Below are 72,089 nucleotides of genomic sequence, written 5' to 3'. Positions count from 1 at the left end.
ACACTTGGTTTACCGCTAGCTAGGATTCACACTTTATCTTGAAGGTATCGGAACCTAGTCCTCGTGCTAGTTCGAGTCCTGCAACAAAATCCTCGTACTCGGCTTCATTATTAGTTAATGGTACAGTTCTACTAGCCTATCTTAGGGTTTCCCTGATTTTTTTGATATCGTCAATTAAAAGGAGTCGAAGGGTTATTAGAACTACTCTGAGACTGGACCCTTTTATGTTTTAGGCCCCATCTGTAAACAAGGTCCAAACCCTCAATACTATTCCCGAGACCAGCACTGCTTCTTTAGCAGCCAAAGGCCTTAATCCCAGATAGAAATCGGCCAAAACTTGCCAATTGATTGCAGTCTTGGTTTGTATTCTATGTTGAATTCACTAACTTCAACTGCCCATTTAGCCATCCGACCTGACAACTCAGGCTTTTGAAGGACATTACTTAAGTGAAAAGTTGTCACAATGGCTATTGGATGACAATGAAAATAAGGCCTAAGCTTTCGAGAGGCAAATACGAGAGCTAAGGCTAGTTTTTTGAGGTGCAGATATCGTGTCTCCTCTCCTGATAGTATTTTACTAATTTAATAAAGATAAATTGCATACCTTCTTCTTCCGGAACCAAGACGGCTTTTACTGCTACTTTCGAGACCGCCAGGTAAATTAGTAGTTGCTTACCTTCCTAGTTTTGACAACAACGGAGGCTGGATAGGTACCTTTTTATGTCCTTCAGCGCCTGTTGGCACTTCAAAGTCCATACGATGTCATTCTTCTTCTTAAAAAGTTAAAGGAAGTGGTGGCACTTTTCTGAGGACCTTGAGATGAACCTACTTAGAGCTACCAACCTACCGGTCAACCTCTGTATTTCCTTCATACTTGTTAGCTGGTCCAAGATATCCACAATGGCTTTGATTTTGTCGGGGTTTACTTCTAATCCTCTTTGTTAGATCAGGAACCCCAAGAATTTACCGGAGCCAACCCCAAAAGCACGATTCTCCGGGTTAAGTTTTATGTTGTACTTCCTCATAATGTTAAATGTCTCTTGGAGATGTTCCAGATGTTCCCCTGCATTGAGAGACTTAACTAACATGTCATCAATATAGGCTTCCATCGTCTTACCTATCTTCTTTTCAAACATCTTATTAACGAGCCTCTAATAAGTGACTCCAGCATTTTTAAGCTCAAAAGAAATCACAAGTTTGTGTTGAAATAGGTCTTCTATTGATCTTCCGGGTTCATCCTAATTTTATTATACACGAAATAAGCATTAAGAAAACTCATAAGCTCATGCCCCTCCGTAACTCAATAATTTAATCAATGTTTTGCAATGAGAATCAGTCTTTGCGGCATGCCTTATTTGAATCCTTATAATCCACACACATAATAAATTTGTTATTCTTCTTAGGCACTAGTACTATTTTAGCTAGCCAATCCGGGTACTTTACCTCTTGAATCGAACAGATATTAAGTAATCGGGTTACATCTTTCTTAACAAACCTGTTTCTGACCTCTTCTACCGGGCGTTTCTTTTGCCTAACCGGTTGGATGTTTGGATCCAGACTAAGTTTATAGACCTTCACCTTGAATGGAGTACATGTCATATCTGAATATGACCACACAAAGCAGTCAACATTAACTTTAAGAAAATCTATAAGTTTAACCCGAGTTCGGGACTCAACCTCGTTACTAAATGGAATTTCCTTTCCAATAATTCTTCAATCAAAGCCACTTTTCGAGCTCTTTTGTAGTTGATCTGGTCGCGTCCGTCTCCGCTGGTACCAGAAAAGATATAGGTACTTGATATAATTCTGATGACTCCTTATTTTTTTCATCTTCGATTGGGATGGGAGAAAACATTGGTTCTTGCAATTGCTATTTATTGGTTTCTCTATACTTGATGCTAGAAATAGTTATAATATTCATCTCCCTTGTTGTCGATTGGTCTCCTTTATCTGTTTGATCCCTTCTAGTGTCGGAAACTTCAACCATTGATGGTAGGTTGAGTTCACAACCTTGATCTCGTGTATTCAGAGCCTTCTGAGGATCACATTATATCCCATGTCGCCATCTACCACTTCGAGTAGGGTGGTCTTTGTCACTTCTTCGGTATGTGTGGGTAGCAAAAATTTTCCTTGGGTAGTCACACTTGTTAAGTTGAAGATAGCCAGAAGCTTTTTCGCTGGAATGATGTTCTCGGTAAACTAAGCTTGCTCCAAAACTCTCCATTTTACGATATTGGCTGAACTCCCTGGATCAATCCAAAAATGCTTATTTTTGAAATCTAAACATTAAGTGAAATTACAAGTGCGTCATTATGCGGTAGAATAAGTCCATCAACATCATCTTCTGTGAAGGTGATGTCATCTTCTGAGACTTCCCAGATCCTCTTGCCATGAGTCACAGATATCTTCTTCTTCTTCTTTGCTTCTAAAAATGTCACCTCATTAACTTCATCCCCTCTGAATATCATGTTTCTTGTCATCTGAGGTGACTCTGCTACCAATTTGGATGGCTCCACATTATCCCGATTTCTACCATAGTTGTTCTTAGCATTGTCGCTCAGAAACTCTCTAAGGTGACCGCTCTTCAACAACGTCGCTACCTATTCACAAAGATGTCGGCAATCCCCAGTCCTATTGCCATGAGTCCAATGGAATTAACACCACAAATTGGGGTCCCTTTGGCTGGGATCTGATTGGATCAGTTATAGGAACTGAGATTCTTTAATATTCTTTATTACCGACACAAACTCTACTGGGATGATATTAAAGTTGTAATATGATAACCTAGGATATGAGGGATCTCGGGACCCTGGCACAGCTTTCTCTTGCAACAATATGTTATTTCGGCCACGATCCATCCTTCTATCGAACGCAAACCTATCCGATGACTGGAATTCTTAACTACTACGCTCATCAGTCCTCTCGCAAGGTAGAAAATACCCCTAGAAGACCTCCGATCTGCGTTAAAGTCAATTTTAAACTTATTTTAATTCATATCACGACTCCTTCCCTTGGAGGACACCGAAGAGCCAAGTTGATCATCTTCTATCCTTATCTTCGACTCGCAACGATTGTGAACATCTGTCCATGTGGTTGCCTAAAACTTGAGCAAGCTCTCCTTCGATTTTCGGGAGGTGTCAGAACTCAATGGAATGAGTCTATTTGTAAATGCCTCAGCCGCCCACTCATTTGGAACTACTGATAATAACATCCTTTATTTCTAGAACTGGATCATAAATTCTCGCAGTAACTTGGATTTTCCTTGCAAAATTCATAATATATGCGCCTTTGTGGCCTGGACCTTTCTTGCTCTAGCATGAGCTTTGATGAACTAATCTACAAGTATTTTAAAAGAGTCGATTGAATGCTCAGGTAAGAGAGAATACTATGTCAGGACACCCTTCGTGAGGGTTTCGCCAAATGTTTCAACAAAACCGACTCGATCTCGTCCCGAGTCAAGTCGGTTCCTTCTACTTTCGTGTTGTAGGTTGTGATGTGCTCTTGTGGGTCTGACATCGCATCATACTTTGGAATACCCGTCATCTAAAACCTCTTTGGATCAATTATAGTGTCGCACTTGGTTTAAATGGGAAATGTGTATACTTCCTCGAATCTTGTCCTTTTAATACTGTCGGCATTTGGGATCTGATCCATCTGAGCATGAAACTCCTTCATGTTCTGGTCCTTCCATTCATTAATTTCTCTCAGGAACCTCATGATCTCGGTTTTGAAAGGATCATTCAAGTTGTTGTTCCCAGATTTTCTAACGGTCCCTTCGGCTTCATCGAAACCGACTTCACCCCTTGGAGTTTATAGGTTCTTTGGGCTGTCTGATTTGTGGGAACACTAGGAGGAACTTTCTGAATTATCAATTAATAATTTTAATTGTTTAACTAACTAATTGTAAATAATGGAAGTGCAGTAAATTAACAACTAATTAAGCAAAGCGTTGTAGATAAGATTAAGGAAGTCTAGAATTATGATTTTCCCAATTATCGAAATTCTTCTCGCTACGTTGCCTATAATTTTGTCAATTTATTCTCTACTGAACATGAGCACTTTACTTACAGTGATTCTCTCTTAAAAAATCATAGTAATTCACTAAACTTATTCTCTCAACTGCTCTAGTTGGCAATTTCTCATAGCTACTATGACCACGTCAAAGCATCATTATCTCTAATCTCACTTTTAAACTAGTCATATTGAGCTCTTAGATGCATAGGAAATGATGTTTTTCAAAAAACTACCTAAATATGCATTCTTTCTCAGCAATACATAATAAATAGATACAGACAATCAAGAGCATTTAATTAACTAAAATACACATGTAGTTAAAAGAGTAAAGAAATTCAAAGGCTCAATTATATTAAAGTGTATCAAGAATTCATCCAACAAATGGTTTTATATAACCCCTAAATAACAAAATTAGCTATTCATAAATATTTGCATAAATATAATACTAGAATCCACAACCAATAATGCAAAATAAAAAGAAAGATTAAACCTCATTTTCAAATCTTCCGCTCCTTACGTGTTCTTGCCATCGAAGAGGTTGTCTAACCCCCAAAAACTATTTGATAAAGTATTTATATGGTATAGGGTTTGCATGGAGAGAAATAGTTCACGCCGACTTTAGACATGACTCTCGAGTCTTGCTTGCATGCTCTCAGTTCATGCCGACTTTAGACATGACTCTCGAGACTTGCTTGCATGCTCTCAAGCGATGCTAGTGCAGTACAAGCACGATCCTCTTTTTTTCTTTGTTTCTTGCACTCGTTCGTGATTTTCTTCTTTTATTTACTATTTTGCACACAAGTTCCCTCCTCGGGCTACCTTCATGCAGCACAGGGACTTGCACAAGCAACCAGCCTGTTTCTTCTTTTATGTAATGACCTTGACCAGTCATTTCATGTATTCAGCCTTGTTCCCTAATTTAATTCTTTCCATATACTTTTTATTATTTTGTGACTCGTGGGGATAGTTAATTTAGTTTCAAAAAGGTTTTGGAGTGAATTGGAACACATAGTTCTATCGTTGGAAGCTTAAGTGGTAACAGTTGACCAATATTTGACTTTTAAGTAGATGATATTGGATTGGTATTTTGATAGTGCCAATAGGTTTGTATGGTAGTTTTGGACTTAGGAGTATATTCGAATTTGAATTTTGAGGTTTCTAGGATGTTTTGGCACTTTTTGCCGAAAGTTGGCAGTTTGAATATTTGGAGAGTTCATTAGTTTGACCGGGAGGTTGAATTTAATGATATCGAGTTTAGATTGTTGCTCTAGAACTTGACATAGATTTATTTTGTTATTTGGAACTTCTGTTCAAAGTTTGGTTGTGATCTGAGATGGTTAAACATGAATCAGACGCTTGGTTGGAAGGTTAGAAGATTATGAACTTAAGAGAAGTTCAATTTGTGGTTTGATCATCGATTCGTTGATGTGATATTCTCGTATGTGTTTAGAGGCATTGGATAGGTCTGGGTAGCATTTATGAACTTGTTGGCATAATTGGACAGGGTCCTGGTAGCTTGGGTGAGATCAAACCACTCAGAGCTTTTTTGAGATTACAGAATTTCTGCTGGTGTCTGGTGTGCTTTGCGATCGCGGAGGGTTATTTTGAGGCAATTATGTCTTGTTCTTCATGTTTATAGAGAGTAGGTTGTGTTTGTGATGGGTTGTGGAAATTGGTCTCCGCGTTCGCGGGTAGGTGTAATGATCCAGCCGGTCGTTTTGAGTATTTGTATATCGCTTGATCGTTTACGGGCATGAATAGCTCCATATGATATATTATGACTTGTGTGAATCTTTGGGTTTGGTTTTCAGGTTATTCAGAATTGATTTGGAAGAATGATTCTCAACTAGAAAGCTTTAAATTGGAAGAGTTGACCAAATTTGACTTTTTAGTATTCGACCTCATATTGGAGTTTTGATGGTTTTGTTAGCTTCGTTGGGTGATTTTAGACTTCAGATCTTATCCGGATTGTAATTTGGATGTCCGTACTTGAATTTGGCTTGAAATGGCAAATTTTGGATTTTTGAAATATTTTACCGAGAGTGGACTTTCTGATATTGGATTTGGATTATGGTTTCGGGTATTGGAATAGCTTCGTTATGTCATTTGAGACTTGTGTGATAAATTTGGGTTCATTCTGAGTTGGTTTTCTATGTTTCGGCACGAGATATGGAAGTTGAAAAGTTAAAAGTTTATCAAGTTTGAATTGAGGTGTGATTCATCGATTCAATGTTGTTAGGTGTGATTTGAGGCATCGAGTAGGTCAATATTATGCTATGGGACTTGATGGTATGTTCTGACGGAGTCCCTAGGGGCTCGGGCGTGTTTCTGATTGATTTCAGACCATTTTCCTGCATATTTGCATTGCTGGTTCTACAAAATTTTGGGCTTCTGGTTTCCTTAATTGCAATCACGGAGTAGGGGTCGTGATCATATAGAGTTGGGTGTTGGCAAGGACGAAGTTGTTCTTCGCGTTCGTGAGTCCTCAAACACGTTCGCGTAGCTTGCTACAGATTTTGCATCGCATTCGCACCAGCATTCATGCGTTCGCGTAGTGATTTTGGGCTGATCTGGGCAGAGGTTATATCTCTTCACATTCGCAATGTTGTCCCACGATTGCTAGCTTTGAGAGGCTTGTGTACTGCATTCGCCAGGATACTGTTGCGATCGCGTAGTCTATCTCTGTGAGGCTGGTGAGTTTGTTCTTCGCAATCGCGTAGAGTATTTTGTGGCAGATTTATTTTGTTCATCGCGAACGCAATGCACTTCTCGCGTTCTCATAAGAGGGATGCCTAGGCAGATTATGAAGTACTCCATTTTGGGGGTTTCAGCCATTTTTGTATTTTTAGAGCTATGGAGCTTGGATTGAGGGGATTCTCGAAGCAATTTTCACCATGTGGATTGCGGTAAGTGTTCTTTACTCATTTTTTATTTTATATCATGAATATGTCTTCATTTTTGGTGTTTGATTGAGGGTTACAAAAAGAGAAATTTGGGGTTTTGGCCTAAAGTTTCATAGAGTGAATTTTTGAGTTTTGAACATCGATTCGGTGTCGGATTTGAGTGAAACTAGTATGGTTGGACTCTTAATGGAATGGGTTGTCGAATTTTGTGAGTTTTGTCGGACTCCGAGATGTGGGCCCAAGTTGGATTTTGGGATTATTTTTGGTCTTTAATTAAATATTCGACCTTTATCGATTGGGTTTGTTTCCTTTTGTATTATTTGATGTATTTTAGTTGCTTTTGGCTAGTTTTGAGCCGTTCGAAGGTCGATACGCGCGTGATGGCATCTTTGGAGCATCATTTGGCTTTCTCGGTATTGGATTTGTCTTGTTCAGGTAAGTAATACTTCTAAACTTACTGCTGAGGGTATGAAACCCCGAATTATATGATATGTGTTTGGTGTTGATGTGAAGGCACATGCTAGGTGAAGGGCTTTTGGGGATGCACCATGTGAATTGTGATGCTGTTATTATTGCCGCACTGTGTAGTTACCTGATCTTATGTGTAGCCATGAAATCTCTACGTACTAGGGCTGTTGAGCTGTGACCCATGTTAGAAACCATGTCTAGGTTACATACTTATTTTGCTAATACACGCCGAGGTCATTTCTGCTGTTGAGTTATCTACTTACGTTACATTTACATACTCAGTCATACGCATTTATATGCATATCATATCTCAGTCTCTATTACCATTTATTGATACATCACATCATTATTTTTTGGCTGATTGTTGATGACATTGAGAGCCCGAGAGATTGGAGAGATTGATGACTGAGTGAGGCCGATGGCCTGATGGTCAGGATGTTTATAGGATCGGGTTGCATGCCGCAACATGTTTTATTGATTTATGCCATGATTGGCTTGTTATAGCGTTTGGGTTGAAGGAGCCCCTCTGGAGTCTGTACACACCCATAGTGAGTAGTGAGCGTAGGTATCTACTGAGTGCGAGTGCTAAATGCTGAGTGTCGAGTACCAAGTGTGAGTGATTGGGGGGACTAGGTGTCTGTAAGGATTGAGTGGCTGTAAGGACTGAGGGAATGTGAGGATTGAGTGATTGGGAGGACTGAGTGCACTGATCCACCGAGAGTATGCATATGGTTTGATCACTACATGGTATTACAGTTGGCATACATACATTGACATGTAGTCATAGAGATGTGTTTTCCTCATGCCGTTTGAAAATGAAACGTTTACCTGTTCAAAGCCTTTGGAAAATCACAGATTTCAATCTTACTCATATTTTTGGCAATTTCAGTAAAAAATTTGGTCTTCACGGATATACTTGAAAAGCAGGCCTATTTTATGGAACTGTGAACCAGTTGAGCGTATTATCTCTAAGTTACTTCTTTTATTACTTTTATTATGTTGTTATGAACTGTTGTTGGCTATTGGTGTTGGACTCCAACCTTTGTTCCAGCTCGTCACTACTTTCAACTTAAGGTTAAGTTTGTTACTTATTGAGTACATGGGGTCGGTTGTACTCATACTACACTTCTACAACTTGTGTGCAGATGTTGGATGCCAATGTTGTTGTGCTCAACGGGAGTTGGATTTTAAGATGTACTTGTGTTTCAGTTACAGTTGCCTCTTGTTCATGATAGCTCTAGACTAATGAAAAAGTTGTTTATGTATGATGTATTTATTTTACACTATCTTTGTAAACTCTAAATTTTAGAAGCTCATGATTTATATTACCATTCCTTGGGAAATTCTTGTATAAAAGCAATTGTATTATCACTTCTTTTCTTGATAAATCTCATTAATTTGGATAGTTGTTAATTGGCTTACCTAGCGGGCGGTGACATCACGACTAGTTGAATTTTGGGTCGTGATAAGTTTGTATCAGAGCTCTAGGTTCATAGGTTCTACAAGTAATGAGCAAGTGTTTAGTAGAGTCTTGCGGATCGGTACCATTACGTCCATGCCTATCTTCGAGAGGCTACAGAGCATTTAGGATATACTTCCCATCTTTCTTTCCTTATCGTGCAGCATTGATTTAGCTTGAAGCGTAACTCTTTGAATTCTTTCCGTGCATTCGTATGCGTATGTGAGCGCTCGGTATCAGTTGTGCGTCGGCGGCTTGTGATTGTATGGATGAGGTGTGAGATGTGATTACTGTCTGTTGATGAAGGGCCAGTCTGGAGGATTTAAGGCCAGATTTTTTATGGTAGGTTAGGCACAGGGATTATGGTTGTGTGAGCACGTGCTTTTGAACTTATACGTCCGGTAGTGTCCCTATGAGTCAAATTCGTGGCTCGATGGGTGGTTTGACGGCTACGTAATGAGTATAAGATGACTCCGAGATGTGTCCATATGGTTTGAATGTGATGAGAAGAGTAGTCCTGATATGTAAAAAGGATTATTGGGTGCTTGATTTCTGTCTTGATTTGATGTATTGGCTCGAGTTGTGGGTGTGTTGGGGGATCTTTCATGTTGTTTAATTGTGGAGTGAAGTAGATTTTCATGTCTTGTTGTGAGTTCAAACTCAGGAAGGTTAAGTGATTGCGTAGTTGTTGCTGCTGTGAAATGGTATAAAGAGATGTCAATTTGAGGCTAAGCGGGTGGGTTATAACTTGCGAGGTAATCTACGGATGTGTGATTTTTTTTATGATGTTGTGTGGAGGCTTTCTCATCTACCAGTGGGTTATATTTGTGCAATTTAGTTTGGATCGGTTGTAATAGTCGACCTGACCGTCACGAGGATTAATGCGAGATTTGCAGATGATTTGAGGTATTAGATGGTTTGTATTACATGAGTTTATGAAGGATTTAGTTGAATCTCATTGAGGTATTATGGAAGTAATGGAGTATTATTATTGTAAGTTATCAGATGTTTTATTCCATGACTTTGAGCCAAGTGGGGAGTCTGTTATCGACGAGTTGATTGCACGGTTATGTGTTGTATTGATTTCGGTTTGAGCTATACTTGTGAATCAGTTATGACTTGCAGAGGTTGAAATCGAGGATGACTCGAGTAAGGGAATTTATGGATACGAGTTTTTGTGCGGTCGATACTGTGGGCACCGATATCAAGGCCTCTGTGGCATGTCAAGCCCAATCTCGAGGGGCTCGGAGTAAAAACTGAAGTTCGACCCCGAAATGCATACCTCGAGAAAGCATGTCGAAGGCTTATTGCGGCCTACCTCGAGGCAGTATAAAATCGATGACCATCATGGAAAGGCGGGAAAACTCCCAAGGACGCATAGTTAGAGCTGATAAGGTCCGCAAAGATAGTACAAGTCTGTTACACAGCTGTACCAATAGCATTTCTCTATCATGATTAGACTTGTACTGTGTTGGGATTCACCCCTCCTATATAAAGGGGACCAAAACATTCTTGTAGGGCGACATGGCACTTTTTACCATAATAGAACATTTTTTGCTTTACTCACGTTCAATAATGTCTTTCAGCTTTATTATTCTTCATTTATTATCCTTCATTTATTGCTATTGTCGGACCCGATGTCCCTGATTCCATTGAGTTCAAGGCCCCAACCCTTCATCAATATTGGTTTACATACCTAATTATATTTACTTACACTTAGCATCTATTGCCAAACAACTAGTATTGAGATAAATCATATATTTTTAGAACCACCAAATCAAATACAATTGTTAATACCATTTTCAAGGTAAACAATTTGGTGCCCACCGTGGGGCTAAAAATAATAGTGATTGTTTTGGTGCTAGTTTCTAATAACACACATTAGTTTTCACACTTTTTCTTGTCAATTATTTTTTGATTTCAGGCCAAAATATGTCTAGCACACAAAATGCACCTGCTCATGACAGTGAAGGACTTGGAGAAAATAGCGGCATAGGGCACAGTGTACCACCTGTAAACCCTGAGGGAGTGCCAAACGTGGAGCCATTTGATATCAACTCCCACAACGCTCTAAATACGGAGGCAGGCATAGACCCTATAAAGAACGGACGCAGGGAAGCCCAGGCTAAAGGCCAAGAAGCACGAGGAATGGAAAAAGGAGGAGTCATCCTCCAAGGGATATTCGAGATGCTGCAAGCTCAACAAGTTGCCATCGTTCAACTTTAAAGTTAGAATAGAACCCCTAACACCGCCGAACCAGTAACACATGCAGCACGAACCAGTGCTAGAAAGACCCGATGAAAGTGGGTCGGGGACTGACCCCACAATCATGAAAATGCTCAAGGAATTAACTAAAAGAATCGATTCAGGAAAAAAGAATATAGAGGCTAACGATAAAAAGGTGGAGACTTATAACTCGAGGGTCGATCAAAACTAGGGCGCACCCCTAATTCTGAAGGGTGTAGATTCAATGAAGTTCGTGCAGAAACCATTCCCATCAAGTGCGGCTCTGAAGCCCATCCCGATGAAATACAGAATGCATGATATCCCAAAGTATAATGGGACCACGGACCCCTATGAGCACACTACCGCCTATACTTGTGTTGTAAAAGGGAATGACTGAAAGGATTACGAGATTGAATCTGTCTCGCTGAAGAAATTTAGAGAAACACTATCAAAGGGAGCCATGATGTGGTATCACAACCTACACCTGAACTTGATGTATTCTTTTGCCATGTTGGCAGATTCTTTTGTGAAGGCACATGACGATGCCATCAAGGTTGCTACAAGGAAGTCCGACGTCTTCAAGATCAAACAAAGGGAGAACAAGATGCTAAGGGAATTTGTATCTCGCTTCCAAATGGAGTAAATGGAATTACCACCGATCTGCGATGACTAGGAAGTACAGGTCTTCACTCAAGGCTTGAACGAGCAAAGCTCGATAGCTTCGAAGCAGCTAAAGCAGAATTTGGTCGAGTATCCCGCCGTGACGTGGGCAGATGTACACAACAGATTTCAATCGAAGATCAGGGTCGAGGATGACCAATTAGGAGCCCCCTCTTGCTCAGTATATCCAAGCAGGCTCCTAGCAAAGTAACCAAGGTCTATAAAAAGGGGGTCGAGATCAGGCAAAGAAAGGTATAGGCCATACTTCAAATATCGAAAAGGCACTTCGAGGTAGAATATACCTCGAAATGATCAAGGAGTAGATCGAGGCCAAAATTCCCGGGGACTTATGAGCATGATCGGGTTTGACAAGCATTCGAGGCCAATGGAGGACCCCGATTGTCGGAATACAACTTCAACATCGATGTCTCAAACATCATTTCAGCCATGGGTAGAATCAGGGATACCAGATGGCCAAAGTCCGCACAGTCAGATCCTTCCCGAAGGAACCCCAACTTGATGTGCAAATATCATGGCATTCACAGTCATAGGACCGAGGATTGTAGGCAGCTCCAAGAGGAGGTGACCCGGCTAATCAACGAAGGGCATCTTCGAGAATTCCTCAGCAACCAAGCCAAGAACCACTTTCGAGAAAGAGAGGCGAACAGAAAGAATGGACTGGAAGAACCTCATCACATCATCCACATTATCGTTAGAGGAACTGACGTCCCACAGGGACCCGTGTTCAAACGGGCCAAAGTGTCCATCACAACGAAATGGCAAACTCGAAGCTATATACCCGAGGACGCCCTTACATTTAGAGAAGAATACATTGAGGCCTTGTCCCAACCACATAATGATGCACTGGTAATTTCTTTTCTTTTGAATAACGTTTAAATTAAATGTGTGCTCGTGGATCTTAGTAGCTCGGCCATCATAATCAGGCCGAAGATGGTGGAGCAGCTCAGACTGCTCGATCAGATCATACCTACCTCTCGAGTCCTTAAAGGATTCAACATGGCGAGCGAGATAACGAAGGGAGAAATCATCCTCCTAGTCAACGTGTCCGGTGCAGTTCAAGACACCAAGTTTCATGTCATCAAAGGTGACATGAGGTACAATGCCATACTTGGAAGGTCATGGATACACAACATGAGGGCGGTACCATCAACTCTTCATCAGATGATGAAGTTCCCAACAAAGGATGGTATAAATTGGTGTACATAGAACAACATGCAGTAAAGGAGATGTTCGCAGTAAATGACATGGCACCAACATCGACACTCCTCGTCCAGGATGAGTCAGGAAACAAGCCGACCCCCAAGGAACAGGTGGTCTGTGAGCATTCGAACGAAGATGACGAAGAAGACTTCCTCACTCCTCCGACCTTCGTCGCCCCCGAGGAGTCGGATGCAACAAAATCAACAATTGAATAACTCTAACAAGCCGTCTTTACTGAGCACCTTCCAGATCAAAAGGTATACCTGGGAACGGGATCAGCCCCCGAACTCAGGAAAAACTCATCCAATTTCTTATTAACAACATTGATTTCTTTGCTTGGTCCCATTTAGACATGACAGGGATCCCGCCGGAAATAACCACCTACCGACTAAGTGTCAATCCTAGGTTCAAACCAGTGAAGCAAAAAGAAGGCCTCAGCCCGAGGTAAAACATACGTTCATCAAAGACGAGGTAAAAAAACTCCTCAAAATAGGATTAATTAGGGAGGTAAAAATACCCCGAATGGCTGGCTAATGTAGTAGTGGTCCCCAACAAAGGAAATAAATTAAGAATGTACGTAGATTATAAAGACTTGAATAAAGCATGCCCCAAAGACTCATTCCCATTACCCAACATCAACCGATTGATCGATGCCACAGCCGGCCACGAGATCCCCACTTTTCTTGATGCCTACTCCGGGTATAATCAAATTCAAATGAACCCAGAAGACAGGGAAAATACTTCATTCATCACGAAGTATGGTTCATACTATTATAATGTAATGCCCTTCGGGCTAAAAAATGCAGGATCTACGTACCAACGCCTTGTTAATAAGATGTTTGAACATCAAATAGGCCAATCTATGGAAGTTTATATTGATGGCATGCTAGTTAAGTCCCTGGGCGCAGAGGACCATTTGAGTCATTTGTAGGAAACATTCTATATCTTTAAAAGCTATAATATGAATCTCAACCACGAGAAATATGCCTTCGGAGTAGGATCAGGCAAATTTTTAGGCTTCATGGTGTCGAATAGGGGGATCGAGATCAACCCTGACAAAATCAAGGCCATTGAAGAAATTATAGTGGTGAACAATGTGAAGGTCGTACAGTGGTTGACCGGGCGGATAGCAGCCTTAGGTCGATTCATCTTGAGATCGTCAGATCGGAGTCATCATTTCTTCTCCTTGCTCAAGAAAAAAAACAGCTTTGAGTGGACTGTCGCGCCCCCTTTTTCCCTCTTTGCATGGGGAAATCGGATTTATGACATATTTTGGGGTAGGACAACTCATTCCTTTTGGGAACTAGGTTTGGATTGAAGAGTCACCACCTAATAATTTAAGGTGCATTAGGATACCTAGAGTTTCATTTCTAAGTTTGTTTGATAACCAGAGATAGGGTAAGGACTTGAAATTATCCTAAGGGGAAGGTGTTAGGCACCCCTCAGGATCCACTAGTGTGGTTCCCGGCCAGACAGTTTTTGTGAATTTTGTACAATTAGCAAACAGACAAGTATAGGCTCAAGTATTAGGGGATTTAAGTTTAAACACATGAGAGTTTGAAAACAACTATTAAAAGGCGAATTTTGAAAAGGAGTTACATTTTTACAAATACTTGAAAATGTAAAAGGAAAGGGGAGTCCTAAGTTTATTTATAATATGGATCATATCAATGCGATACCCGGTATGACACTCCTCAAGAGAGGGGATACATGTGGTATTAGAGCACCGGTCATCATATCCATATCTACCCTTCCCACCCTGTTAAGGTATTAATGTGCAGATTGGTCTTGACCTCTATTGCATGCTATTACCCGTCCCATTCCTATCAGTCCCGGAGGAATTTCTATTCCTATAAGAGGGGGGATTTTAGGCTAACTCTTGGGTTTTAAAGGTAAAAAGTCTAAGGCGACATACAAAACACGAAGGACTGCATATTAAGGGAAACATATAAACAATTAAGAGGCACATATATACCTCCGCACACAATACACATAAGTAGCATGACTTAAACACAGTTAGGGTCAGAATTTAAAGTACTAAGGCAGGGTGTTTTAATTGTTGAAGCAGACCAATTTATTACGTAACTCAGATAAGAAGTCTGAATCAGGCCTGCCTATTGGTTGTAGTAGGTGCTAATTAAACAAAGGCGGGTTCAGTTTTGTCATTATTACTTGAGGCTTGCCTAAGTGTGTATTGGTGATGTCCTATAAGCATGATGTCTATTACTTATTAGGAATGCAGTAAAGCAATGGTTGATTTTAAACAGGCGGTTTGGATCTTATAGGTATGCTTTCTAAACCGTATTAATTAACACGAAGAGAGTGAACCATTTAATTTGATTCAGACAGGCATGAGTCAAACTGATTTTAACTAGACTTTTTTAGAACCTATGGGCATGATCTCTATTATATCTGATTTTTATTTCTATAGACAAGGTATCTACGTATTAAAAGCTGATTTTGTTCTATAGGCATGGTATCTAATTGATCATGCAGTGAAGTAGGCATGATTTATTTGATTAAAGCAAAATTCCTATAGGCATGATTTCTATTAAAATTGATTTTTAATCGTATGGGCATGATCTCTATTTGTGTGAAAGTAAAGTATGCAGAACTTGAATTAAAATAGAGCAGATCCTATAGGCATGTTCTCTACCCTTCTAATAGATAAAACATGCATAATTACCCCATCCCTTTTCACTAGCCAACCCCAATATTTGTTACAAATTATTACAGACCAAGTACTGAATTACATCAGAAGAAGTGTAAAACAAGAAGTTACAACCATAAGAAGCTTGATTCTGACTTCTTCTCTGAGTTATGGAATAAACCACCTAAAATGCCAATGATGCTCAAAGCCTTTCTCAGACCTGGGTGTGTCGAATTTCCCTAAGGGTCTCAAGGGACCTCGGGCAGTGCTTACACCCATGTTTGCATAACCAGACAGAAAATGAGTGCAGTGTAGAAGGTCCAGCCCTTATGTGTCCAAGTTCAGAGGGAGCTCTAGGGTCCCAAGGTAAGGCTCACACAAGAGGGGCAGAACTTAGGTTATAAGAATATAGTGGAAGTGCAGAATATAGTTGAAAAAGAGTTTGATCAAAACTGGGTTGAAAATAGTAAAGAGGTAAGGGGGTTTGAAAACAGTAGTAGTAAAAACTCAAACTACACAGAATTAGTAGTTACACAAAGGGGTCAAAGGGTTTTGGGAATAAATTGTATGAAGCATACGGCCCCAGAAGGAGTCAGGTTTGTTCATGCACAACATTAGTTGATGCTGGCATGCCCACAAACCAGCCAGAGAACACAAACACATAGAGGGGATATGGGGGGTTTGGGATTCATAAGCCAGCAAATCACATAACAAGTGACTGACAGAGTACATACATAAGGGGAACATTAATTAAAAGGGGAGGGAGCATATTACAGCATGCTAGTAATGTAACTTGATTGCAAAAACATAAGCAGAAGTAGGCAAGAGTAAAAGAAACTGAAATAGCCAGTGAAACATGTTGTTGTTGATACTTGAAAATTAACTAGGACATACCAGTAGAGAAGCAAAGTGCAGAAAGAAAGAAATAAACAAGATTCCACAGTTTAGCCTTGGCTTTTAGCCGGCTAGACAAAGCAGTAGCACAAGTAGTAGTAGAGAAAAGAGAGAAAGATTTGAGTGTAAGTGTGTGTTCTTGAACTCAATTGTTCGTGTCTTTGAAAGAAGAGGGGGTGGGTATTTATAGCTTTTGAAAACGAGTGAAGAAGAGGTAATAAGTAAACACAAACATGGAAATAATCGTAATCAGAATCAATTAACACAAGTGATTCCCTTTAATTAAGGAATCACTGTGTAACGGGTAGTAGCAGGTTTAATTAAAGAAAGAAATCACTTTGGGGACAGATTGATTATTGCCATATAAGGGGCAGTAAAAGCATGAAATAAACAATCTCTAAGTACAAAATAGACTTATTTTGGGAAAGGATTCAGTAAAGTAAAACATCAAAGTAAAGGAAAGGAATCAATTAATTTAAACAAGCGAGTGAAATTAGGGTTCATAAAAGAAAAGCTTTTGCAATCCGTCACAAGATCAAGATCAATCAAGGAAGAAACATGATTTTGCACTTCAGTATATAAATAGAGTGAACAGAAGCATCAGACATGCAAGGCCAAACATATTGGCAAAAGAGATAACACAGGAACATAGTAGCGATAGGGTAAGATAGGATTCAGCAGTAAGAAAATATTTGGAGAACAATAGCCACGTAGGTCAAGTAGTCACATAGAATCAACAGTAAATAAGAACATAGTATCAGGTAAGAGAAATCAGAAATAAGTAAAGGTTTCACAGTAATAATAAGTGAGAAAAACTTCTAAGAAATTTAGGCCTTCAACAGTAGTCGTGTTTAAGAGATGGTAAGAACTCAAAATCAAACAAATCAAACGAGGAAAAGAGAGTCAGAAACAAAGAACAAGTACATATTTAAACAAACAGTTTCAGAACTCGAATAAGAATAAAAGGAACTAGGGTTTTTAACATGCTGAAACAAATAGAAGAACACATGAGCAAGTCGTTTTAAACATAGCAAAATTACAAACAACATTAAAATCAGAGACAAGATCTTTAAAAAACGTTAGGAAAACCCTAATCATTGAAAATTGAAGAGTTGTTCTGAAAGAAAAGATGAAGAACCTTCGAAAAACACTTAAGAAGTTCATAGTAAGTATAGATCTAAGGTAGATCTGAAAGAAAATCGAAAGATCTTAGAGATTAGGGTTTCGGAAAACACAGAAAAGGTGAGAAAGACCTTGAGAGTTACCGATCTAACCAGAAAAGTCAAGGATCTGCCTTGAAAGGCCATGAGTGGCCGGAGAAAAGTCATGAATGGCCGGAGAAAGGCCATGAACAGAAGTCGAGCAAGGACTGGACCAGATTCCCTCGAGGTCTGGCCATGAAACCACAGAAACAAACACCCAAGAGCCATAGGAGGCTAATACACATCTCCAATAGCCATGAGAAGCCATGGATTAGGCAGGGGTTAAGGCGGATCAGGGTGAAATTAGATGGTGACGGCTAAGGTTCATGAGGGATTGCAGAGAGAGTTGAGAGAAGAGGGATTCAAGGGTCGCATTTGGTGAAGAATTTAGTAGGGTAAGGGGTCTTTTGGGTTTAATTATGGAAGGGCGAATGGTGGCCATTGATCTGAGTGATCAACGGCCTGGATTCAAAAGGGTAGGTGGGGAATTCGGGTTGGGTCTTTTAATTGGGTTAGGGGTCGGGTTTGAATGGGAATTGGGCCGGGGAAATTGGGCTTAATTTGGGGTCAGATTTAGGCTAAAATTGAAATGTAATTGGGCTATTATTTAAATAGCCAATTTTTCCCTTTTAAAATTATAAAAAATAATAAATTAATTTCTGGAAATAAATTGAGAGCACTAAAATGATTTGTAACATATAATTAACAATTTAAAAATATAGGGATTAATTTTATGAATATAAAACACAATTGAATCTTAAAAGGGCAAATATTGCAATTATATACAATTTAGCTAAAAATACTAAATAAATTTGTAAAAAATATTTAAAAATTAATTTAGCTATATTTTAGCATAAATATAAAATTCCAACAATTGAATTACCAAAAATAATAATTTTGAAAACAATTATTGGGGTTTTATGGATAGAATAGGGAAATAAATTGATTTAAAAACATTTAAAAATTATAAAACACTTGGATATGCTTACATATGCATATATATGACATTTTGAAGTTACTTTGCATATTAAATATATAGGGAAAATTGGGTATCAACAGCTGCCCCTCTTTACCCGAGAAGAATGAAAGAGTTGTCGAGTAAAGATATGATGGCCAATTTTGACCGAGCGAAACGGCTTGAAGAAGATAGGCCGCACCCTGGCTTCTAAGCTACCTACATATCCCTAGTTTTATAGGAATCAGGTCATATGTAGTTCAGGATCCGTCGGCGGAGTACGCCGATGGAGACTTTTCAAGAACGAAGCAATATCCAGGACGGGGTGAGTGGATGGCTTGTGGGAATGGTTAAGGTTTGATATGGTTGCGGGAACTGGAGCAGGGCCGCTCCTACCGGGATGGCCGTTGCTCGTCGGTTTACCTGCAATTAGAAACAATACAAGCGTATATCAAGCATAAATTAAAACATGATGCAAATTCCCGTCAGACCATGAAAGTTGTCTTCGGACGGTTAGGATGACATCCTTAGACCATGATGTCCTAGGCCATGAAGCGTATAATAAAGGATTCGTAGGCCATGAAATGATTCTCTCGGGCTATGAGGATGGTGCCTCCGAACCATGATGCCTTTGAATAATGATATGCAAAAGGTTAAAAGGGGTCCTCAGGCCATGACATGGTGTTCTCGGGCTATGAAGATGACGCCTCCGAACGATGATGCTTTTGGATAATTTGGCGATCTTTCAGCCCATGAGATGCAGTATGAGGCAATCTTTCAGCCCATGAGATGCAGTATGAGGTGATCTTTCAGCCCATGAGATACAGTATGAGGCAATCTTTCAGCCCATGAGATGCAGTAGCATGATGCGGACAAGACAGAGCTTAGTCTTGCGAATTGAAGGGCAGAGCTTAGCCCGTAAGAGAAATGAAATAAACGATGCTTGAGATAGTGCTTAGTTTTGAAGAGAATTGGAGGCAGAGCTTAGCCTCGAAAGGCAAAATGATTGCCTTATGCAAAGATGCAAAATGCAGATAGAGGTAGAGCTTAACCTCGGAAGACAGAATGGTAGCCTTATGCAATGCGAATGCAGATGGAGGTAGAGCTTAACCTCGGAAGGCAGAATAGTATCCTTATGCAAGAATGCAGATGGAAGGAGAGCTTAACCTCGGAAGGCAGAATGGCAGCCTTATGAAATGCAAATGCAGATGGAGGTAGAGCTTAACCTTGAAAGGCATAATAGTAGCCTTATGCAAGTTGGAAGGCAGAATAGTAGCCTTATGCAATGCAAATGCAGATGGAGGTAAAGCTTTAACCTCAGAAGGCAGAATAGTAGCCTTATGCAAGAAATAAAATAGCGAATGGTAGTAGAGCTTTCTTAGCTGATGCAAATTGCGGTGTTGCAATTATTGGGGTCATTGTGACATACAGGGCATCCCCGGTGTATGCTGATAGCAAATGTTTGCAAGTGTAACGGCTCGGAGAGTCATGTTCCTGAATAATGTTTGTCCCATAAGTGTATAGTATGTTTAATGATCTCACAATCTGAGTACCTGCATCCAAAGAAATACGTGAGTTTTGTAGGGGGGAGGTTAGTTCGTATCGCCAATGGTTTTGCTTGTCCTGATTGGCTTTGATCTGGTGATACTGTATGTACCATTCGAGTAGCGTTGCTAAACAAAGCAATTTAAGTAATAAACATGCATGATTTCGTAAAAATATGACATAAGTATATAATTAAGATAGCTTTTTAGATGAACCGATGACTGTGACATGGCTCGGAACATTTCAACCTCTCTAGCTATGGAATTTTGAGGGTTCCCCTGAAAATTCTGCCCCAGTTTTATGAGTTGACGTTTCTGACTGCTGCTTGCGGCGATTGGCTGAAATTACTTCGGAATTTTGAGGGTCCTCCTCAAAATTCTGCCCCAGTTTTCAATTGTGAGGGAAATGAAATTTTTTATTGAATGTGACCGAACCCATAGGGTTGCCTATGTATCCCCTCTTAAACAGAAATCAGGTCAGGCGTAGTTCAATTTACGTTATATAAGGGAAGCATAAAGATTAAACATAGTAACGCTTGACTGCATCTGAGTTAATTGGCTTTGGCCAGACTTCTCTGTCCATCTCTGCAAGTATGAAGGTTCCTCTTGTCATAACCCGGTGAACCATGTATGGACCCTGCCAGTTGGGAGAGAATTTCCCCTTGGCTTCATCTTGATGCGGAAAAATTTTCTTTAACATCAACTGCCCCGATGTGAACTGTCTTAGCTTGACTCTTTTGTTGAAGGCTCTGGACATTCTGTTATGATAGAGTTGACCGTGGCAAACTACATTCATTCTCTTTCCGTCTATAATGGCTAGTTATTCATAATGACTTTTTACCCACTCTGCGTCGTCGAGCCCAGCTTCTTGTATGATCCTTTGGGAAGGAATTTCTACTTCAGCAGGAATGACAGCCTCCATACCGTAAACCAGCATATAGGGGGTTGCCCCGATTGATGTGCGGACTGTGGTGCGATACCCCAATAGAGCAAATGATAACTTCTCGTGCCACTGTTTATGCTTCTCTATCATTTTCCTCAATATTTTCTTGATATTCTTGTTGGCAGCCTTTACAGCTTCATTCATCTAAGGACTATAGGCTGTGGAATTCTTGTGTTTTATCCTGAAGGTTTCACACATAGTTTTCATCAAGTCACTATTGAGGTTGGAGCCATTATCAGTAATGATCGACCCTGGAATCCCGAATAGACAAACAATGCGGTTTCGGACAAAGTCTGCCACGACTTTCTTAGTTACTGCTCTGTAAGATGCTGCTTCGACCCATTTGGTGAAATAGTCGATTGCTACTAGGATAAACCTGTGCCCGTTTGAAGTAGCAAGCGCGATTGGTCCGATAACATCCATTCCCCAGGCAGCGAACGGCCATGGTGAGCTCGTTGCATTAAGCTCATTTGGAGGTACCTTTATCATGTCTGCATGTACCTGACAACGATGGCATTTCCAGACATACTGGATGCAGTCCATTTCCATAGTCATCCAAAAGTAACCAGCTCAGAGTATCTTCTTTGCTAAAACAAAACCGTTCATATGTGAACCGCAGGTCCCAGCATGAATTTCCTCTAGTAGCTTGGATGCTTCCTTTGTGTCAACACATCTTAGTAGTCCCAAATCAGGAGTCCTCCTATACAAGATTCCTCCGCTGTGAAAGAAATTGTTGGACAACCTTCAAAGTGTGCGTTTCTGAGTGGGATTTGCAAGTTCTGGGTACTCTCCCTTTGCCAAATATCCCTTGATATCATGAAACGGGCTTTCTGTCTGCTTCTTCTTCAACATGGGCACAGTAAGCTGGCTGATCATGGATCTTTACTGGAATATGATCAATGAAATTTTGTCTGGATGTTGTATCATAGATGACAGGGTAGACAATGCATCCGCAAACTCATTCTGGACTCTAGGAACATGTCGGAATTCCGTTTTTGTGAACCTCTTTCTCAATTCCTGTACATGAGCAAATACGGGAGTATCTTGGAGTTCTTGGTTGCCCATTCTTCACGCACCTGATGTATGAGTAGGTCTGAATCTCCAATAACTAGCAATTCTTGAATGTTCATGTCAATGGCCATATTGAGCCTTAAGATGTAGGCTTCGTACTCGGCCATATTATTGGTGCACGGGAACCTGAGTTTGGCAGACACTGGATAATGTTGATCGGTTTTTGACTAGGACTGCTCATATGCCAACTCCTTTGAAATTTGTGCTCCATCGAAGAACATTCTCCAAATGTCATAGGATTCTGCAATATCTTCTCCTATGAATGATACCTCTTCATCAGGAAAATATGTTTTCAGGGGTTCGTATTCTCCGTCCACGGGATTCTTAGCAAGGTGGTCTGCTAGTGCCTGTCCCTTGATTGCTTTCTGCTTTACGTAAACAATGTTGAACTCACTTAACAGGATTTGTCATTTGGCTAGCTTGCTAGTGGGCATGGGCTTCTGAAAGATGTACTTCAAGGGGTCCATCCTTGATATGAGATATGTAGTATAGGCACATAAGTAATGCCTCAGCTTCTGAGCTACCCAGGTCAAAGCACAACAGGTGCGCTCCAACAGAGAAAACTGGGCCTCGTACGGGGTGAACTTCTTACTGAGGTAATAAATGGCCTGCTCTTTCCTCCCCCTTCCATCATGCTGCCCTAGAACGCAACCGAAAGCTCCATCCAATACTGCAAGGTAGAGTAATAAAGGTCTTCCTGGCTCAGGTGGGACTAAAACTAGCGGTGTTGACAGATACTCCTTGATTCTGTCAAAGGCCTTCTAGCAGTCATCGGTCCATTTGGTAGTGGCGTCCTTCTTTAACATCTTAAAGATTGGCTCACAAATAACTGTAGATTGTACTATGAACTGGCTGATGTAGTTGAGTCTCCCTAAGAAACTCATCACATCCATCTTGTTCTTTGGCGGTGGTAGTTCTTGAATAGCTTTGACTTTCGACCGATCCAGATCAATCCCTCGGCGGCTCACAATAAACCCAAGCAATTTCCCAGCAGGAACCCCAAATGTGCACTTAGCGGGGTTTAGTTTCAGGTTATACCTCCGCAATCTATTGAAGAACATCCTTAAATCTTCCATGTGTCAGTGGCCTTCTTGGACTTGATGATAACATCATCTACATATACCTCTATATCCTTGTGTATCATATCATGGAAAATGGTGGTCATGGCCCTCATGTTGGTGGCCCCTGCATTCTTTAGGCTGAACAGCATCATCTTGTAACAGTACATTCCCCACGGCGTAATGAAAGCTATTTTCTCAGCATCTTCTTCATCCATCAAGATCTGATGATAACCAGCGAAACAATCCACGAATGACTGCAGCTCGTGCTTGGCACAATTGTCAATCAGGACGTGTATATTTGGCAAAGGGAAGTCGTCTTTTGGACTGGCCCGGTTGAGATCCCGGTAGTCGACATAGACTCTAACCTTCCCGTCCTTCTTTGGCACTGGCACGATGTTGGCTAACCATGTCGGGTATTCTACTACCCTGAGAAACTTATCTTTGACTTGCTTAGTGACTTCTTCCTTGATTTTCAAACTCATATCAGGCTTGAACTTTCTAAGTTTCTGCTTTACCGGTGGACATGTTGGATCGATTGGTAGTTTATGAGCCACAATAGATATACTAAGACCAGTCATGTCATCATACGACCAGGCAAATATGTCCTCATATTCCTTCAGAAATTCTGTGTATTCTTTCTTTTCTGATGGCGATAGGTGAACGCTGATTCGTGTTTCCTTGACGTTTTCTGCATCTCCCAGGTTAACAGTTTCTGTCTCGTCCAGGTTGGACTTAGGTTTGTTCTCAATGTTCTCAACTTCTTTAACAATCTCGTCAGGTATGTCATATTCCTCTGAATCAATGTCCGTTTGTTGCGTTGTCTTATTGCACATCACAATCATTGGTTCATCAAGATAAGTAATAGTAATGCCCGAGGCTCGTCGGGCTCTGGTTGTCCTGATGCTCCAATTATTGAGGCGTTCCCTTTTTCTCACGGCTTGTAAGGAAGGTCCTTACTCCCCCTCCTCCTCGAGAACAACACAACAATCCATGTCATTGTCTTCTAGGAATAAATTCTTCACCACTACAAGTACTTCTTATTCGTCTGACCCATAAATAATGTCAGCCTATTGGAAAGTCTGCTCCAGATGCGGTATTGGCTGCTCGAGGGGATAGTAAGGACCGCGCTATGGTGGTGACCAGTTGTTGAATTCTTCCCAGGTGTATTCATATCCCAAACCAAAGGTAGTGTCATGTTTCTTGAGTTTTATGGGCTTAGCGATTCCTTGGAGGTTCTTGTTGAGCCCCTTGCCAAGTTCGTACCCGCTCCAATTAAGTATACTCTCAATTTTGTTATCCCACCATGTATCTTTGTCAATAGAATTTACCCATTCAATGTGGTTATAAGTATCTCCACCTTGCTTCCTTCGATTGCTGGAATGGTCTGGCGACTGTATATAGGGTTGCTACCATCGCCGTGAATGATCACCTCTTGGTGATTCCATTCAAATTTTACTGTCTGATGCAGCGTTGACACTACGGCCCCAACAGCATGAATCCATGGCCGCCCCAACAGTATATTGTAAGATGCTGGCACGTCTATCACCTGGAAATCAACATCGAACCACGTTAGTCCCATTTGCAAGCATAAGACAATCTCACTAATGGTGGATCTCTGGGAACCATCGAAGGCTTTCACATTGATAAATCCATCTTTTATCTCGTGTAGTCCCTTACCCAACTTCTTAAGTGTTACCAGTGGATAAATGTTGAGACTGGAACCTCCATCGATCAGGATTCTAGTGATAAAATAGTCTTCGCATTGCACGGTGATGTGCAGCGCCTTGTTGTGCCCCAACCCTTCAGGTGGCAGCTTGTCCTCATGAAAGGTGATCTTATGGTTCTCCAACACTTGTCCTACCATGTTAGCCATTTCCCCGTCAGTGATGCTGCTTGGTACGTATGCTTTACTCAGCACCTTTAGCAGAGAATTCTTGTGTGCCTCAGAATTTTGTACCAAAGCAAAAATGGAGATGTGCACTGGTGTTTTGTTCAACTGGTCGATGATTGAGTATTCCTTGGTCTATATCTTTCTCCTAAGATCGTTTGGGCCCGTCTCAATAATGGGCGGCCGATTGGAGGCCTACTTGCTTGACTCAGCTAGATGTTCAGGGGTATAGACTCTACCAGTTCTTGTCATACCCTGTGCTGCAACAGTCTCTTCGAACCTGACCTTGCCTTTCCTCCTGACCTCGGCTGTATAATCCCAGGGTACAGCCTTTGTATGGAATAGTGTCATGGTCGACATTGCCACCGTGATCAGTGTGGCTAACCTCACTTCGAATGGAGCATATGCCTTGGGTGGTAAAATTACAACCTCAAATGGTGCGGGTGCATTTGCCTAAGACACGAATTCAACCTCAATTGGTGTTGGTGTCTTTGCGGACGATGTTGCTTCAAATTCAAGTGGTACAGACAAGTTCATCTCAGCATCCTTAGACGGCTATATCTGGACTATGATTGGATTGAGAGTAACTATTGGCTTCTTTTGGATTGAGAGTAACTATTGGCTTCTTTGGGTTATCACCTTCTGCGATCAATCCGATAGATCCCTCGGGATCCCAGTCATCCTCTATTTCAATCATGTGGATACCCCCACCCTTATGGTTTGGCAGGGGGTTATTGCGAACATTTGGAGCGGGTTCCTTTGCCACAATAATCTTGTTATCAATTAGAGACTGGATCTTGTCTTTCAAGGAACGACAGTCATTGATGGTGTGCCCTTTCATGCCGGAGTGATATGCATAGGATTTGTTTGGGTTAACCCACTGAGAAGGGTTCTCAAGGGTTGCAGTAGGGATGGGGTGACATAACCAGTAGTTTTGAATCTCTCGTACAACTGGTCAATAGGTTCAGCAATGGCCGTATATTATTTTGGAGGTCTGCGATCAAAATTAGGTTGGGTCTTGGGAAGTTTTAGTGTGTAGGAGGTGATTGATAGTGGGATGGTTGAGCATTATAGGTTTGGTAGATGTGAGCAGGTTGGGAGTATCTGGGTGAAGTAGGTTGATATGTGGGAGGTGGAGGTGATTGATAAGTTGGTGGTGGATCTTGGTATGAGGGTGAGGATGCTTGGTAGTTCGAAGTCGGCTGATATATGAGTGGAGGTGTTGGATAAGTTTTGTATTTGATGGGAGATTTGGTCCTCTATACAACCATTACGGCTCCCACATCCCTTTTCTTAGACATACCACCGGACTGTAAAGCTTTAATGGTAGCTTGCAAGGCCTTGAAGTTTGTAACCATACCGCTTTTGATACCCTCTTCAATTTTTTCACCCAGTTTGATAATGTCGAAAAATTTGTGGCTTTCAATCATCATTAATCGCTCATAGTATTGTGGGTCTTGGGCCCGGACAAAGAATTTGTTCATATGTTCCTCTTCTAAGGCAGGTCTAACTTTAGCAGCTTTGGACATCCAGTGAGTGGCATACTCGCAAAACGTTTCTGTAGGATTCTTCTTTAGATTCTAAATATAGAACACATCCGGCGCATTCTCTGTGTTAAACCTGAAACTGTCAATAAAGTCAGACGCCATGCTTACCCAGCTTGACCACTTCTTTGGATCATGGCTAATGTACCAGGAGAACGCATCTCCTTTCAAACTCCTCATGAACCGTTTCATGCAGATTCTCTCGTCTTTCCCTACTCCAACCAGCTTGTTGCAGTACATCCTCAAATGGACCCTTGAATCACTTATACCGTTAAATATTTTGAACTTCAGAGGTTTGTACCCCTTGGGTAGTTCAACATCGGGTTGTATATAGATATCTTCATAGTTTAGCCCTTCGATCCCTTTGCTTTCCTCAACGCCCTGAATCCGGCTAGTCAATTTCTTAAGTTCCTCAACTAGGTTTCTGATAAGCAGATCTTTTTCATCCGACTTGGGTGTGCTTGATATAGGTTGGGTGGAGTGTGGCATGGTCTCAACGTAGATAGGGGTGTTATGGTAGGCGTGAAAGTGGTCATTTGTGGAGTTTTGGGGTTCCGGGATGAGTAGCGGAGTATTGTTTAGGATATGGCAGGTATTGCATTGGTTTTTTGGTGGAATAATATGATGGTGAAGAGCGGGATGGCTCTGTTGCTTTGGGATATTCTGCGGAGATGTAGGGTTCTGAGTGTTGGGAAAGTTGATATCTAGGGTGCTGAGAGAAAATGACAGATTCGCCAGATTCCGGACCTGATCGAGCTCTTCTTGGAATTTCAATAGCTTTTGTTCAAACTGGGATACATTCTCCTGATGAACCTGAGTACCATGGCCATTAGTGGACTCTACCCGTTTAGTTGGATTCTCCTTTCTGACGTTGTTCAAATCTTCCATCTTGCCTTTGTTCTTGTTTTTGACAAGACTAAGAGGAGGAGTGGGTGGAGGGCCCCTGGATCTCATGGAATAGGATGATGTTGCGAGAGTGCACGAACTAACCTTTGGGGAGTAGAATAATAAAAACAAAAATAAAAACAAAAGGTAATCAAGTTAGTGAGGATCATAAAGAGTATTTCAATATTTAAACACATAATGCGAGAATGTAAAGCATGTCCTAATTTGGGAACTTCTTTGTGCCCGAGGTAGGCCTAGCGACAAATTGATTTGGAGAACCTAGGATGTTAAATGCCTCATTTTATTGATAAAAAGTAGACGAATCCCAAGCTGATAAATAATCAGGAAATAAAAGTCACTAATGGCCATGGGCCTTATTACAATTTATAAAGCGAAAAGATAAATATCCTATCTACTTGGTCCCCGAAGGATCTTCCCCAGATTCGGCATTCTTGGCTCCGTCGGACAGCTTCCCCAACTCGTAAAGTCCCAGCAACAGGTATGCTCTGTCTAGGTGTCCACCTTCGGTCCCTTCAGCATTTTGACAATCTTCGACCCTTTTGAGAAACTTTCTCTCCAATTCCACTATGCCTCGCTCCAAGTATCCTAGTCGCTTGTTGGCACTGACAGGCATGTCCTTCCATTCCTCAATCAGCTTCTGGTTGGACTTTTGTATCTTGCGATGTTCGCTTTTGTATTCCCGGATCCTTTTGCATAGTTGATTGTATTTGACCTGTGCCTCGACCCTTTCATCTACAATCTTGTGACCTTGAGCAAACCCTGGCTGGCCCAGACCATCATGATTGTCTTCCAACCATCTGGAGTAGAAAGGAGCGCAACCAGCATGATACCTGTCTGGCTCGATGGTATCTCTCCCCATTATGATCTTGCAGTGCCACATATACTAAGCTTGGCACTTGTAAGGACTATCATCGTTCTAGAAGTCAGCCTGGAAATAACTCATCTTATCGACCCTTGGTATAACCTGCTTCCTACCAGCTTGCCTCATAACTCGGAGAGGGACGTAAGGGTATGTTCCTCTTAGACCGATTAGTATCAGGAAAGGTGCATCTCTGGATCGGGCGATGAACTCCTCGGTCGGAAACCACTTGAACATCCATTGGACTCGTTCCTCAGTCAGATTATCAAATAGCTCAACCCATCCTTTGGCATCCTCCGGCTGGGCGAACATATTGGGGATGTAATTCATTCGCTTTGGATGATGGAAAGCGATGTGATCATCCCAGTCCCTTTGCTGAATCTCTTGTCGGTATTCGTCCCTTTGGAGATGTTCCATGAGCCAGAGTTGAAGTAATGAATTGCAGCCTTCAAAGTGTTTTGCTCCTCGTTGACACTTCTCCAAGGCTCGATAGATGTCTGCAATGATCATGGCCACGATGCTGAATGGCTGCCCACCAATCCCTTCCATTAGGGTCTTAGTTACCATAGCCAGCCTGGTATGGATTCCTAGTTTCTTTATTAGGAATACAATCAGGCCCAGGAAACAAAACATGAAGACGAAAACCCAATAATGGATGTGCCCCAAGGATGTGATGGCAAACTCGTCAAGGTAGGTACGGTAGGATTTGCTGTGACCGTACCTCTCATACAAATAGTCAAAAGGGATGTAGGATTCCTACAGGCATGTTAATTCTGGATTTTTCTTCAAACCCATCATTTTGAGGAAACCCCTGCCTTTGCGGTTCTCAGGCATCAGCAGACCCGGAGTTTCCCATACTAGACCGGCCAATCCTCTTATCTCCTCTAGCAATGGTGTCATTTCAATATCCCCAAAATGGAATACAGCCCTTTCACAATCCTAAAACAATGTGGCAGCTTCTATGATCTTATTGTTAGGTTGGATCTCTAGAAGGGATGGTAGATTTCCCAGATATTTTCGGACGAGATTTGATCACTAGAGTGAAGATCTTTCCACCAGCTTAGCAGTCTTGGGTGGATGTTGGTGACCATGCCAAATCTAGGGACTTCGTGCCTCATATTTCTGCAAGACAAATAAGGTTAAGCCCTTACCCCTACCAGACTCGACTATTTAATACCAACAATTAGCATGAAGCATTTAGTTCCCCAAATAAATGCACAGAACGTGACGATGTCAGTTTGGGTTTAGGGAAACCCAATGGATTTTGACAAGGCTATCTTAAAGGATCATTATGTGGACAACATAACTGACCCGGCTAGGTTTGACCATGATGCATGCATAATTTGAACAGAGTAATGGTTTCTATGGGGTTCTAGACTGGTACCCTTGAGCGGATAACTTAAGGGGGAAGGCACGTAAACCGTCGACTGCACCGCTAATCGACTTGTTTTACCGCAAATATGCCTTTCCGAATATAGGGGGTAATAATATAGGAAGAGCGCAACCACTCATTAGAAGCGTTGCTATAGTATTTGTTTGGCATGAGTGGAGTATGATGTTGAGCACGATTATGCAGTAATTAAAAACATGTTGACATATATTTGCACGTTAAGAAAGCAATAAATATAGCAGTTTATAATTTAAGGAGGCAATAAAGGAAAGAGATAAGGAAGACATCTCAGTTTCGCATTTTGAAAAAGAAATATGCTTAAAGAAATTGAGACAAGTAATCACACATAAGGGAGGTACAAATTCACAATAACAATCTGAAATGGTAAAAGCCTAAAAATCCCCAGCAGAATCGACATGCTATCGCGCCCCCTTTTTTCCCTCTTTGCATCGGAAATCGGTTTTATGACATTTTTTGGGGTAGGACAACTCATTCCCTTTGGGAACTGGGTTTGCATTTGAAGAGTCGCCACCTAATGATTTAAGGTGCATTAGGACACCTAGAGGGTTCATTTCTAAGTTTGTTTGATAACCACAGATAGGGTAAGGGCTTGAAATTATTCTAAGGGGAAGGTGTTAGGCACCCCTCAGGATCCACTAGTGTGGTTCCCGGTCAGACAGTTTTTGTGAATTTTGTACAATTAGCAAGCAGACAAGTATAGGCTCAAGTAGTATGGAATTTAAGTTTAAACACATAAGAGTTTGAAAACAACTGTTAAAAGGGGAATTTTGAAAAGGAGTTACATTTTTACAAATACTTGAGAATGTAAAAGGAAAGGAGTGTCCTAGGTTTATTTATAATATGGATCACATCAATGCGATACTCGGTATGACACTCCTTAGAAGAGGGGATAGACGTGGTATTAGCACACCCATCATCATATCCATATCTACCTTTCCCACCCCGTTAAGGTATTAAAGAGCGGATTGGTCTCGACCTCTATTGCATGCTATTACCCGTCCCATTCTTATCAGTCCCGGAGGAATTTAGGACTACTATTCCTATAAGAGGGGGATTTTAGGCTAACTCTTGGGTTGTAAAGGTAAAAAGTCCAAGGCGACATACAAAACACGTAGGACTGCATATTAGGGGAAACATATAAATAATTAAGAGGCTCATATATACCTCCGCAGACAATACACATAAATAGCATGACTTAAACACAGTTAGGCTAGAATTTAAAATACTAAGGCGGGGTGTTTTAATTGTTGAAGCAGACCAATTTATTACATAACTCAGATAAGAAGTTCGAATCAGGCCTGCCTGCTGGTTGTAGTAGTTGCTAATTAAACCAAGACGGGTTCAGTTTTGTCATTATTACCTAAGGCATGCCTGAGTTTTTATTGGTCATGTCCTATAAGCATAATGTCTATTACTGATTAGGAATGCAGTAAAGCAGTGGTTGATTTTAAACAGGAGGTTTGGATCCTATAGGCATGCTTTCTAAACCGTATTAATTAACATGAAGAGAGTGAACCATTTAATGTGATTCAGACATGCATGAGTCAAACTGATTTTAACTAGACTGGTTTAGATCTTATGGGTATGATCTCTATTATAGCCGATTTTTATTCCTATAGACATGGTATCTACGTATTAAAAGCTGATTTTGGTCCTAAAGGCATGGTATCTAATTGATCATGCAGTGAAGTAGGCAGGATTTATTTGATTAAAGCGAAATTCCTATATGTATGATTTCTATTAAAATTGATTTTTAATCCTATGGGCATGATCTCTATTTGTGTGAAAGTAAAGTATGCAGAACTTGAATTAAAAGAGAGTAGATCCTATGGGCATGTTCTCTACCCTTCTAATAGCTAAAACATGCATAATCACCCCATCCCTTTTCACTAGCCAACCCCAAGATTTGTTACAAATTATTACAGACCAAGTACTGAATTACATCAGAAGAAGTGTAAAATAAGAATTTACAACCTTAGGAAGCCTAATTCTGACTTCCTCTCTGAGTTATGGAATAAACCACCTCAAATGCCAATGATGCTCAAAGCCTTTCTCAAACCTAGGTGTGTCAAATTTCCCTAAGGGTCTCGAGGGACCCCGGGTAGTGCTTACACCCAGGTTTGCATAACCAGACAGAAAATGAGTGTAGTGTGGACCCTTATGTGTCCAAGTTCAAAGGGAGATCAAGGGTCCCAAGGCAAGGCTCACATAAGAAGGGCAGAACTTAGGTTCTAAGAATATAGTGGAAGTGCAGAATATAGTTGAAAAAGAGTTTTTTCCAAACTGGGTTGAAAATAGTAAAGGAGTATGGGGGTTTGAAAATAGTAGTAGTAAAAACTCAAACTACACAGAATCAATAGTTACACAAAGGGGTCAAGGGGTTTTGGGAATAAATTGTATGAAGCATACGACCCTAGAAGGAGTCAGGTTTGGTCATGCACAACAATAGCTGATGTTGGCATGCCCACAAACCAGCTAGAGAACACAAACACATAGAGGGAATATGGGGGGTTTGGGATTCATAAGTCAGCAAATCACATAACAAGTGACTAACAGAGTACATACATAAGGGGAACATTAATTAAAAGGGGAGGGAGCATATTACAGCATGCTAGTATTGTAACTTGATTGCAGAAACATAAGCAGAAGTAGGCAAGAGTGAAAGAAACTGAAAATCCAGAGAAACATGTTGTTGTTGATGCTTGAAAATTAACTAGGACATACCAGTAGAGAAGCAAAGTGCAAAAAGAAAGAAATAAGAAAGATTCCACAGTTTAGCCTTGGCTTTCAGCCGGCTAGACAAAGTAGTAGCACAAGTAGTAGTAGAGAAAAGAGAGAAAGTTTTGAGTGTAAGTGTGTGTTCTTGAACTCAATTGTTCGTGTCTTTGAAAAAAGAGGGGGTGGGTATTTATAGCTTTTGAAACGAGTGAAGAAGAGGTAATAAGTAAACACAAACATGGAATTAATCGTAATCAGAATCAATTAACACAAATGATTCCCTTTAATTAAGGAATCACTGTTTAATGGGTAGTAGCAGGTTTAATTAAGGAAAGAAAATACTTTGAGGACCGATTGATTATTTCCATATAAGGAGCAGTAAAAGCATGAAATAAACAATCAAGTCTAAGTACAAAATAGGCTTATTTTGGGAAAGGATTTAGTAAGGTAAAACATCAAAGTAAAGGAAAGGAATCAATTAATTTAAACAAGCGAGTGAAATTAGGGTTCATAAAAGAAAAGCTTTTGCAATCAGTCACAAGATCAAGATCAATCAAGGAAGAAACATGATTCTGCACTTCAGTATATAAATAGAGTGAACAGAAGCATCAGACATGTGAGGCCAAACATATTGGCAAAAGAGATAACACAAGCACACAGTAGCGACAGGGTAAGCCAGGATTCAGCAGTAAGAAAATATTCGGAGCACAGTAGTCATGTAGGTCAAGTAGTCACATAGAATCAACAGTGAAGAAGAACATAGTATCAGGTAAGAGAAATCAGAAACAAGTAAAGGTTTCACAGTAGTAATAAGTGAGAAAAACTTTTAAGAAATTTAGGCCTTCAACAGTAGTCGCGTTTAAAAGATGGTAAGAACTCAAAATCAAACAAATCAAATGAGGAAAAGAGAGTCAGAAGCAAAGAACAAGTACATATTTAAACAAGCAGTTTCAGAACTCGGATAAGACTAAAAGGAACTAGGGTTTTTAATATGCTGAAACAAATAGAAGAACATATGAGCAAGTCATTTTAAACATAGAAAAATCACAGACAACATTAAAATCAAATACAAGAACTTTAAAAAAACTTAAAGGAAAACCCTAATCGTTGATAAATGAAGAGTTGTTGAAAGAAAAGTTGAAGAATCTTCGAAAAACACTTAAGAAGTATAGTAAGTACAGATCTAAGGTAGATCTGAAAGAAAATCAAAAGATCTTAGAGATTAGAGTTTTGGAAAACCTAGAAAAGATGAGAAAGACCTTGAGAGTTACCGATCTAACCAGAAAATTCAAGAATCTGCCTTGAAAGGCCATGAGTGGTCGGAGAAAAGTCATGGATGGCGGGAGAAAGGCCATGAACAGAAGTCGAGCAAGCACTGGACCAGATTCCCTCGAGGTCTGGCCATGAAACCACAGAAACAAACACCCAAAAGCCATAGGAGGCTGATACACATCTCCAATAGCCATGACAGGCCATGGATTAGGCAGGGGTTAAGGAGGATCAGGGTGAAATTAGATGGCGGCGGCTAGGGTTCATGGGGGATTGCAAAGAGAGTTGAGAGAAAGGGATTCGAGGGCAGCGCTTGTTGAAGAATAAAGTAGAGTAAGGGGTCTTTTGGGTTTAATTATGGAAGGGTGAATGGTGGCTGTTGATCTTAGTGATCAATGGCCTGGATTCAAAAGGGTGGTGGGGAATCCGGGTTGGTTCATTTAATTGGGTTAGGGGTCGGGTTTGAATGGGAATTGGGTCGGGGAAATTGGGCTTAATTTGGGGTCAGATTTAGGATAAAATTGAAATGTAATTGGGAAATTATTTAAATAGCCAATTTTCCTCTTTTATAATTATAAAAAATAGTAAATTAATTTCTGGAAATAAATTGAGAGAACTAAAATGATTTGTAACATATAATTAACAATCTAAAAATACAGGGCTTAATTTTATGAATATAAAACAAAATTAAATCTTAAAAGGGCCAATATTGCAATTATATACAACTTAGCTAAAAATGCTAAATAAATTTGTAAAAAATATGAAAAAATTACTTTAGCTATATTTTAGCATAAATATAAAAGTCCAACAAATGAATTACTAAAAATAATAATTTTGGAAACAATTATTGGGTTTTTATTGATAGAAGAGGGAAATAAATTGATTTAGAACCCTTTAAAAATTATAAAACACTTGGATATGCTTACATATGCATATATATGCCATTTTGAATTTATTTTGCATATTGAAAATATATAGGAAAAACTGGGTATCAACATGGACTCTGGAATGCCAACATGCTTTAGAGGAATTAAAGTGGTATCTCTCGAGCCCGCCTTTGCTCCATACCCCGAGGGAAGATGAAAGGTTGTACTTGTATCTGGTCGTATCCGAAGTAGCGGTAAGTGGTGTGTCGGTTCGGGAAGAACAAGGTACATAATTCTTTGTTTATTATGTAAGTCGGACTCTAGGAGATGCTAAAACCAGGTATCCACACTTAGAAAAATTAGCTCTTGCATTAATAAGTGCATCTCGAAAATTAAAACCTTATTTTTAAAGCCATTGTATATGTGTTTTAACGACATAACCTCTTCGAAACATCTTGCACAAACCTAAATTATCAGGCAAATTGGCCAAATGGGCCATCGAGCTCGGGGGTATGATATCGAGTACCAACCCCGGGTGGCTATCAAGTCCCAAATTTTGGCAGACTTCGTGGACAACTTTACGCCTGCCCTCGTGCTCGAGGTAGAGAAAGAACTCTTGCTAAAAATGGGCACATCATCAAGAGTATGGACCCTATTCACCGACGGTGCCTTGAACGTGAAAGGGTCTGGACTCGGCATCATTCTGAAACCGCCTACGGGCAGCATGATTAGGAAATCTATAAAAACTTTGAAATTTACTAACAACGAGGCCGAGTAAGAGGCTATGATTGCAGGTCTCGAGCTGGCCAAGAGCCTAGGAACAGAAGTCGTCAAATCAAAATGCGACTCCCTTCTGGTAGTCAACCAAGTAAGTGGGAGCTTCGAGTTTCGAGAAGATAGGATGCAAAGATACTTAGACAAACTTTAGGTCATATTGAGTCGCTTCAAATAATGGACTCTGGTCCACATTCCTCGAGATCAGAACAGTGAGGCCGATGCACTCGCGAACCTGGGGTCGTCCGCCGAAGAAGATGACATACTCCCAGGGGCTATTGTACAGTTATCCAAGTTGGTGATTGAAGAAGGCCACGCCGAGATCAACTCAACAAGTCTAGTATGAGATTGGAGGAATAAATACATCGACTATTTGAGAAACAGGAAGTTGTGCACAAATACAAAAGAATCGAGGGGCCTTCGAGCCAAAGCAGCTCAATTTTCACTCGACGAGAATGGAACACTATATAGAAAGACCTTTGACGGACCTCTAGCAGTATGCTTGGGACCGAGGGACACCGATTATGTACTTCGAGAAATCCACGAGGGCCCTTGTGGAAATCATTCCAGCACCGATTCTTTGGTTCGAAAGGTGATCAGAGCAGGCTATTATTGGGACAACATGGATAAGGACACCAAAGAATTCGTTCGAAGGTGTGACAAATGCCAAAGGTTCGCGCCAATGATTCACCAACCCGGAGAACATCTACATTCAGTTTTATCACCATGGCCGTTTATGAAATGGGGGATAGACATCGTCAGCCCCCTATCAACGGCGCCAGGTAAAACTAGATTTATTCTGTTTATGACTGACTATTTCTCGAAATGGGTAGAAGCACGAACTTTCGAGAAGATAAGAGAAAAAGAAGTCATTGACTTTATCTGGGACCACATCATATGCCGATTCGGGATCCCCTCCGAGATTACATGTGATAATGGAAAGCAGTTCATAGGCAGTAAGGTGACGAAATTCCTCGAAGATCACAAAATCAAGAGGATCCTACCAACGCCCTATCACCCATGTGCAAATGGACAGGCCAAGTCTATGAACAAAATCATCATCCAAAACTTGAAAAAGAAGTTACAAATTGCGAAGGGAAAATGGAGAGAGGTATTGCCCGAAGTACTATGGGCATACCGAACAACTTCGAAGTCAAGCACAGGAGAGACACCGTTATCTTAGGTATATGGGTCTGAGGCTTTGATACTAGTCGGGGTCGGAGAGCCAAGCACCAGATTTCGGCATGCCACCAAGGGCTCGAACAGCGCGGCCATGACTACAGCCCTCAAACTACTAGAAGAAAAGAAAGAGGTTGCACTAGTCCGAATGACCTCCCAAAAATAGAGGATCGAGAGATATTATAACAAGAGAACAAACCTCCAATACTTCAGAGCCAGGGACTTAGTCCTAACGAAAGTCACCCCCAACACTCGAAACCCAAATGAAAAGAAGCTAGGCCCAAGCTGGGAAGGACCGTACCGTGTCCTCGGAGTAGTACGCGAAGGGTCCTACAAACTTGGCACCATGGAAGGGGAGCAACTTCCAAGCAATTGGAACATATCGATGCTCAAATGTTATTATTGCTAAGGTATAACCTTCTCCCTTTTTTGCTTTATGTCTCATACTAATTTCTTATAGGTGTTCGATAGGAGACACCAAAGCACCCTTCGACTCGAAGATGTTGGGTTTTAAAGCATGCGCTGCACTCTTTTACGCTTCGATCGGGTTTTATCCCAAATGGGTTTTACCGACGAGGTTTTTAACAAGGCAACATCTATATGCTACCTAAGGAGAACTCAACAAGTATTCCAGGCTTCTTCTCAATCAGCCTCGAATACTTGGGGGCATCCCTCTCAGAGGCTACCTTTTTGAAAAAATTGAGTTATGCCTAAGGGGACCTCGATAGAAAAATATTGTATTGGGCAAAACAGTCGAATGAACCGTGTCCATGTAGAACAATCGAGCCTCCGAAGACAAGAACATGCACACATATATCAAGTAATCGAAGAAGCCTCTCTGCTTGTCAAAACGTTGTATGCCTCAAAGAAGTTTACTACTTTCACGCAAAATGGCTCAAGGGCCAAAAATCCTCGAACACTCGGGGACTGTCATCGACAGTCAGCTCATCGAAGCCATTAAAAACACAAATTCGTAAGACCTCAATTAGGCAACTTCGAGCTCGTAAGACCTTAGTGAGGCAACATTGAATCTGTAAGACCTCAACGAGGCATGCCCAAACCTATAAGACCTCGATAAGGCAATACCAAGCTTATAAGACCTCAACAAGGAGTACTAAAATTTATAAGACCTTAAAAAGGCACAACCCCGATATTAAGGACAAGGATATATATTCGAACTTGTAAGATCCCTAAAAAAGCATACCCTCGATATAGACGCCAAGGTCACCACACCTGGGACTAAAGGCTACGGCCAAACATAAAGACTACGGTCGAACTAAAAGGCTAAGGCTGAATTAACGCGGCTCGGAGACATCCGACTACCGCCATAAAACTAAAGGCCTTCAAATACTTCAAAATTAAAATACTTCGAAAAAAATCAGTTAATCAGGCTACCCTCAGCATAAGCAAGGAGATTCGATAATGTCAGCTCCGAACAATAAAAAGGTTTCAAAAACAATCAGCCTTTGATGAAAAGGTTTTGAAAACTCAGCCTTCGAGCAAACCTCCTGAGGTATTCAGCTATCGTCACATATCGACCCATAATCAAGGTTCTCGTTTGAGCTGTCGAAGAGTCGGATGAACATAAAACATGCCAAGGCATAATCAAAACTTTAAAAGTCTTTAGCCAAAATGAGGGAAAACTATAGCCATATTAGAGGTCACATCGACACAATATAAAAAGAGCCTAAGGGCCAATGTGTAAGAGCCTAAGGGCCAGCCTAAAGAGCCTAAAGGACAATACATAAGAGCCTAAGGTCCAGCCTAAAGAGCCTAAGGGACAACCTAAAGAGCCTTAGGGCCAATGCGTAAAAGCCTAAGGGCTAACCTAAAGAGCCTAAGGGCCAATGCATAAGAGCCTAAGGGCCAGCCTAAAGAACCTGAGAAGCGATCTAAAGAGCCTAAAGGCCAATGTGTTAAAAACTTAAGGGTCGATAGCCCCGGGTCAAAATTTGACTCGAGGATCAAACCCCGAATGGCCAATTGTTATCGATCATTCATCGAGCATGAAAACCTAAGGGGTTTGTATTATAAGTCCGACACATCGGACTGATTATCGACAAGCATCAAAGTTTATTCCAAAAAGGCAAAGGGAAGATAAGAAATGACAAAAAGCATAGATCCTTATATATATATATATATATATATATATATATATATATATATATATATATATATAATAAAGGTTCACAAAGACATATTTGCAAAGCTCACGCCTGGAGCCTGATAAGTAGGGATTTTAACGAGTTTCATGCTCCTTCTTGCCTATGCTTTAATTATAAATCATTACAAAACAGTCCCAAAAGGCTTATAAGTTGTGCTTGATTGCATGTTTGATCGACAAAATGACGAAATGTCAAAGATCGGCTCAAAAGGAGTGAAACCTGCTCAAGCATCAAAGACAAAGTAAATTGAGGGCATACAGGCCTAGTGCGGACCGCACAAAGTCGAATGCGGCCGCACTAGGTGATTCAGAGAGATGGAAAAACCAGGCTTCAAGCAACGCGGCCACAGTACATATTGTGCGGTCTGCGGTGAAGGTTCCGTGGTCGCACTACCTTTTTTGTGCGGTCCGCGGAAGAGATATTCAGAGAGATGGAAAATGCCAATGCGGTCCGCGGTCATGGTTGTGCGGACCGCGATAGCTGCCTCCGCGGTCGCGGTCCATTCTACGTGGTCCACGGAGCCCAAGTCAGAGAGCCTAGAATTGAAGTCCAAGAGCCTAGTGCGGCTGCAGTCCATTTTATGCTGCCCGCGCTGACCCCACAGGGGTATTTTTGTCCAGTTTTTTTAGCCTAGTATAAATAGAATATTTTACCATTTTTTAGGTCATCAGATATATCCATAACTTAGTTGCGCTCGTGGAAACTTCATCTGTAGCCATTTTTGGCATCTTAGCTTCAGATTAATGATAGATTCTTGTATTTGAATTTAGCATTTAATTAATATGCATTGTTTTTCATCTATTTCTCTATTTTCTCCTTCAAGCATGAGTAGCTAAACCCATTAGCTAGGGTTGTGGCTCAACCCTAGTGTGGGTAATTGATGGGTGTTGCCATCTAATGTTAGATTGACTATGGGTGTTTGCTATTTGGGTCAATTTTATGGTTTAATCTATGAATTGGTGGTTGCAAACACTGGTTTGTGCTAAGTTGACTTGGCTCTTCTTGAGAAAGAGAGCCTAAGTCTCCAAAATTGACCCAACAAGAAATTGGGATGGACTCAAGAGAATTGATAGTCCCAATTAAAGGGTTAAGCCTCGAGAGAGTAATTACCCAACTTGAACCCTAGTTGCTTGAGCTAATTTGCCTACCCATCTGGTCTCGAGAGAGTCAATTGGGCAAAATCACTCTCTCTACCGAGAGGTGTGAGAGTGGGTAAAATTGTGCAACGGTTATAGCATAAGCCTCAATTATGTCAATCGAACCTTAGTAACATCTACCCATCAATTAGCCACCTAGGTAATGTCATGACCCTAGTGTCCTTCTTCCTATTAGATACAACTTAGCAATTATCTCGTAGCATAATCTAGTTTCAATTAATAGTTTAATAATAGTAGTTTATAATCAAAAATCCAAAAATGTATGGAAGTGACATTAGGAACAAATACACAACTCTATTCTAGATAGATACTCGACTCAATTCCTAGCTCCCTGTGGAGATCGATCCTGATCTTCATATCGGGTAAAGGCTATTGCGACCCTCTCTTCCTACCTTTTCGTAGTATGGAGTGGGAAGCGATCACTTTTTGGTGTCGTTGCCCGGGAGCTAACGGTTTTGGCTATCTATTTAGTTAGTTTTGGGTATTGTTCTTCTTTCCTTCTTTGTTACTTACTTGTTTGTATCATTACTCAAGTACCAGCATGGCTTTAAACAACGCTAATGATCCTCTTGGAAATGTGATAGCGGGGGAGGAGGTAGATGATCTTGAGCAAGATGAGGTGCCTCTTGCACCTCAAGGTCAACGGAGAGGCCGGAATGCCAATACTAATCCAAATGATAATATTCCAGACCCTCCCCCGGTTCCTCCAAGAGTGGCTCCCAGTGTATTACCAAACCAGGGCTACGCAAGTGCTATTGTCCCACCCCGAATTCGGGCGGGCAACTTTCAGATAACCAATGTGATGTTGACCTTACTGAAGCAGTGTGGGTACTTCACGGGTGCTGCAAATCAAAATGCCTACAAACATCTCAAAGGATTCGTTGATACATACTTGTGGAGCAAACAGACGAATGTGTCCGAGGATACGTTGAGATTGAGACATTTCCCGTCCTCACTTCTAGGAAAGGCATTGGATTGGATCGAGAGACTCCCCAACCATTCCATCACAACTTGGGATGAGTTGTCGGATAGGTTTATTGCCAAATTCTTCTTTCCTAGTCATATGGCGGCACTTTGAGATGAAATATTAGCCTTCAAGCAAGAGCCAACGGAACCTTTGCATGAGATTTGGTAGCGGTATAGAACGATAGTGAAGAAGTGCCCAAATAATGATATGACTGAGGCCATGATCCAACAAACCTTCTACCGGACCATAAATACTACAAATCAATGCATTGTTAACCAACTGGCTGGGGGCAATTTTATGAAACTTTCTTATGAGGAAGCATGTGATGTACTTGATGAAATGGCGAACACTTCTTCAGCATGGCAGAGTAGAGCAAATGTGCCTCAAGGTGACCCTATGGTTATCCATTTGCACAAGTAATTACATGATCACGAGCAAGCGATAGCTGAAATTACCACTACAATGAATCAATTGGCTAAGGTACAGTTGCAACAAGTTCAGAATCCTCGCCAAGTGAATGCCATGGAGGGTGTTAGTATGCTTGTCAACAAGAAAAGGCAAAGGAGGCAACAAAATCAAGGAAATTCTGAGCAATTTGTTGATGAATATGATGGGTGTCAAAATGATGGTTATGATGACCAAAGTGAAGAGGTACAAAATGTTAACAACTATCAAGGCAATAGAGGCAACTCTTCAACCCAACAATGGAGACCCTAGGGAAATTGGGGCAATCAACAACAAAGTGGTGGCAATTGGAACAACAATTGGGGTAATTAGAACAACAACCAAGGCAACTGGAATGGAAATAACAACAACAATCAAGGCGGGTGGAACAATAATGGAAACCAAGGCAACCGGGGTCAAGGCTTTCAAAGACCCCCAATGTACCAACAACCGAAGAATCTACCCCCTTTCCCTTCTCAAGGTCCTAGTTCTTCTGGTAATGATATGGGTAGAATTGAAATGATGTTCGAGCAGATGATGAAGAGGAATGCAGATTCGAATGCACAGTTAGCTTCTCACAACACCTCTATCCGAAACTTGGAGGTGCAATTAGGCCAAATCTCTCAGTCATTGAATACTCGCTCGAAGGGTGCTCTACCAAGTGATACGGTAGTGAACCCGAAGGGTGGAAATAACAATCATGTGATGGAGGTTACAACAAGAAGTGGGAGAGGCGGTGATGTGAATGCCTCAAAGTAAAAGCAAGTTGTGGATGAAGATGTTGAGTTGCGGGATGATGATGTACCTTTGATTGTTGAAGATGTGGTTGAAGAGAATGTGAACAATGATGTGAGGATTGATATTGGTGAGGCCGAGGTAGAAACCCAAGATGTCGTGAACCCGTCTAGGGAACATGTGATTGACATGCCCGAGCCAGTTGTGCCAAAAGCCAAGGCTCCTCTGCCAAGGCCACCTCCACCTTATCCTCAAAGGCTCGCAAAGCAGAAGAATGATAATCAATTTAAAGAGTTCATTGACATGATGTAGAGCTTATCTATTAATGTGCCTCTGGTGGAGGCACTTGAACAAATGCCGGGTTATGCAAAATTCATGAAAGACTTGGTTACAAAAAAGCATTCTATGGACTGTGAAACTATAAAGATGACCCACTAAGTTAGTGCTATAGTGCATTCAATGGCCCTGAAGCTTGAAGATCCTGGTGCTTTCACCATTCCTTGCACTATTGGAAGTACGGATTTTGCCAAAGCTCTTTGTGACTTGGGAGCTAGTATCAATTTGATGCCCTACTCGGTTTTCAAAACTTTGGGTATCGGGCAACCTAGGCCAACTTCAATGAGACTTTAAATGGCGGATCGATTGATGAAGCGACCTTTGGGCATCATTGATGATGTGCATGTCCGGGTGGACAAATTCATATTGCCGACCGACTTTGTGATTTTGGATTGTGAGGTGGACTATGAGGTTCCTATTATCTTGGGCAGACCTTTCATTGCAACGGAGAAGGCATTGGTTGATATTGAAGCGGGTAAGCTAACTTTACGAGTGGGAGATGAAAAGGTCGTTTTCCACATTTGCAAATCTATGAAGCAGCCCAATAGCACCAAGGTGTGCTCATTTGTAGACCTTGTCACAGCAGTGATTGTGGATGATACCAGTGCTATGATCAACGTGGAAGATCCTCTTGAAGCAGTGCTCTTGAACATGGATGTCAATGATGATGCTAGTAGGGTGGAATATGTCAATGCCCTACATGGGATGGACTCTTATTCTTATGAGCCGAGGAAGGTATCTTTGGATCTTAAAAATCGGAAAACTCCACCAACAAAGCCATCAATTGAGGAGCCACCGGTGTTGGAGTTGAAGCCATTTCCTCCATACCTCAGGTATGAATTTTTGGGTTCAAATTCTACTTTACCAAATATTCTCTCTTCTTGCCTTACTAACATGCAGGTTGAGGCCACTTTGGCGGTGCTTCAAAAGCGAAAAAGGGCAATTGGATGGACTCTAGCTGACATTCGGGGAATAAGCCCCGCATTTTGCATGCACAAAATCATCTTGGAGGAGGATGCAAAGCCTTTCTTGGAGCATCAAAGAAGATTAAATAAAGCGATACAAGAAGTGGTGAAGAAAGAGGTTATCAAGTGGTTAGACGCCGATGTGGTTTATCTTATTTCTGATAGTTCTTGGACTTCTCCGGTGCAATGTATGCCGAAGAATGGTGGTATGACTGTGGTGACCAATGACAACAACGAACTCATTCCTACTCGCACGGTCACCGGGTGGAGAGTATGTATGGATTATAGGAAGCTAAACAAGGTGACCCGAAAATATCATTTCCCATTGCTATTCCTTGACCAAATGCTAGATCGTCTTGCGGGGCGTGCTTCTATTGCTTTTTGGATGGTTACTCGAGAAACAATCAAATTTTAATTGCCCTAGAGGACCAAGAGAAGACAACTTTTACATGTACTTATGGCACATTCGCTTTCTCTTGAATGCCGTTCGGATTGTGTAATGCTCCGGCAACCTTCCAATGTCGCATGATGGCTATTTTAACCAACATGGTGGAAGATATCTTGGAGGTTTTAATGGATGATTTCAGCGTGGTTGGGGATTCTTTTGATGAGTGTTTGAAAAATTTGGATAGAGTATTGGCCCGGTGTGAAGACACCAACCTTGTTCTCAATTGGGAAAAGTGTCATTTCATGGTAGAAGAGGGTATAGTGTTGGGTCACAAAATCTCGAAGCGAGGAATTGAGGTTGACAAAGCCAAGATAGAGGTGATTTCAAGGGTTCCTCCCCCTATTTCTGTCAAAGGGGTGAGGAGTTTTCTTGGGCACGCGGGTTTTTATCAGAGGTTCATAAAAGATTTTTCCAAAGTGGTACACCCTTTGTGCAAGTTGCTAGAGAAAGATGCAAAGTTCTTGTTCGATGAGAGTTGTATGCAAGCATTCGAGCTTTTCAAGCTCAAGTTGACTTCTACCCCCATCATTACCACACCTAATTGGAGCTTGCCTTTCGAGCTCATGTGTGATGCTAGTGACGTTGCGGTTAGGGCTGTTTTGGTCCAAAGGATCAACAAGATGTTTCCTTCGGTGTACTATGCAAGCAAGACCATGAATGAGGCTCAAAGGAACTATACTGTCACCGAGAAAGAGTTGTTGGCTATTGTATTTGCTATGGAAAAATTCCGACCTTACCTTATAGGAGCGAAAGTTATAGTGCACACAGATCATGCTGCCCTTAGGTATTTGATGACCAAGAAAGACTCCAAGGCGAGATTGATGAGATGGGTATTACTTCATCAAGAGTTTGATCTAGAAATTATTGACCGGAAAGGTAGTGAGAATCAAGTGGTAGACCATTTTTCCCATTTGGAGGAGGAGGGGAGGCTTTGTGACGACCTTGAGATCAATGATTCATTTCCCGACGAACAACTCCTTGCGGTATCAATGAAGGATATGCCATGGTTTGCCGATGTTGCCAATTACCTTGTGACCGGAATAATCCCGTGTGAGCTCTCTTCTAACCAAATGAAGTAGCTCAAGCGGGATAGTATGAATTTCTATTGGGATGAGTCATACTTGTTCAAGATTTGTACGGATGGTGTGATTCATAGATGTGTCCCAGAGGAAGAACATTTGAGTATCTTAGAGGCTTGCCATTTTTCACCCTACGGTGGCCATCATGGTGGGGTGAGGACCGCCTCGAAAGTTCTTAGTTGTGGATTCTATTGGCCCACCATGTTCAAAGATGCGGGCAATTTGGTGAAAAGGTGTGATGAGTGCCAAAGAGCAGGCGGAATTTCAAAAAGAGATGAGATGTATCTCAATACGATTCTAGAAGTGGATATCTTTGATGTTTGGGGCATCGATTTCATGGGTCCATTTGTTAGCTCTTATGGAAATACTTACATTCTCATTGCGGTTGACTATGTCTCAAATGGGTTGAAGGCGTGGCTTTGCCTAATAATGAAGCCCGGAGTGTTGTGGCATTTCTTGAAAAGAGCATCTTCACAAGGTTTGGCACTCATCGTGCGATTATTAGTGATGGGGGGTCTCACTTTTGCAATAAGGTTTTCGACATATTGCTTTCCAAGTACGGTGTCAATCATAAGGTTTCTAACCCTTATCATCCTCAAGATAGTGTCCAAGTGGAAGTCTCCAACAGAGAAATTAAGAGTATCTTGTCAAAAACTGTCAATGCTAATAGGACCGATTGGTCGAAAAAGTTGGATGATGCTCTATGGGCTTATCGGACGGCTTACAAAACTCTGATTGATATGTCTCCATATCGGTTGGTGTTTGAAAAAGCTTGTCACCTTCCAGTTGAGTTAGAGCACAAGGCCATGTGGGCTTTGAGGAAGTTGAATTTGGAATGGGATGTTGCGGCAAATCTTCGTGTTGAACAACTCAATGAGCTCGATGAGTTTAGATTCCATGCCTACTCAAGTTCATCCTTGTATAAGGACAAAATGAAGTACCTTCACGACAAATATGCTCGGGGTAAGGAGTTCAAGGTTGGAGATATGGTTCTCTTGTTTAATTCCCGGTTACGTCTGTTTCCGGGTAAACTCAAGTCAAAGTGGAGCGGGCCATTTGAAGTTGTGTTTGTGTCCCCATTTGGTGCTCTTGATCTAAGGAACAAAAATGGTGAAGTTTTCAGAGTTAATGGGCACCGGGTCAAGCATTATCTTGGAAAATTTGATGACAGCCACGTGGTGGCACTTCTTCATCTAAAGTGTTGTGATGGTAACATGAGTCGTGCCGCGACGTTAAATCAGGCGCTTCTTAGGAGGCAACCCATGTCTTTTTCTTCTTGTTTTCTTTGATTTTTTTTATAGTGTAGGATTGACTTTTGAGCTAATTGGTTGTGAGATGTTGCAGGGATTGTGTTGATACAATGCAAAACATTTTGGAAAAATTGAATAGTCTCTGAAGTTGCCAGTGCGGCCGCATTGCACTTTGTGCGGTCCGCACTGGTGAAGGCCAAGTTAGGTACTCTCTGAAGATTGCCACCGCGGCCGCATTCCATTTAGTGCGGACCGCGGTGGACCTCCGCGGTCGTGGTCTGTTTTGTGCGGACCGCGGAGGTTGCCTTCTCATGCTTCAGCTGAACAAACCCAACGCGGTCTGAGGTCCGCGGTCCGTTTTGTGCGGCAGTATGATCGGGTCCCACATGTTTTTCTATAAATAAACCTCAGGGGTCACCGGTTACCCTTTTCGAAAAATTGATTCTCAGAGACCTAAAAATTACTGTTCATCTTGCCTCTTCTTCGTAATAGCTTGTTTGCATTGTGTGTCTTCACTTCTTCTCAAATATCTGGTAACAATTCAACCACTTTTTGTTATTTTAATTATTTAATTTCATTTTATGCCTTTTTCTATTAACTGTGTAGACTTCTTCCCCTCCCCCCCCCCCTAATTCTTCAATTTTGATGATAGTTTAGTTTAACTGTTAAGTTGTGTGCCTGAGGAGTATTATTAACTGGGTAAATTGAGTAGGGATAAAGTTAGGTGAAAACTTGAACAAAAAGGCAAAACCCATGAACCCTAACTCAATGCCTTGACTAAGCACCCTCCGCGGACCGCGGTCCCTTTTGTGCGGTCCGCAGTGCTCTGATGCGGTCCGCGGTACCACTTTGTGCGGACTGCAGTGCTTATGTTTTGAAAAATTGACTTGTTGCCCAGCGCAGCCGCACTACATTTTGTGCGGCCCGCTCTGGCCCACCGCGGCCGCGATGCCACTTTGTGAAGATCACGGTGGTGAGATTCAGAGGATGAATTTTTAGCCCTTACCCCCAACCGCGGTTGCTTTTATGCGGTCCGCGGTGCCTTCAGTGCGGCCGCACTCCTTTTTGTGCGGTCCGCGGTGCATTGTGTTTGTAACATCTTCTGCAACTTTTGGGCTTCTGTTCTGCAATTCATTTTCCACAACTGATACACTGTTTGTGCTGACACTAACAAAGCTAGATGTTTGTGCTTGCAGACAATGGTTAAAAACGAGGCAAAGGCTTGAAACAAACCGGTCGAGGTGATTCTTCCCGGGGAGGGAAGCAAAGGATGGTAAAACTCACTCCATAGGCTAGAAAAAACATCAAAGACATGAGGAAGGCCATAAAAGCGGCTAACAGAGCCATTGATAACTCGGGGAGTGAGTACGATCCTTCCCGGGAGATCTTTTCGGATTCAGTCCCATTATACATCCCGTATACGGAGAGGGACATACATAGAGATACTCCTCCCTCTTTCCCTAATGCTCAAGCTTCAATCAACATTTTTTCTGGGTCGTCTAAGGGCTCAGCAGCAGGTAGTGGGGATGAATACTCTACCTCTCCCATAGCTTCAATATCTGGAGAGGGTGCTAGATGTGATGAGGGAGATGGGGAGTCACTTGGGGGTGGTGTGCCTCAGGTTGAGGGTATTGACCGGACTAGAAATCCCACTATTTGGGAAGATAGATTTGTCAGTCAGGTGGCGTTCCACAAGTTTAGGGAATGGTGGCCGGCACGAAAATTGATTCTTGAGAGGAGCTTCATTGACAAAGACCTTCTACCCCTACACCCCAATGTACATAAACAGTTTTGAGCTCGAGTGGGTTGGGAGCACTTTACAGATAATTGTGTGAAGCCGAATGAGCACATGGTCAAGGAGTTTTATAGCAATGTGGCCCACATCTTGAAGGGCACTAAGGTGACCAAAGTGCGAAACAAAAATGTGGTATTTACCGAGAAGGCACTAAATGAATATCTGGGGTTCAATGAAGAAGATGAGTCCCTTTATAATGAAAAGTTGTTAATGGGCGAGGAGGTTCTTCCGTGGTTAGCTTCATACCTAGCAATCTCGGGTACGGTTCCAGAGTGGTTGCAAGCAGGGGCCAAAATACTTCGGAGGACTTTCAACTTTCAGGCTAGGGGTGGTTGACTTTTGTGTGCAGTCGGCTTGACCCCACTACCCATGATCAGACTATTCCACTTGACCGGGCTGTTCTTATTGCATCTATTATGGCGGGATACCCTATCAATGTGGGCAATGTGATGTCCCGTGTCATTTCTGCAGTGAGGGTTGAGCATGACCGGAACTACCCTTTTCCCAGCACCCTCACTATGTATTTTCGGGACCTGGAGGTGGAGAAGAGACCTTTTAACATCAAGGTCAAACATGTGGCTCCGTTTTCGTGGTATAGTTTGAAGGGGTCAGACAACCCCAAGGACAAGAATTACAAGCCACCTGCTTCTGCCCCAACTGGCCAGTCTGAAGAGTCGGTTGCGGTAGAGCCCTCCACTGAGCCTGCCTCCACAGTTGCTGACATGCCTCCCGAACCTTCCACTACTGCTTGTCCCTCTACTTCAGCTGGCACGGGGATTCCATCTTCCCAGGCCCATCCTATCACCGCCCACCAGGTGAGCCATACACTTCATAGCTTGAACAACTGGATGGCAACTGCTTCATCCAAGTTGTCTACATTGACCTCCACCATTGCGGCTCAATCGGCACCACAGCCAGTGCAGGTGCCCCAGTCTATCGAGGATTCACTTAAGGAGATTCTTGCCAACCAGCAGAAGATCCTTGATTCTTAGACTGCCTTGGCTAAGGCAGTGGATTCACATGGCAAGGCCCTGAAGGAGCTTGCCATGGAGCACAAGAAGTTGCGCAAAACACGGGCTTCTAAGGAGTTTGTGAAGGAGCTTAAAGTGGATGTGGACAGACTGAAGGCAGACCAGTTGCCTTTAGATTTGCTATTTGAGGACCCAGCTCCAGCAGCAGTACCAGCAACAGAGCCATAGCAGGAGCAGACACAAAGGCTTCCAAAGAAGAAGAGGAAGCTCCCTAGTGCAGATGAGGCAATCATCCAGTTGGCGGACCCACCGGAGGCTTCCTCCAGTCAGCCACAGGATATTCCTGATATTCAACTCGTCCAGGCCCCAGTCCCAGCAGCTGAGCATCAGGAGATCGGGAACCAGTCTGAGGTTCCCGCGCATACAGAGGACCTGGGGACAACTGATGATCCCATGCAGACGGACACAGCTTAGGGAGTTCCCATATCCTTTCCTTATACTTTTTGGTGCTTATTTGTTTACTTAGCTTTAGGGACAATGCTAGATTTTATTAGAGGGGGTGCGCCCTACATTTTTGGATGACTATATATATTGTTACATTTTATGTATTTCTGATTTTCTATTGGTCTGTATATAACTTTACATTTAGCTACTTTTATCACATTTTTTATCTTCCCATTGGTTTGTATATAAAGTTACACTATTGTATATATTCATCCCCCATTGTATATTCAAATCCCCTATTGTACATATTCATTCTATTTTATATTTTCGTAAAAATCTTTTTCGTTTTTAGCTTCTTAGATAGGCTCGTAGCTTTCTGTTTCGTTTTTGGCGCTTCAATAAGCCTTTGGTTTTCTTAATACCACGGTTCTTTCCAAAGGTGAAGTATTGTGTGAACCGGGTAGCTCTTCCCGATGATGGATGGCGTGACAACCTTATTAAGGGTTTGAGTCCGTTTTTATTTTTATTTTTGGTAGTTTATTGTTAAGGGTACCTCAAGCAAAGCTTCACTTGGGCCTAACACATTTGCCTTTGATCCCATGATCAAAGACAAGTTGTTTGTTTAGGATGGTGAAAGTCGTGACCTTGAGACTCTTGTGTTGTCCAAACAATCATCATGTGGTCTTTCGAGACTATTGTGTGCTCAATCGTGTCTAAGGTTGTTATGGGCCCCCGACTCTATGTCTTTAGCAATCCTTGAGCTTGTGTGGTGAGAAATCAAACTGTGTGTCCAAGTACCGAGCCAATGGTCTAGAACTTTCCATGAATGTCTGTTGAGGCGAAATCTTGAGTGAAATTTGGCTTGAGAAGTGATTATAGGCTCTCTTTGATCCAAATGATAGTTGAATTCCATAGCTCACAAATGATATAATCCCTAGTTAACCCTTTTGAGCCTTAAACCTTTCTCTTTCAAGAAACAATACTATAAGCCTATATCCGTTCTAAAATATACCCTCTTTTGGCACCCGATCTTCCCTTGAGCAATAGCAAAAGTCTATGTTTGGGGGGGAGAGACGAGAGAGGGAACAAAGTGGTAAAAGGTACTAAAGCAAAGAAAAGGAAGGCAATGAAAAAGAAAAGAAAAGAAAAAGACAAAAAGAAAGCCCAATGTGAAAAAGAATAAAAAGGGATTCAAGAAAAAAAACAAAAGAGAAAAAAACAAGGTGTGGAAAAAGTTGAAAAAAGGAGAAACATTTTGAAGTGCATAAGAAAGAGTGATATTATGTCTCTCTAACCCCTTAAAAAGAAGTGAGATACTCAAAGAGTCAAGAGAATTGGGCCAAATGAATCAAAGGAAGTGCTTAAGGGAAGATGGAACCCATTTAGACCAAAAACCTTTCCTACCCTGGACGAAAAACCTTCACATTGACGTCTCAAAAGCCCTATATGATCTTGAGTTGAATGACGCTTACATTAGTGGATACTTACATGAGGGGCAAGCATATGGTACTTAGAGCTGGATTTGTGGCCTTTCCTTAAGAGAGATGAGTGAATTCCCATTAACCTCGGTTTGTATGCTAATACTCTAAAAGGTGAGGTTTGCTTAGGGAGAGTTGAGGATGTGTGAGTTTGGGTTCCACAATGACCAAAGTAATTGAGAGAGTTCTTTGATGTAATGAGTCAACTCTTGATGCTCTTGTGTCACACTTGATCCATAGTTTTTCAAAGTTTAAATGTTGTGAATGATTCATTCGTATTGAGGTCAATTGTTAGTCCCAATTGATGCTTGTTGAGGTTACTTTAGGATTGTTGGAAATACTTGGATTTTCCCATAAGGGGTGGGTCTTATTTTGTTTGCTTGAGGACAAGCAAAGGCTTAAGTTTGGGGGAGTTGATAAGTAGGGATTTTAACGAGTTTCATGCTCCTTCTTGCCTATGCTTTGATTATAAATCGTTACAAAATAGTCCCAAAAGGCTCATAAGTTGTGCTTGATTGCAGGTTTGATCGACAAAGTGACGAAATGTCAAAGATCGGCTCAAAAGGAGTGAAACCTGCTCAAGTATCAAAGACAAAGTAAACTGAGGGCAAACAGGCCTAGTGCGGACTGCACAAAGTTGAATGCGGCCGCACTAGGTGATTCAGAGAGATGGAAAAACTAGGCTTCAGGCAACGCGGCCGTAGTCCACATTGCGCGGTCCGCGGTGAAGGTTCCGCGGCCGCACTGCCTTTTTTGTGCGATCCATGGAAGAGATATTCAGAGAGATGAAAAATGCCAATACAGTCCGCGGTCATGGTTGTGCGGACCGCGACAGCTGCCTCCACGGCCGCGGTGCATTCTACGCGGTCCGCGGAGCCCAAGTCAGAGAGCCCAGGATTGAAGTCCAAGAGCCTAGCGCGGCCGCAGTCCATTTTATGCAGCCTGCGCTGACCCGCAGGGATATTTTTGTCCAGTTCTTCGAGCCTAGTATAAATAGAACATTTTACCATTTTTAGGTCATCAAATATATCCAGAATTTAGCTGCGTTCGTGGAAACTTCATCTGTAGCCATTTTTGGCATCTTAGCTTCAAATTAACGATATATTCTTGTATTTTAATTTAGCATTTAATTAATATGCATTTTTCTTCATCTATTTCTCTATTTTCTCCTTCAAGCATGAGTAGCTAAACTCATTAGCTAGGGTTGTGGCTCAACTCTAGTGTGGGTAATTGATGGGTGTTGTCATCTAATGTTAGATTGACTATGGGTGTTTGTTATTTGGGTCAATTTTATGGTTTAATCTATGAATTGGTGGTTGCAAACACTGGTTTGTGCTAAGTTGACTTGGCTCTTCTTGAGAAAGAGAGCCTAAGTCTCCAAAATTGACCCAACAAGGAATTGGGATGGACTCAAGAGAATTGATAGTCCCAATTAAAGGGTTAAACCTCGAGAGAGTAATTACCCAACTTGAACCCTAGTTGCTTGAGCTAATTGGCCTACCCATCTGGTCTCGAGAGAGTCAATTGGGCAAAATCACTCTCTCTACCGAGAGGTGTGAGAGTGGGTAAAATTGTGCAACGGTTATAGCATAAGCCCCAATTATGTCAATCGAACCTTAGTAACATCTACCCGTCAATTAGCCACCTAGGTAATGTCATGACCCTAGTGCCCTTCTTCCCATTAGATATAACTTAGTAATTATCTCGTAGCATAATCTAGTTTCAATTAATAGTTTGGTAATAGTAGTTTATAATCAAAAACCCAAAAATGTATAGAAGTGACATTAGGAACAAATACACAACTCTAGTCTAGATAGATACTCGACTCCATTCCTAGCTCCCTGTGGAAATCGATCCCGACCCTCATATCGGGTAAAAGCTATTGCGACCTTCTCTTCGTACCTTTTAGTAGTGTGGAGTTGGCAGCGATCAGAGCACTTACACAAAAAAGGAACAAAAAAAACCTAATCTGTCGTGGGGGTCACTTGACTGGACGGATCTCCCTCGGAAGTTGTGCCTTCAATGGCTTGGCCCTCGACCCCCGGAACATCAACGGCCTCCTCTCTCTCGGGGACTTCACCTTCATCTTCATCATCCTTCGAGTTGTTGGCTGAACCATTGGCTGAACCATCATCGGAAGAAAGTAGAGCTGCCGATTCTTCCTCTAGGGCCTTCACCCTCTCGATCTCAACAGACAAATCGATGCCCCCTGCATATACATCCTCGAGAGCCTATCTCCGAGATCTTAATCGGGCATCCTTCAGGGCTCGGGTCAGTTCAAGCTCAACCTCTTCAGATACCTTCTTGGCTCGAGCATTTGTAGCAGTAGCATCTTCTCGGTACGAGGATATGAGCGCATCGGCTTCGGACTTGGCTGCAGATAGAGCGGTGACCGAGTTAACAAAGAGATCCTTATACTTATGACTATCTTCCCTTGCATCCTGAAGATGATGCTCAACCGAGGTCAACTTCCACTGGAGGGTATCTCTCTCGGCGGCTATCTCGTTCACATGCTGCTTGAGTCCGAGAATCTCAATATCCCTGCCTCTGAGCCCCTCCTTCATCAGGATATCTTTCTGCTCAAGCTGCAAAAATCAACCCAAAGGTGTTAAATGCTAAAGTCGGACAAGCACGAAAATAAAAACATATGAAGACTGTATTACCTGCCCAGCAAGAGCGGTCCGCTCTCAAGACACCATCTCCAAACGAGCCCGAAGGTCATGAAGTTCTTCCTCTTTTTTGGTAAAAAGAGCTCTGAGCCCGTCAGCCTCTAATGAGAGCCTCCGACACTCTTCCTCATAGTGGGTCAACTCAGCTTGAGACTTAGCAAAGGCCTGATTGTAAAGCACTATAGCCTAAAAGCGTAAAAGTACAAAATAAGGAAGATGAGGATCGGAGCTCAGAGCATAGTCGACGAAAGATTACCTGTTTGCAGAGCCTTTCGGCTTCCTCGAAAATGAGCGGGGCATTAAGCTCGGGCTTTTCTCTGATCCCAGTGAAGAATCCTTCAAACGCGTCATTCTCCCTAAGGGACACCCCCATATCAGAAATCTCTCTATTATGGGCATCACGTATCTCCCTTGGAGAGAATGCCGGACCCGGAGGGGAATCACCCACATCAATAACTCTGGCTGGATCGATCAGGGCCTTCTCTTGCCTCTGAGGAGCCTCAGAACTTGGCTCCCCTAACTTATCTATCGAATGCCCCTCGGCTCGGGAAATGTTTTGGCCGCCAACCGACTCAAGGACATCATTTGATCCACCCTCGAGAGCCTCTTCGGCCCGAGGTAGGAAAGCATCAGCAACTTCTAGTTTAGAAGCCTTTGGCTCAACAACTATCGACTCAGCAAGGTCCGAAGCAATCACGCTTCTTTTTCCCCAGTGTGCTAGCGGGGAGTCATCTTTCTCTTCACCCCCAGCTCGGTGGCTCTCTGCTACTTTCGAAGTTAAGGCCGCTGAATCGACCTTGGGCTTTTGAACTTTAGCCTTCTTTGGCTTCGGGGACTCAACTGGTGATTTCTTCTTTCTCTTTTTCTCCTTAGCGGGCTTCGGGGTATTTGCTTCCCCATGCGGGGGTTCCCTCATCAAAACGGCCTCTCCAAGGCCTGCATAAGCACAAAGGGTGAAAGTATTATCAAGAGATATCTTCTCTAAGGAGCTCGAGTATGGCAGAAATAAAAACTCACCATGGTTTTTGGCCTCCCAATGGGTCTTAGCCAGATCACGCCACACGTGCTTCACATATGGGCAGGTCAAATCGAGTTGTCGGACCCAGCCCGAGAGATCCTTGACAGTACCGTGGTACCACTCGATAGCTGCATCATCGAAGGGAGTTAATTCGAAGGCAAGAAAAGATATCCGATTAGCAAAACATGTTTACCTACATTTTATATTCCATTCCTCATGGAATGGCATTTTCTCAGTGGAGATCAGGTCCGAGGTCCTAAATCAGACAAAGCGGCTCATCCACCCTTGGTCCTTGTCCTCATCAATGCTAGCAAAAAAGTCCTTCGGGGATCGACGTTTTAACTTAATTAGGCCACCTCGATAAAGTCAGGGGTATACAGTCTAATCAGATGATCAAGGTTAAAAAGCATCCCCTCGACCATGTTCGAGAAATACCTAACCAGATAAACGATGCGCTAGAATGATGGATAGATTTGTCCAAGCGTCACCTGATATTGTCTGCAGAAATCGAGGATCACTGGGTCTATCGGTGGCGAAGAGACTTCTACCCGGCCTAAGGTGAAAGGATATGTGTATACACTAAGAAAACCGGATTTGTGTTTGGTTATGTCATCTTCACGTAAAGGAATCTCTACTTGCACCGCCTCCCCCCAACGGCAGTCAACCTTCACTTTCTTAGTTTCAGTTATTAGGCTGATGTATCGAGTCATAGGTTCGCATCGTCCCAGAATAGAGGAAGGTTTTTCGACCTAGAAATCAGAAGATATTTCACAAGGCCTGGGAATACACTCCTCTATACGAGGTGGTAGTACCGTTTTGCTCTTAGACGAGCATGATGACGAAGGGGCTTTCTCTTTTTGGGGAACAGTTTTAGAGGTTTTTGCCATTCTTGCTATAAAATCTCAGAAGAAGAAGAAATCGGTTGAGAGATGAACACAAGGAAGAAGTGAGCGTATAAACACAGTTGCTAAAGATCCGAAGATATTGTGAAAGTAAAGGTTTAAGCAACGAAGGATTGAGGCATTTATAGGGAAAGTCATGCATGTTGAAGAAGGTAAAAGGATGGCCAGCCGCCATTTTCGATTTAAAGCTTATCGAGAAATGTACAGGTGTGACTTTTGCACTTCTTTTCTGTCACATCATTCACTGACCTCAGCTGACTATCTGTGTATAGGGACATCGAAGAGTCAAATAATTCAAATCATTTTTTATCATTTCATTCTAAGAAACGCGGGGACTATCTGTGTGCGGTCGATACCGGGGGCCCCGATATCAAGGCATCTATGGCATGTCAAGCCCAATCTCGAGGGGCTCAGAGTAAAAACTGAAGTTCGACCCCGAAATGCATACCTCGATAAAGCATGTCGAAGGCTTACCACGGCCTACCTCGAGGCAGTATAAATTCAATGACCATCATGGAAAGGCAGGAAAACTCTCAAGGACGCGTGGTTAAAGCTGATAAGGTTTGCAAAGATAGTACAAGCCCGTAAAAGTCTGTTACACAGCTGTACCAATAGCATTTCTCTGTCATGATTGGGCTTGTACTGTGTTGGGATTCACCCCTCCTATATAAAGGGTACCCAAACATTCTTGTAGGGGGACACGACATTTTTCTTTACCACAATGGAACATTTTCTGCTTTACTCACGCTCAATACTGTCTTTCAGCTTTATTATTCTTCATTTATTGCTATTATCGGACCTGAGGTCCCTGATTCCATTGATTTTAAGACCTCGATCCTTCATAAACATTGGTTTGCATACCTTATTCTCTTTACTTACACTTAGCATCTATTTCCTAACAACTAGTATTGAAATAAATCACATATTTTTAGAACCACCAAATCAAATATAATTGTTAATATCATTTTCAAGGTAAACAGAGTTGTATTACAGTCTATGGGTATATGAAAATCATGGAATGATTGAGTGGTTATTCGTGAAGGATATAGTGTGCATGGTGTAGGAATTTGTTTGGTTGCATTAAGGTGGGGTTACTTCCTTGGGTGTTGTTGTGCTAATGGGGCACATTGTAGTTCAGCCTATTTGATCGGTGCAATTGAGATTTGAGTGGAGTGGATGACTCTCGAGAATGTTCTAATGGATTCAAGATTTATATGCGGCAATTGGGAATTTCCCAGACTTGTATATGGCTAGAATTTGAGATTTGCATCAGATGGGGTCGGGACTTGCGGTATTTCAATATCCTTATGGATTCTATATTTCAATGTCAGGAAGGTGAAGGAAACGACTTTAGATTCGCAGAAGGTATCTTCAGAGTGGGTATCTCGATTATGGTACTTTTGGGGTACTTAAGAGGGAATTCAATGGCTTATAGGCCTTAGGACAGTGTAGTTCTATGCTAGAGTAAGTGGGGTGAGTTTTGGTTAAGGATCGTGGTGTTCTAGTTAGGAGAAGTATCAATTTGAAGGTAATTCGGAACTTGGAGAAATATGACAATTTAGTAATATGTTGGATCAACACAGTAATGGATGGGATTAGTTCTTTCATGTACTTATGATGTGGTGAGTCTCTACGAGTGCTTGGGTTTCGCGACCTGCGTGGCTCGGTTGAGTTAGAGAGATTCAGTTCTGATGACTTGGTTATATGCAAAGGGGTTTCAAGATATTCTCAGTGGTTTCTACCATGGTTCGAGGTGTATATTTCCTACCGGTGTGTGGAACATGTTGTGTATTGTGATTTTGTCCGTGATGAGATCAAATGGAAGGTTCCTGGCTAATTGAATATGTATTATACTTGTGACTCAGAGTTGATTATGAGATCCTCGTACTTTTCATATTATGGCATGATTGATGCAGTGTATTGAGTGGGATTAAGATTTGCGTATGCAAGCTCACGGTTCAGTTTTGGAAGAGAAGGTCTTGAATTCTTAGACAACATGGACGGTTTCTTATGTTTAGATGAATGTTATAACTGCTTGGTCTTGCATGAGAAGGGTGGGCATTTCGGAAGGCACATTGTGTTTTGACTTACGGATGTTTCATTGGTATTGTCGTACTCGCATGATTGATCGATTGTTGAAATTCAAAATTTTATAAGTGGCACAGAAGAATTATGGAAGTATTCCTTATGGGATGCTCGTATATGATAGATGTGTTAGACATTCAGGCAGTGGAGTTGGGATCAGATATGGTACTTTATGTGTTCTATGGATTTGGAGGCTAGAAGTTCTCAAGAGCAGATTGTTTTGTGGTTGTGGACTGTGAAAATGTGGCAAAAGCTAGTCAAAGTATGGTATGTGTCATGGTTAGGTCATTGTTGACCTTCGAAGGGTTATTTAACTATTTGTGGATGAGCAGAGTTGATTTGGGGCCCATTTGTAGGCCTAATGAGGATGTGTATTTTACACCGGGTCGAATCGGTGGGCTCCGTACTGCCATTGTGAGGGATGTGTCATAGTGTTGAGCTTATTCATGTTCTGATATGTTCTATGAATTACCCTTCTATGCTACGAGGGGTTGTAATTCGTTGATTATATGCACACATGGTGCAGTTCTATTGGGGCCTTATAGCGAAATTTAAGCGAGATATATATTTGGATGATACATGATTAATTGCGCATTGGTTATATTCTTTCGGGTTTGTGTGGCATCGTGTCATTTTCTTCTCCGTAGGTATGGTCATGCACCTTGGGTACTTGATGTAGAATTGCGCGCGATTGTGGATTTTGGGCATGGTGGCTTGAGGTATTTCATATGGACCAGTGTTTCATATTCAGAACAGGCCCAACTTACCAGTTTCAATTCCCAAATCCTTCCATCAAAACCTAATACTTGACTTAACATCCAAAAAGAACAAATTCTACAAATAAATATACCATTAAATAAATAAAAGCTAGCCAACAATCATGCTGCAAATAATCCACCAAGCCACTTGCAACAACAATAATAGCAATAATCCAGTGAAATCTTATAAGTGGGTCTGGGAAAGGTACTGAGTACGCAGACCTTATCCCTACCCGAGAGGGTAGAGATGCTGTTTTCAAAAGACTCACGTCTCAAGAAGACGAAAAGAGACAAATACATCAGTACCATTAACATACCATAGAAATAATAACGACATAAGAACTAGAAAATAGATGAAAATAATAACAATAACAAATAAATAAGGCCCGATACTATTGAAAACGGAAGAATACTGTGAACATAATATTAACCACTAGTAATCTAAGAAAAAACCTTATCAGGCTAGACTCACGCCTGGTATAAAGTTATCTTAAATGCACACAATTATATAAAGAATGACCATACTTATCAATTAACACGCAATTTAATTCCATCAACTAATCTAGAATAAACAAACTATAACTTGAAAGAAAACCTAATAGTTAATGTGCAAACAAATTGAATGACAGGAAAACACATGGTCGCATGAGATCACATTCAAACAGTGCAAGAAAAGTAGGAAAAGAACTACAGATTCACAATATACCATTTATGATTAAGAGGGGCCCGGAAGAACATAGGTGGCAGACATTGATTTGTTCGACCTCCAAGGGTCTTTCCTCCAAGAGATCCGTCTTGGATTTAGAATCCTAATTGATCTTCTTGGAAGAAAGACTCATGGGAGTCAAACGAGTGTGGTGACGAAGGGATTGCATGAATTTTGGCCGGTCAACAATGAGTTGATCAGCGCCGATGACCATTAAATGACCTAATACCAACACCACTATATAGATCTTTCTGAATTCTATCAGATGGTGTAGGTTTCAAGGTCATTTTATCAACTGTTGTGAGTAAAATCAAAAAGGGGCAGAGCAGGCTAGGGTTTTGATTCTGGTGGTAGTGGGGAAAGAATTGGGACTCGATCTTATCAAGAGGGTGTAGGTGAGGAGAACAAGAGAAGAACAAGGGTGGTTTGCGGCAATTTTGTGAACTCCGGCCGGCAGAGATGATTTTAGGTCCGTGGTCAACTGTGGTCAATGGGATAGTGGACGGTGGTTGAAGAGATTTTCTGCCACACTAGATTCCTAATCTCGTCGGAGGAAATTGGGTGGGGGTTATAAAAGTGAGACCTTTATGATCTCTTTCGGCTAAAAGGCGTGAATTATGAGACGACGTGTTTTGGGGTGAAGCAACGTCGTTTGAAGGATTAAAAGGCAGAAATGTCGGACCGAATCAGGAGATCGGACGCGGGGATGCGTTTCAGAATACTGGGTCGTTTGGGACTCGGCCTAGTTTTAATGGGTCACCATCACATACTATTCCTGGGCGATCTGCACAGATAGCCACTAACCGCTCATGTCTTTATTTTAAAGCCAGCGTTTTAAATGTCTTTAGTCTTTAGCCACTGGTTTAATAAACGTTAACTGCTCGGACGAAAATGCCCTTCTGCTCATGTCCTTAACTTAAGGACTTCAGAACTAGATGTTCTTAACTTTTGAACTTGAAACTCTAAGTTCAGGACTTCAGGACTACATGTCCTTAACTTTTGAACTTGGAACTCTAAGTTCAGGACTTCAAGGTTATATGTCCTTAACTTTTGAACTTGGAACTCAAACTTCAAGACCAAGCGTCCTTAACTTTTGAACTTGTAACTGTAAGTTAAGTACTGTTTGAGGACTGTCTGTCCTTAACTTTTAAACTTTAAACTCAAAGTTAAGGACAGACAGTCCTTAAGTTTTGAACTTGAAACAATAACTTAAGGACTGTCTGTCCTTAAGTTTTGAATCTGAAACTCAAAGTTAAGGACAGCAAGTCCTTAAGTTTTGAACTTGAAACAATAACTTAAATACTGACTGTCCTTAAGTTTTGAACTTGAAACTATAAGTTAAGGACTGTTTGTCCTTATCTTTTGAACCTGCATGTCAAATTTAAGGATTGCATGTCCTTAACTTTTAAACCTGCATGTCAAACTTAAAGACTCATGTCCTTAACTTTTAATCTCTAAACTCAAAAGAAACAAAAACAAGGTAAGAAGAAAGAAATTACTGTACGTAATTGAGACATCTGCTCAAAAATTCAGAACTTGAAAATTTTGATGATGCAAAAGGAACTACTGTACGTATTGGTAAAAGAAATAGTGAAGCAAAATCAGAAGGATCTCGTGATGGACCTGGTTATGTCCTAGTAATTGGGGCTACTAATAGACCCGATGCTATTGACCAAGCATGGAGGAGGCCGACCGTGAAATCACCTTGGGTATTCCAGATGAAAATGCAATGCGAAAGAGAGGAAGAAAGGGTAAAATTGTCTTTTTTCTATTAGTAGTGGCTATTTTTGCTAAGCATTATAATTAGTGGATAAAAATTAAAGACACCCTTAATTAGTGGCTACTACACGCCATTTTTACACTATTCCTTCCTCTTTGCTTTTAGATAAATAGCCACTTTTTTCAATTAGTCATTAGCCTCATTTTCACATTTAGCCCCTTTTTATCTAATTAATGGTTTAAAATGCCAATCAGTCCTAACCATTATCTGATTATACTATTTAAATTCTAAAGGCAAAGATGAGTAACAAATGATATTCTTGTGATTTTTGTGTATTATAATATGCAATTAAATTGTAACTAAATGCAACTAAAATGCAAAAATAAATAAATATAAAAATAAATTACTAAAATTTTTATGAAAAGTCAAACAAACAAATGAATTACTAATTTAAATGGCATTTTAGGAGCAATTTATGTAGGGCTAAAAATTACATGCTAACAAGTATCATACAAACTCGCTCGGAAGTTCAAATCATAAAAATAACAGCTAAAATCAAGAATCAAGCATCAAAGATTTTCAAGTTTATAACTTCAAATTTTAATTTTTCACAATAAGCGTTGAAATGACATCGTGTCACTCGGGACCACAACCAAACATTCGTACAAGTCCAAAATCTGATCCTATCGGAATCGTCAAAACAACTATCTGAGGTTGCTTACCAACAATGTTGACCGTGGCCAACTCACATTTTTAAGTTTAAAGACCAAATTTCTTTAATAACATATCACATTTAAACTTTTCGGAAATCAATACGGTTCATGCACGTAAGTCGTAAGTCCTCAAATAAGACTATGTAAGGTCTCAAATTACTATGTAAGGTCTCAAATTATAAAATGGGATGCTAGACCTCAAAACAACATATCGAGTCGTTATATTTTACTATTTATAACAATACCCAGCCCCGTCATATCAACACCGCATAGGTTTGATCAACATTTGGAGACATCAATCTATCTACCTATTAAGTGCTAGTGATACAATTACAAACTAAATGCAATATAAAGTAAATCTGTCTATGCGCTTTTCATATGCATGATTGACGATTACAGTTAAGAATCTTATTTATTATACAAGAATCACCTCATCATCGATGTTCTTCTATTTATTTTCTACAGAATAAACATATGAATGGATCTTATGTCGTTTTTTTTAAACATTGATATTAAAATAACTGGTTTTATAGGTAATATTTACAAACACTGCATATAAAAAATTCAAAAGATATCTAGCTGGTAATGTGTCAAACTCATGTGAGACGCGCTGCGTTTTGTCTTGATTACCATTTAAAGGAAAAATTCATATCATGTCACTTGCTAACTCAGTGAGTTCGTTGATTTTCACCATAAATGAGAATCTAAATCAAATTCTGAATTAAACGAAAATAAACGTAGTCTTATTTAGCAAGAAACGAGAACTTTTGGACGCTTGAATAGTCACAGCTCACAGAGAGCACGTGATCAAAACCTCTAGCTCCACTCATCAAACAAAAAGATTCAAGGCATGCAATTACATCATTTCTCTTATAGCATACATTTGACCCTAATTAAAACACCCAACTATATCCGATTCTTGGATATATATAATAATCTTCAACCTAGCTAGTTGCCTGAACAGCACACCTGAATTTGGACAACATGTCGTTGACAAGAATGTCTGTCATACGACGATGAGCTTCGTCTGTCAAATGAATTCCATCCCAGTGCACGTATCTAGCCGGATTCGAACAAACATTGATCCCAGCAGCTCCACACACGGTCCTAAAGTTAAAGTTATACCGCCCTCCAGTTCCACAACACGCACTAAGCAACGTGTTCTGGTCAAATCCAAAGGAAGAAGCACTGCGCATAACTGTCAAAAGGGAACCATAGAAATCCCCGTACACAATACTAACATTGGGGAATTCGCGCTGCAGATTCGCGATAGCTCTGCTCACGTATCTATTATGATACGAAGCGAACTCGTTGTAGTTCCTCAAGCAACCCATTTGATCGTACGCGCCTGTATTATTGTCAGGAAATGATGTGAGATAAAGCGGCAAGCACCCGAGTGGGTAAATTCCTGGAACCAAAAAGCGCGTGGCTCCGAGCTGAATCACATCTTTGATGCCTCTCATAATCCCAGCGACAACGTTAGGAACGTATGTCCTAACTTCTGAGATCTGCTTGTTCTGGAAAAACCCATTGTAGTAATCGTTTCCACCCCATTCCCCCATTACTATCAGAGAGTTTTTGAGAGAGTCTGCACATCTGGAGCCACAGGTGGACTGAAGATGAGTTTTGAACCAACCTAATTGGTTTGCGAGCGGGGTGTTCCAAGTGGGCAACCGAATGTTTCGGGCAGTCCAGAAGGAAGTGTTGAGGGCCGTACCACCAGCGACAGCGAAATTAACGCCTTGTGTGAAAGCAGCACCCCTGTCCAAGTAAGCATTGAGGAAAGGGAGTTTGAAAGATTGGGTAATAAAGTCGATAATGACACGGCCGTTTGAGAAACGGCCAGTGGGTCTGTTGAAGAAAGTAGAGCCGTAAGGAGAGCGGTCCGCACGGAAAATGATGGAGGCGCCGGGTGTACGGATGACATTACCGGCGTCGGCGAGAGAATCGCCGAGTTGGTACACTGAATTAATATTGCATTTTGTTTGGGCAGTTGAAGGAGTAAAGAAGAAAGCTGTCAAAGTAATGAGTGAAAGGGACAAGGAAATTCGGGTTATTGAAAGAGTAGCCATTGAGGAAAGTTTATGTCTGAAGTAGAAATCGGTGTACTTTATATAGAGAGGTAGGGAAGTTCCTGGCTGCTACTGCTATACAAAAGCGATGGCTTTAGCTGTTCAGTGGCTGGTTGTCACTTTGTCTCTCTTTCCACTTTTGTGTTATTATTTTTGTTTAATGCCAATTGCCAAAAAAGAAAGTTTCGTTTTGGCTTTTTGACTGGTCAAGTGGTTGAGATTCTACAATGTGGAGCTATGATATCTACAGTTTTTCTTTTCCACGTGATGCCCACAGTTCTAAGACAAAATTTAGTACTAATGTCTCAATATAGGTGAAGGATTTCGGAAATATAAGGTTTTAATTTTAAATGTGAACACGGATAAGAATACTAGGAACCAACTCCCCACCATTTTACCGGAGGGCGTTTGAATTGGCTTTTAAACTGGTCAAATCTGCTTTTAAATTTTTTTTTTCCATTTCTCCAAGATCCTACTTGGATTGGAGACACTTATTATGGGTAAAAATCAAAGGATGAGATTTAATTGAAGGCAGAATAGTTAAATACCCTCGTGAATTTGACGCTTTTTAGCGAGTGTACACCTTAACTATTCGAGATTCTAATTACTCCTTTCAACTTGGTTTTTTGTAAGTTATTAACTCCTTAACTTGTTGGACCTTAGCATTGTCCATCCATGTGCAATCCATATGAAATTTTCATCTGATGTGGCTGTACACAGTGGCAAAATAAATTATTTTTTTATTTAATTAAAAAATTTAAACTCTAATAAAGATCAGGGCTTTCACGCCATTTCAGTGGCCAACTTAAATCCGACAAAGAATCCGGTGGAAGAATCAAATGGGTCCTTTAAATTAAACTCAAATCAGTTTTAAATACAACTATAACTCTAGTGGAAGAATCGGCGAAAACTCGAATCTAACTCAAATAAGTTTTAAATATAACTCCGGCGGAAGAATTCGACGAAGACTCCGGTGGAAGAATCTAACTCAAATCAGTTTTAAGTATAACTCCGATGGAAGAAACCGGCAAACCCAACCCAAATGGGTCTCAATCACTGTCCAAATGTGTCCCACATGTCGGGATTAATACCATTACCGCGGGTAATGTTCTCCGAAAATACACTCAATATTTGAGGTATTTACAAGGCCTATCAAGCGTAATTTATGACGTAAGTTTAGGGAGAAATTTGTTATTTTGCTAGAGTAAGAAGAAGATGTTATATCACAAAATGAATATGAAAATACGATGAGAATAAGGAAGATGAATGGAATTAGGAATGATGATGGTGATATAGGGATTGGAATTAAAAAAAAAGTTATTTCACCATTTTTATAGTTAGAGATAGAATAACAGTTAAGAAAAATGGTAATTTTAGCCTGATGTGACAATTAAATGGCACCTTCACGCGCCCAAACTCATTTGAAGTTACTTTCTTTGCCATATAGTGCGTTAAGGAGTTAATAACTTTCAAAAAACCAAGTTGAATGGGGTATTTAGAACCTCGAATTGTTAAGGTGTACCCACGCCAAAAAAAAGTCAAGTTAAGGGGATCTTTAACTATTCTGCCTTAATTGAATAAAATAAAGCTCTAACAGTGGTTAAAGTATTTAATTCCTTCTTTTATTTATTCCATTTAATATCTTTTGCAATTTCAGAATTATAGTTGCACATTATCTAAGATTCCTTCTCTTTCTTGTAGTAGTTTTCGATCTTTCCGTGAGTTAATTTCTTTCCATTTCTACAAAATCTTCTTACATTCTCATTAAAAAATGAGAAATATTAGAAATAAATTCCAACATTTTGACAATAAAAATTAGAGAAGGATATAAACCTATTTGGAGCCTCCACTTAAATTGCCATTTCTCTCTAATTTTGCATATTCAGAACATTGGAAAAAAATATTCAATCTTCCAATATCTAGCAATCATTACAATCTATAATTTTAACTCCATCTATATACTACCACACAATAGTTTGAATAAGGCAACTTGTTAGGCATCAATAGCTCAGAACGCAGAAACAAGGTAAAAAAATTGTCGAATCATTGTCAATGTCGTCCTTTGTTCTCCAGAGAGGGGAAAAAACACAAGGACAATCACATAGATTTGTACAAGGGCAGACTTGAGTTAAAAGAGACAAAAGATATTATTTGGGAATTATAGATAAAATAAAGAAATTAAATACTTTAACCATGGTTAGTGTCACTATACGAAATCCTTCCTTAGAAATCATGATGGTTAGTCTCTAAGACTAGGTAAGCTTAACACTTTCTAAGTTAATAACAGAATTTAACCAAAACAACTATTAAACATGAACCATATTTTTGTATATAAAGCCAACAATCCCAACATGATATATACAATCTCCCAAGACCGGTAGTACAAGTCATAAGCTCTACAGAGTTCACTAGGAAATTACTAAGTACAACTGTTCCAGAATTGAAATAAACTGTACAAAATAAACTTCAGAAGGTGACACACATGCCTACGAACGCGACGACAAGTATATCTTGAATTCTCCACAGCAATATCTCATCAGCCATCTAATGATCAACAAACTCCGAAGTACTTGAATCTGCACAAAAATATGCAAAAAGTGTAGCATGAATACACCACAGAGGTATCCAGTAAGTATCAAGACTAACCTCGGTGGAGTAGTGACGAGGAACGGTCAAGACACCTACTAGACATAATAACATATACAAGTATGAATGTGAAACTAACAGGGAACAATATCAATATAAAGCTAAGCATGGTAGAAACGACAACTGATACTCGCAATATAAAACTAGAAGCAACAATTAGCAACAAGGAACTAACAGATAATAACGTCGTAGAGTAAGCTGAACATAGTTTATGTCAGGTGAAACCAAGTAAGGAAAACAAGTAACAACTCAATAAGAACAGCCGCTTTTACATAAGATTTATTCAAGAATTTCCCTGAGGTACCACACCTCAGAGTCACAAATTATGGGTCCCAATTCACAAACCTTAATCACTTGGCATCTTGTGCCCTACATTACAAATCACAACCGCACGGATAACTCACGCGCTGCACGGACAACTCAGGTGTCAATAACATTAATACCTTATATCTGCGCGGACAAGGCACGTGCTAAGGGAGTGATGATATCTCATATCCGCATGGATAACTCAAATGCCAGCAATAACAATAATTCATAACCGCACGGACAACTCACGTGCCAATAGTACAACTCTCACACAGAAGACAAATATACGAAAATACATGTAAATGATGAATAAACATCAGGATTCACCTTCTTAAATCAATATGAGTGATTAATTACGTGTATGCTTGTGCAAGTGTTCTATCGTAACTCGAGTCAACAAGTAAGAGCAGAGACAACGAATGACACCTAGGAAATAAAACAACAAAACGTGGAATGCATAACTCACACAAGGTAGGCACACCATTACACAAAAATCATCAGTAATAGTGCCCCCAGACCATCACAAGTCATCACGAATCATCCCCGACATAGCCCTCCTTGTCTCGCCACATGCACAACAATAAAGTAAATGCCCTTCGTTTCTATGTGCAAAACCATATATATATATATATATATATATATATATATATATATATATATATATATATATATATAGCCCGCCTTATCACACTGCATGTGTAAAATTAATAATAACAATAGCACGGACAACTCACATGCGAACACCCCGACAATCCTCGCAAAGTATCACGTGTGCTAAAAATATAACAATACAATATAATAACTCGCACCATATCTGCTCATGTGCCATAATATTTCCTTACAATAATTTCAGTCACACATAGTCCTCGGCTCAACAACAACAACAACAACAACAACAACAATAATAATATGAGAGTACGGCAGGTAAATCACCACAAGAATTACAAAAATACAAAGAAACGGAAGAACAGGCTCACGATGAAAGACATGACAAGTGACAATGGTTTCAACAAGAATTACTCAACTATGAGAGAGATAGTATGTAACAACGATGTCAAATAAGAGTAACTCAACAATAGGAAAAATAACATGTAACAATGATTCCCAATAAAAATGACTCAACGATAAGAGCCATAACATGTAACAATGATTCCAATTAAGAACAACTCAACAATAAGAAAGATAACATGTAGCAATGGCTTCAAATAAGGATAAGTCAACAATGGAAGAGATAACATTAACTTCAATTAAGGATAATCAACTACGAAAGAGATACATGGCAATGAAAGAGGTAACAACTTCAATTAAGGCATATAAGAGTATATTTGGCAATAAAGGGATGGAACATGAACTAATCAGCTTCAAATAAGACATGTAAGGGTAAATTTAGCAATTGAGAATTTAACATGATAAGACAACTTCATTTTAATGCACATAAGAACCTAAGAGTCTAAATCGGTTAAATTTTCATATATAAGTCGTGCACATACTCGCCACCTCGTGTACACGTCTTTCACGTAGTTCAAATAGTACAAACAAACCAATTCCTACGGGGTAGTCTCCCACACAACGTTAGGCATGATACTTACTTCAAAAGTCCTCAATCAATACTCAAAAACATTTTTTTTCCTTTATAATTCACCTCCACTCGGCACAATCTATCCAAAATCGACTTAATAACATGAATTAATGAAAGAGAAATTAACTCTAATAATTAATGCTATGATCTTTACACAATTCTGCAAAAATTAACAAAAGACAATCCGGGACCGCCTATCAAAACCCGGGTCCAATTGTAGATTCCGACTATCCATGACCCCATGAGTTCATATGTGATTAGTTTTAAAATTTGAGTCTAAATCGACTCTCAAAACTTAAATTCTTATTTTTCAAAGATTTGACAAAGTTTAACAAATTTTCACTTTGATCCACATGATTATGATGTTAAAGTCTAAGATATATTGATGGAATATGATTAGAAATAGATTAGAATCACTTACCCAAAGTTTGCAGATGAAAATTCCTCTTCAAAATCGCCTCCTACCGAGTCTAGTGTTCCAAAATATAAAAATGAGACTCAAAATCCCATCTCTCAGCTTGTTGTCCAATCGTAGGTGTCGTAAATGGAAATCCTTCAAAAGCAAAAAAACTCACATCCCTGTTGTCATCGCAAATGTAATGATTCATTCACAAATGTGAACTTTGGACACCTCACAAATGCGACCATTGGGATCACAAATGCGAACAGCTCACCCAGCCACCCTCCATTGCAAATGCGAACTTTGGGTGCGCTAATACGAACCTGGCAGACTTCATCCTATTATCGTAAATGCGAGACTAGAGGTATTTGTGCAAAAACCAGCAGACTTAAACTCTAGCAAACACTCCGCTATGTATCTGAAACTCACCCGAGCCCTCGAGGCTCCAAACGAGACATCAATACAATTATAAAAACATAACACAAACTTGCTCGTGTGTTCAAATCATCAAGATAAACATCCGAAATCATAAATCGGACCTCAAAACACATGAATTTAATATGAAACTCAAGAACTTCTAAAAACACAACCGCACGTCTGATTCCTATTAAATCAGCTCGAAATGACGCCAAACTTTGCAGACAAGTTCCAAATAACAAAACGAACTTATTCCAAGTTCGAAATAGAAATTCAAATACGATATCTATGAAGTCAACCAACGGTCAAACTTATAAAAATTCTAAGCCTTTAAATTGCCAACTTTTGTCAAAATAATACAAATCAACCTACGACCTCCGAAATCGATTTCGGGCATACGCCCAAGTCCGAAATCACGATAGGAACCTATTGGAGCCATCAAAACACTGCTATGGGTCGTTTTAACAAAAGTCAAACCTCGGTCAACATTTTTCACATAAGCTTCTAAAGTGAGAATCACTCATCCGAATTCATTCCGAATCATTCGAAAGTTAAATTCGAGCATGCACACAAGTCATAATACACAATAGGAAGATACTCAAGACCTCGAGCTACTGAACGAAATCTTAAAACTCAAAACGACCGGTCGGGTCGTTACAATTAGAGCTTTACTTTATTTAATTACCTTATTCCTTGATTTTTCACGGTACCGGGAAGAAAAGAAATACGACAACAACTAAGTCAGAAACAATTAATTCTTAAATTTACCCTCCTTCAGCTAGGACATGAACGAAAAATAAGATGTTGTTTTTAACTATGACAAGTGTCTCCAATCCAAATACAAACTTGGAGAAATGGAGAGATTAGAAAATGGAGGGGAGTTGAATCCAGAATACTACTAATATAAATCAACATAGTTAACAATTTAACATATTTTATTATAATAGAAAAAAAATACTTGAGTTCCTAAATAGAGACACCTTATATAAAATGGAGGGGATTAGCAATCATGTTATTATTTAGCTTATTGGTGAAAATATAATTACAGTTAAAAAATAAAATGATATGCGAATATTAGTATAATAACTACAAAATGCTTGACACTGCAACCAGAGGCAGACTCAACTTTCGGCCGTTTCGGGGCACCATGATATTTAATATAAATTTTTATTGCTTATAAAGATTGGTAGGGGGCTTATGCTAATATCTGACTATTTTTTGAAAATATTATAAGTATATATGGAGTTTTTGCCGAAATATTCGGATACCATTGACCTCTCAACCCATAATGTGCGTCTGCCTCTATCTGCAACTGGAAGCCAACATAAATAAATGTGTTATTGTTAAATATAATTGGATATATAAATGCTTGATTATGCAACTCTATTGAAATTATTAGATTTAATGCGTTCAAACAAATAAAATAATTTGTTATGATTAATTTCATTTAATATTTACTGCATATCACGCGAATTTTAATATTAGTCGTCCTTCGAAAGAAACTAATGTTGTAACTGTCACTTGTCTACTTTCCAGAAGAAAAAGTTGATAAATATAGCATTTCAAATAAAAATGGTAGTAAGAAATTTGTATTTCAAAATTTATGTGGAAAAAACAGATTTCCACCGGCGAATCTACATCCAGGATATATTGGAGCTCAAGCACTCACTGTTTTTAACTCGAACACTGTATTATTTTTTTATCATTAAAATGACGGACCACCATTTCGTAATTAGCAACAACTAGCTTAATAGTAGATGAGCGTTAGCCGTCCTGGGCTACCACTGATTGACTTTAACAAAGTGTGATATTCATGTAGTATTGATTTTGCTTTGAACAACATATTTTATCCTATCAGATGGACCCAGCTTACACTTCATACCGACCAAATTTCGGCCTTTTTCAATGCACATTTTCTTATACTTTGAGAAAATTGTCTTCTTTTTTCCTTGAGAAAGAGAAAAGTTTTACTCCCGTCTGATTTTATGTGATGCACTTTTACCGGACACAGAGTGAAAATCCTTTTTCTTTTAAAATTTTGTTCTTTAACAAGTTATAAATATTTGTATGGATGTAAATTATTTTATAAAAAATAAAATAAAAAAGTTTAAAATTAAATAATTTTAAAATATTAAAACTATAATTCTTTGAAACAAATTAAAAAGAAAACCAAAATACATATTTTGGGATAGAAGAAATAGAACATAGACTGAATAATATATATTTTAACGAACAAATGCATGTGTCGGTGCACATAATTTAAGAGAAAGGAACTCTTTGCCAACGAACGGCGTGCTTTAGTAGTCTTTTTAACTTTAGCATTATTAAAACGAACGTGCCAATGCACGATTTTTTACAGAAGCACGTGCCTTGAGAACGCGAGCTTTCCTTACCAACCTACTTGTTTCGGTAGTCTTCCCAACATTTGGTTCTAACAAGTTAGGTGGGAAATTTTTCAGTTTTTGCTAAATAATGTGAAATATACCTTTGATAGGATCATTAAAGGAACTCTTTCAAAATAAGTGGGATTGGAAAGTTGTATTTACTCGAACGCTATTTCCTTTGTTTCAATTTACGAGTTCGAAGGAGTGAGTATCTACTCCCTCTATTCACTTTTACTTGGCATGTATACTAAAAATAAATTTTCATTTTTACTTGTTACTTTATGCATATCAAGAGAAGACAATTTTTTTTCTCTGTTATACCCACAATATTTTGTATGGGTCGAAATCTGACCAAACAAGAATCTGCGTAAAGAGGGACGACAAAGTCACTTGAGCCGAAGTCGTATTCGTAGAACGCTATAGCGACAAACACTTCGGCCACGACCAAGGTCGTGTACTTAGCATGTTTGTACGGTGAATTGGATATCACGGCATTTCAGAGGGTCAGCCTGTAATTCAGTTAAATGACTTAGCTACTCTAGCTAATGACCATTGTGTAAATGAGAATTCTTAGTATATATACTAGGTGAGAGAACGAAGAAAAAGGGGGATTCTGACAAATCACACGCTTCTTCACTAATAGGGGATGAGAATAGGAGAATCCATCTTGAAGATGAGAGAAAGTTCAGAACTTTGCTATTCATCTTCTGTAGCCATCGTTATGGAATAAGTAAAGATATACCCCGTGGTCATTAATGGTGAATTCTTTCTTTATTCTTTATTTTACATTGTGGA

At 40.6% G+C, this 72,089-nt stretch overlaps 1 protein-coding gene across 1 annotated transcript; it reads right to left on the bottom strand.

Moving 5' to 3' along the window:
* Positions 1-62,211: 62,211 nt before the first annotated feature.
* On the bottom strand, positions 62,212-63,586 carry LOC104249425 (GDSL esterase/lipase At5g03980-like). Its single transcript, XM_070147928.1, has one exon. The coding sequence runs from the start codon at positions 63,560-63,562 to the stop codon at positions 62,435-62,437; it is 1,128 nt and encodes a 375-aa protein (XP_070004029.1). The 5' UTR covers positions 63,563-63,586; the 3' UTR covers positions 62,212-62,434.
* Between the last annotated feature and the right edge of the window lie 8,503 nt (positions 63,587-72,089).

Source organism: Nicotiana sylvestris, chromosome 6 (assembly GCF_000393655.2).
Source record: "Nicotiana sylvestris chromosome 6, ASM39365v2, whole genome shotgun sequence".
Classification (NCBI taxonomy): domain Eukaryota; kingdom Viridiplantae; phylum Streptophyta; class Magnoliopsida; order Solanales; family Solanaceae; genus Nicotiana; species Nicotiana sylvestris.
The sequence above is the reverse complement of the archived record's forward strand: the minus strand, read 5'-3'. Positions and strand labels throughout refer to the sequence as shown.

Bases quoted from the DNA above. Each gene is read 5' to 3' on its own strand.
- LOC104249425 (XM_070147928.1), bottom strand. From the start codon at position 63,562: ATGGCTACTCTTTCAATAACCCGAATTTCCTTGTCCCTTTCACTCATT.